General features: G+C 51.7%; 1 protein-coding gene and 2 pseudogenes across 1 annotated transcript; 2 read left to right on the top strand and 1 right to left on the bottom strand.

Annotated features, from left to right (window-relative positions):
* Positions 1-26,437: 26,437 nt before the first annotated feature.
* LOC135461120 (serine/threonine-protein kinase PAK 1-like) lies at positions 26,438-36,389 on the top strand (the record flags this gene model as incomplete). Its single annotated transcript, XM_064738116.1, has 8 exons — positions 26,438-26,572; positions 26,850-27,182; positions 31,173-31,285; positions 31,942-32,059; positions 32,758-32,857; positions 33,258-33,454; positions 34,791-34,928; positions 36,291-36,389. Coding segments are annotated over 8 exons (1,233 nt in total), but the record flags the coding sequence as incomplete, so codon positions are not given.
* A 12,119-nt stretch (positions 36,390-48,508) lies between these two features.
* On the bottom strand, positions 48,509-56,444 carry LOC135461119 (zinc finger protein 397-like; annotated as a pseudogene).
* Positions 56,445-60,154: 3,710 nt separating this feature from the next.
* Positions 60,155-61,071, top strand: LOC135461118 (zinc finger protein 239-like; annotated as a pseudogene).
* Positions 61,072-71,235: the final 10,164 nt, after the last annotated feature.

The following is a 71,235-nucleotide window of genomic DNA, read 5'->3' as shown; positions in this document are numbered from 1 at the left end:
GCCTTTCATCTGGAACCGATCCTGCGTATCTGGATTTTCAGGAGCCAGCCGGCCACTCCCAGCCACAGGTCCCGAACACACACCACGGCCCTTTTCCCTGGAAGAAAAACACGCATGCCCCCTTCTGGATGGTAGATGCAGGACCACTTTTACTATCATACCAGTCCGGCTTGGCATTTGCCACCTTGTCATGGAACCATCCTGCGTATGTGGATTTTCAGGAGCCAGCCGGCCACTCCCAGCCACGGCCCCGAACACAAACCAGGGCCCTTTTCCCTGGCAAATAAAATTTCACCCCCCCGCTTCTGGTGGCAGATTGCAGGAGCCACTGTTGTCTATCAAACCAGCCCGACTTGGCACTGTGCCACCTTCATCTGGGAACCATCCTGCGTATCGTGGATTTTCAGAGCCAACCGGCCACTCCCAGCACAGGCCCCAAACACAAACCACGGCCTTTTCCTCGCAAACAAAAGTCACCCGCCCTGCTTCTGGCTGGCAGATTGCAGACCCACTTGCCTCTATCAAACCAGCCCGAATTCGCACTGGTGCCTCCTTGTCTGGGAACCATCCTGCAGTATCGTGGATTTTCAGGAGCCAGCCGGCACTCCCAGCCACAGGCCCCAAACACAAACACGGCCCTTTTCCCTGGAAGTAAAATCCACCCACTTCTGGCTGGCAGATTGCAGGAGCCACTTGCCTCTATCAAACCAGCCCGACTCGACACTGGTGCCACCTTTCATCTGGGAACCATCCTGCGTATGTGGATTTTCAGGAGCCAGCCGGCCACTCCCAGCCACAGGCCCCCGAACACAAACTACGGCCCCTTTCCCAGGAAGTAAAACTGACCTGCCCATCTTCTGGCTGGCAGAGAGCAGGAGCCACTTCCCTCTATCAAACCAGCATGACTCAGCACTGGTGCCACCTTGGGTCTTGGAACCATCCTGCTTATCGTGGATTTTCAGGAGCCAGCCGGCCACTCCCAGCCACAGGCCCCCGAACAAAAACCACGGCCCTTTTCCCTGGAAGTAAAACTGACCTGCCCGTCATCTGGCTGGCAGATTGCAGGAATCACTTGCCTGTATCAAACCAGCCTGACTCGACACTGCTGCCACCTTTCATCTGGGAACCATCCTGCGTATCGTGGATTTTCAGGAGCCAGCCGGACACTCCCAACCACAGGCCCAGAAACACAAACTACCGCCCGTTTCCCTGGCAAAGAAAACTCACCCGCCCCGCTTCTGGCTGGCAGATTGCAGGAGCCACTTGGCTCTATCAAACCAGCCCGAATTGGCACTGGTGCCCCCTTGGGTCTGGGAACCATCCTGCGTATCGTGGATTTTCAGGAGCCAGCCAGCCACTCCCAGCGGCACGTCCCCAAACACAAACCACGGCCCTTTTCCCTGGCAAACAAAACTCCCCGCCCCGCTTCTGGCTGGCAGATTGCAGATGCCATTTGACTCTATAAACCAGCCCGACTTGGCACTGGTGCCCCCTTGGGTCTGGAAACCCTCCTTCGTATCGTGGATTTTCAGGAGCCAGCCGGCCACGCCCAGCCACAGAGACACGAACACAAACCAGGGCCGTTTTCCTCGGCAAGCAAAACACACCCGCACCGCTTCTGGCTGGTAGATTGCAGGAGCCAATTACCTCTATCAAACCAGCCCGAATTGGCACTGCTGCCACCTTTCAACTGGGAACCATCCTGCGTATCGTAGATTTTAAGGAGCCAGCCGGCCACTCCCAGCCACAGGCCCCCAAACACAAATTACGGCCATTTTCCCTGGAAAAGAAAACTCACCCGCCCCTCTTCTGTCTGGCTGATTGCAGGAGCCAATTGCCTCTATCAAACTAGCGCGACTCGACACTGCTGCCACCTTTCATCTGGGAATCATCCTGCGTATCGTGGATTTTCAGGCGCCAGCCGGGCACTCCCAGCCACAGGTACCCAAATACAATCTACGGCCATTTTCCCTGGAAGTAAAATTGACCTGCCCAACATCTGGCTGGCACATTGCAGGAGCCACTTGCCTCTATCAAACCAGCCCGACTTGGCACTGGGACCACCTTTCATCTGGGAACCATCCTGCGTCTCGTGGAATTTCAGGAGCCAGGTGGCCACACCCAGCCACAGGCCCCCAAACACAATCTACGGCTCTTTTCCCTGGCAAACAAAAGTCACCCGCCCCGCTTCTGGCTGGCAGATTGCAGGAGCCACTTGCCTCTATCAAAGCAGCCCGACTTGACACTGGTGCCACCTTTCATCTGGGAATCATCCTGCGTATTGTGGATTTTCAGGAGCCAGCCGGCCACTCCCAGCCACGGGGCCACGAACACAAACCACGGCCAGTTTCCCTGGCAAACAAAACTCATCCGCCCCGCTTCTGGCTGGCAGATTGCAGGAACCACTTCCCTCTATCAAACCAGCCCGTCTCGACAGGGCTGCCGCCTTTCATCTCGGAACCGTCCTGCGTATCATGGATTTTCAGGAGCCAGCCGGCCACTCCCAGCCACAGGGCCACGAACACACACCACGGCCCTTTTCTCCTGGAAGAAAAACTGCGATGCCCCTCTTCTGGATGGTAGATGGCAGGATCCACTTTGTACTATCAAACCAGTCCGGCTTGGCACTTTTGCCACCTTTCATCCCGGAACCATCCTGCGTATTGTGGATTTTCAGGAGCCAGCCGGCCACTCCCAGCCACAGGCCCCCGAACACAAACCACGGCCCTTTTCCCTGGCAAATAAAACTCACCCACCCCGCTACTGGCTGGCAGATTGCAGGAGCCACTTGCCTCTGTCAAACCAGCCCTACTCGGCACTGGTGCCCCATTGGGTCATCTGGGAACCATCCTGCGTATCGTGGATTTTCAGGAGCCAGCCGGCCACTCCCAGCCACAGGTCCCCAAACACATACCACGGCCCTTTTCCTGGAAAAAAAACACAGCTGCCCCACTTCTGGATGCTAGATTGCAGGAGCCACTTTTTACTATCATACCAGTCCGATATGGCATCCTTGCCACCTTGGGTCTGGGAACCATCCTGCGTATCGTGGATTTTCAGGAGCCAGCCGGCCACTCCCAGCCACCGGCCCCGGAACACAAACCAGGGCCCTTTTCCCTGACAAACAAAACTTTCCCACCCCACTTCTTGTTGGCAGATTGCAGGAGCCACTGGGTAATATCAAACCAGCCCGACTTGGCACTGCTGCCACCATTCATCTGGGAACCATCCTGCGTATCGTGGATTTTCATGAGCCAGCCGGCAACTCCAGACACAGGCCCCCGAACACAAACCACGGCCCTTTTCCCGGGCAAACAAAATTCACCCGCACCGCTTCTGGCTGGCAGATTGCAGGACCCACTTGCCTCTATCAAACCAGCCCGACTCGGCACTGGTGCCACCTTTCATCTGGGAACCATCCTGCGTATCGTGGATTTTCAGGAGCCAGCCGGCCACTCCCAGCCACAGGCCCACAGACAAAAGCTACGGCCCTTTTCCCTGGAAGTAAAATTGACCAGCCCATCTTCTGGCTGGAACATTGCAGGAGCCACTTGGGTCTCTCAAACCAGCCCGACTCGGCACTGGTGCCACCTTTCATCTGGGAACCATCCTGCGTATCGTGGATTTTCAGGAGGCAGCCGGCCACTCCCAGGCACAGACCCCCAAACACAAACTACGGCCCTTTTCCCTGGAAGTGAAATTGACCTGCCCATCTTCTGGCTGGCAGATTGCAGGAGCCAGTTGGCTCTATCAAACCAGCCCGACTAAGGACTGGTGCCCCCTTGGGTCTGGGAATAATCCTGCGCGGCGCGTATTTTCAGGAGCCAGCCGGCCACTCCCAGCCACAGGTCCCCAAACACATACCACGGCCCTTTTCCTGGAAAAAAAACACAGCTGCCCCACTTCTGGATGGTAGATCGCAGGAGCCACTTTTTACTATCATACCAGTCCGATATGGCATCCTTGCCACCATGGGTCTGGGAACCATCCTGCGTATCGTGGATTTTCATGAGCCAGCCGGCCACTCCCAGCCACCGGCCCCAGAACACAAACCAGGGCCCTTTTCCCGGGCAAACAAAACTCACCTGCCCCGCTTCTGGCTGGCAGATTGCAGGAGCCACTTGGGTCTCTCAAACCAGCCCAACTTGGAACTGGTGCCACCTTTCATCTGGGAACCATCCAGCGTATAGTGGATTTTCAGGAGCCAGCCGGCCACTCCCTGCCACAAGTCCCTAAACAAAAACTACGGACCCTTTCCCTGGAAGTGAAACTGACCTGCCCATCTTCTAGCTGGCAGATTGCAGGAGCCAGTTGGCTCTATCAAACCAGCGCGACTTGGCACTGGTGCCACCTTTCATCTGGGAACCATCCTGCGTATCGTGGATTTTCAGGAGCCAGCCGGCCACTCCCAGCCACAGGCCCCTGAACACAAACCACGGCCCTTTTCCCTGGCAAACAAAACTCACCCGCCCCGCTTCTGGCTGGCAGATATCAGGAGCCACTTGGTACTATCAAGCAGCCCGACTCAGCACTGGTGCCACCTTTCACCTGGGAACCATCCCGCGTATCGTGGATTAGCAGGAGCCAGACGGCCACTCCCAGTCACAGGCACCCAAACACAAACTGCGATTCTTTTCCCTGGAAGTAAAACTGACCTGCCCATCTTCTGGTTGGCAGATTGCAGGAGCCACTTGGCTCTATCAAACCAGCCCAACTTGGCACTGGTGCCACCATTCATCTGGGAACCATCCTGCGCGGCGTGTATTTTCAGGAGCCAGCCAGCCACTCCAAGCCAAAGGCCCCCAAATATAAACTACGGCCCTTTTCCCTGGAAGTATACCTGACCTGCCCATCTTCTGGCTGGCAGATTGCAGGAGCCACTTGCCTCTGTCAAACCATCCCTCCTCGGCACTGGTGCCCTGTTGGGTCATGGAACCATCCTGCGTATCATGGATTTTCAGGAGGCAGCCGGCCACTCCCACCAACAGGCCCCCGAACACAAACCACGGCCCTTTTCCCTGGCAAACAAAACTCACCCGCCCCGCTTCTGGTTGGCAGATTGCAGGAGCCACTTGCCTCTATCAAACCAGCCCGACTTGGCACTGGTGCCACCTTTCATCTGGGAACCATCCTGCGTATCGTGGATTTTCAGGAGCCAGCCGGCCACTCCCAGCCACAGGCCCCTGAACACAAACCACGGCCCTTTTCCATGGCAAACAAAACTCACCCGCACCGCTTCTGGCTGGCAGATTACAGGAGCCACTTGCCTCTATCAATCCAGCCGGACTCGGCACTGGTGCCACCTTTCATCTGGGAACCATCCTGCGTATCGTGGATTTTCAGGTGCCAGCCGGCCACTCCCAGACACGCGCCCCCAAACGCAAACTAGGGCACTTTTCCCTGGAAGTAAATCTGACCTGCCCATCATCTGGCTGGCAGATTGCAGGAGCCACTTGACTCTATCAAACCAGCCCGACTTGGAACTGGTGCCACCTTTCATCTGGGAACCATCCTGCGTATAGTGGATTTTCATTAGCCAGCCGGCCACTCCCAGCCACAGGCCCCAAAACACATACCACAACCCTTTTCCCTGGAAACTAAACTCAGCTGCCCCGCTGCAAGATGGCCGATTTTGGTACTATCAGAACAGCGAGACCTGGTACTTGTGCCACCGTTAATCTGGGAACCGTCCTGCGTATCGTGGATTTTCAGGAGCCAGACGGCCTCTCCCAGCCACTGGCACCCACATATATACCACGGCCCTTTCAGCCTGGCAAAAAAAATTCAGCTGCACTGCTTCTGGATAGAAGATTGCAGGAGCCACTTTGTACTATCAAACCAGCCGGACTTGGCACTGGTTCCACCTTGGGTCTGGGAAGCATCCTGAGTGTCGAGGATTTTCAGGAGCTAGCCGGCCACTCCAGCCACAGGCCCCCGAACACAAACCATGGCCCTTTTCCCTGGCAAACAAAATTCACCCGCCACGCTTCTGGCTGGCAGATTGCAGGAGCCACGTGGTTCTATCAAACAAGACCGACTCAGGACTGGTTCCCCCTTGGGTCTTGGAACCATGATGCGTGCCATGGATTTTCAGGAGCCAGCCGGACACTCTCAGCCACAGGCCCCCGAACAAAAACCACGGCCTTTTTCCCTGGCAAACAAAACTCACTCGCGCTGCTTCTGGCTGGTAGATTGCCGGAGCCACTTGGGTCTATCAAACCAGACCGACTTGGCACTGGTGCCACAATTCATCTGGGAACCATCCTGCGTATCGTGGATTTTCAGGAGCCAGCCGGCCACTCCCAGCCACCGGCCCCCGAACACAAACCAGGGCCCTTTTCCCATGCAAGCAAAACTCACCCGCCGCGCTTCTGGCTGGCAGATAGCAGGTGCCACCTAGCGCTATCAAACAAACCCGACTAGGCACTGGTGCCACCTTTCATCTGGGAACCATCCGGCGCATCGTGGATTTTCAGAAACCAGCCGGCCACTCCCAGCCACAGGTCCCTAAACACGAACTACAGCCCTATTCCCTGGAAGTGAAACTGACCTGCCCATCTTCTGGCTGGCATATTCCAGGAGCCACTTGGCTCTATCAAACCAGCCCGACTTGGAACTGGCGCCACCTTTCATCTGGGAGCCATCCTGCGTAACGTGGATTTTCAGGAGCCAGCCGGCCACATCCAACCACAGGCCCCCGAACAAAATCTACGACACTTTTCCCTGGAGGTAAAACTGACCTGCCCATCATCAGGTTTGCAGATTGCCGAAGCCACTTGGCTTTATCAAACCAGACCAACATGGCACTGCTGCCATCTTTCATCTGGGAACCATCCAGTGCGGCGTAGATTTTCAGGAGCCAGCCGGCCACTCCCAGCCACAGGTCCCCAAACAGATTCCACGGCCCTTTTCCCTGGAAAAAAAACACAGCTGCCCCACTTCTGGATGGTAGATTGCAGGAGCCACTTTTTACTATCCTACCAGTCCGATATGGCATCATTGCCACCTTGGGTAATCTGGGAACCATCCTGCTTATCGTGGATTTTCAGGAGCCAGCCGGCCACTCACAGCCACAGGCCCCGAACACAAACTAAGGCCCTTTTCCCTGGCAAACAAAACTCACCCGCCCCGCTTCTGGCTGGCAGATTGCAGGAGCCTCTTCCCTCTATCAAACCAGCCCGACTCGACACTTCTGCCGCCTTTCATCTGGGAACCATCCTGCGTATCGTGGATTTTCAGGAGCCAGCCGGCCACTCCCAGGCACAGGCCCCCAACACAAACCACAGCCCTTTTCCCTGGCAAACAAAACTCACCCGCTCCGCTTCTGGCTGGCAGATTGCAGGAGCCACTTCCCTCTATCAAACCAGCCCGACTTGGAACTGCTGCCACCATTCATCTGGGAACCATCCTGCGTATCGTGGATTTTCAGGAGCCAGCCGGCCACTCCCAGCCACAGGTCCCCAAACACATACCACGGCCCTTTTCCTGGAAAAAAAACACAGCTGCCCCACTTCAGGATGGTAGATTGCAGGAGCCACTTTTTACTATCATACCAGTCTGATATGGCATCATTGCCTCTTTGGGTCTGGGAACCATCCTGCGTATCGTGGATTTTCAGGAGCCAGCCGGCCACTCCCAGCCACAGGCCCCCGAACACAAACCACGGCCCTTTTTCCCTGGCAAAGAAAACTTACCCACCCCGCTTCTGGCTGGCAGATTGCAGGAGTCACTTGGTACTATCAAGCCAGCCCGACTTGGCACTGGTGCCACCTTTCATCTGGGAACCATCCTGCGTATCGTGGATTTTCAGGAGCCAGCCGGCACTCCCAGCCACAGGTCCCTAAACAAAAACTGCGGCCCTTTTCCCTGGAAGTGAAACTGACCTGCCCATCTTCTGGCTGGCAGATTGCAGGAGCCACTTGGTACAATGAAACCAGCCCGACTTGGCACTGGTGCCACCTTTCATCTGGGAACCATCCTGCGTATCGTGGATTTTCAGGAGCCAGCCCGCCACTACCAGCCACAGGTCCCCAAGCACAAACTACGGCCCTTTTCCCTGGAAAATAACACAGCTGCCCCACTTCTGGATGGTAGATTGCAGGAGCCACTTTTTACTATCATACCAGTCCGATATGGCATCATTGCCACCTTGGGTAATCTGGGAACCATCCTGCTTATCGTGGATTTTCAGGAGCCAGCCGGCCACTCACAGCCACAGGCCCCCGAACACAAACTAAGGCCCTTTTCCCTGGCAAACAAAACTCACCCGCCCCGCTTCTGGCTGGCAGATTGCAGGAGCCTCTTCCCTCTATCAAACCAGCCCGACTCGACACTTCTGCCGCCTTTCATCTGGGAACCATCCTGCGTATCGTGGATTTTCAGGAGCCAGCCGGCCACTCCCAGGCACAGGCCCCCAACACAAACCACAGCCCTTTTCCCTGGCAAACAAAACTCACCCGCTCCGCTTCTGGCTGGCAGATTGCAGGAGCCACTTCCCTCTATCAAACCAGCCCGACTTGGAACTGCTGCCACCATTCATCTGGGAACCATCCTGCGTATCGTGGATTTTCAGGAGCCAGCCGGCCACTCCCAGCCACAGGTCCCCAAACACATACCACGGCCCTTTTCCTGGAAAAAAACACAGCTGCCCCACTTCAGGATGGTAGATTGCAGGAGCCACTTTTTACTATCATACCAGTCTGATATGGCATCATTGCCTCTTTGGGTCTGGGAACCATCCTGCGTATCGTGGATTTTCAGGAGCCAGCCGGCACTCCCAGCCACAGGTCCCTAAACACAAACTGCGGCCCTTTTCCCTGGAAGTGAAACTGACCTGCCCATCTTCTGGCTGGCAGATTGCAGGAGCCACTTGGTACAATGAAACCAGCCCGACTTGGCACTGGTGCCACCTTTCATCTGGGAACCATCCTGCGTATCGTGGATTTTCAGGAGCCAGCCGGCCACTACCAGCCACAGGTCCCCAAGCACAAACTACGGCCCTTTTCCCTGGAAAATAACACAGCTGCCCCATTCTGGATGGTAGATTGCAGGAGCCACTTTTTACTATCATACCAGTCCGACTTGGCATCATTGCCCCCTTGGGTCTGGGAACCATCCTGCGTATCGTGGATTTTCAGGAGCCAGCCGGCCACTCCCAGCCACCAGCCCCCGAACACGAACCACGGCCCTTTTCCCTGGCAAACAAAACTCACCCGCCCCGCTTCTGGCTGGCAGATTGCAGGAGCCACTTGGTACTGTCAAACCAGCCTGACTTGGCACTGGTGCCACCTTTCATCTGGGAACCATCCTGCGCGGCATGGATTTTAAGGAGCCAGCTGGCCACTCCCAGCCACAGGTCCCCAAACACAAACTACAGCCCTATTCCCTGGAAGTAAAACTGACCTGCCCATCTTCTGGCTGGCAGATTGCAGGAGCCACTTGCCTCTATCAAACCAGCCCGACTCGGCACTGGTGCCACCTTGGGTCTGGGAACCATCCTGCGTATCGTGGATTTTAAGGAGCCAGCCGGCCACTCCCAGCCACAGGCCCCAAAACACAAACTACGGCCCTTTTCCCTGGAAGTAAAACTGACCTGCCCATCTTCTGGCTGGCAGATTGCAGGAGCCACTTGGTACAATCAAACCAGCCCGACTTTGCACTGGTGCCACCTTTCATCTTGGAACCATCCTGCGTAACGTGGATTTTCAGGAGCCAGCCGGCCACTCCCAGCCACAGGTCCCCAAACACAAACCACGGCCCTTTTCCCTGGAAAATAACACAGCTGCCCCACTTCTGGATGGTAGATTGCAGGAGCCACTTTTTACTATCATACCAGTCCGACTTGGCATCATTGCCCCCTTGGGTCTGGGAACCATCCTGCGTATCGTGGATTTTCAGGAGCCAGCCGGCCACTCCCAGCCACAGGTCCCCAAACACAAACTACGGCCCATTTCCCTGAAAAGAAAAATCAGCTGCCCCGTTTATGGATGGCAGATTGCAGGAGCCACTTGGTACTATCAAACCAGACCCACTTGCCACTGGTGCCACATTTGATGTGGGAGCCATCCTGCATATCGTGGATTTTTATGAGCCAGCCGGCTACTCCCTGCGACAGGCCCCCAAACAAAAACCACGGCCCTTTTCCCTGGCAAAAAATACTCACGTGCCCTGCTTCTGGATGGCAGATTGCAGGAGTCACTTGGTACGATCAAACCAGCCAGACATGGCGCTGGTGCCACCGTTAATCTGGGAGCCATCCTGCGTATCGAGGATTTTCAGGAGCCAGCCTGCCACTCCCAGCGGCACGTCCCCAAACACAAACCACGGCCCTTTTACCTGGCAAACAGAAATCATCACCCCGATTCTGGACAGTATATTGCAGGACCCACTTCTTACTATCACAGAAGCCCGACTTGGCACTGGTGCCACCTTTTATGTGGGAATCATCCTGAGTATCGTGGATTTTCAGGAGCCAGCCGACCACTCCCAGCCACAGGCCCCCAAACACAAACCACGGCCTTTTTCCCTGCAAGTAAAACTGACTTGCCCATCTTATGGCTGGAATATTGCAGGAGCCACTTGGCTCTGTCAAACCAGCCCGACTTGGCACTGGTGCCACCTTTCATCTGGGAACCATCCTGCGCGGCATGGATTTTAAGGAGCCAGCTGGCCACTCCCAGCCACAGGTCCCCAAACAAAAACTACAGCCCTATTCCCTGGAAGTAAAACTGACATGCCCATCTTCTGGCTGGCAGATTGCAGGAGCCACTTGCCTCTATAAACCAGCCCGATTCGGCACTGGTGCCCCCTGGGTCTGGGAACCATCCTGCGTATCGTGGATTTTAAGGAGCGAGCCGGCCACTCCCAGCTACAGGCCCACAGACACAAACTAAGGCCCTTTTCCTTGGAAGTAAAACTGACCAGCCCATAATCTGGCTGGCACATTGCAGGAGCCCCTTGGTACTATCAAACCAGCCCGACTTGGCACTGGTGCCACCTTTCATCTGGGAACCATCCTGCGTATCGTGGATTTTCAGGAGCCAGCCGGCCACTCCAGACACAGGACCGCGGACACAAACCACGGCCCTTTTCCCTGGCAAACAAAACTCACCCGCCCTACTTCTGGCTTGCAGATTGCAGGAGCCACTTGCCTCTATCAAACCAGCCCAACTCGGCACTGGTGCCACCTTTCATCTGGGAACCATCCTGTGTATCGTGGATTTTCAGGAGCCAGCCGGCCACTCCCAGCCACAGGTCCCTAAACACAAATTACGGCCCTTTTCCCTGGAAGTGAAAGTGACCTGCCCATCTTCTGGCTGGCAGATTACAGGAGCCAGTTGGCTCTCTCAAACCAGCCCCACTTGGCACTGCTGCCACATTTCTTCTGGAACCATCCTGCGTATCGTGGATTTTCAGGAGGCAGCCGGCCACTCCCAGCCACAGGTCCCCAAACACAAACTACGGCCCGTTTCCCTGAAAAGAAAAATCAGCTGCCCCGTTTCTGGATGGCAGATTGCAGGAGTCACTTGGTACGATCAAACCAGCCAGACATGGCGCTGGTGCCACCGTTAATCTGGGAGCCATCCTGCGTATCGAGGATTTTCAGGAGCCAGCCAGCCACTCCCAGCGGCACGTCCCCAAACACAAACCACGGCCCTTTTACCTGGCAAACAGAAATCATCACCCCGATTCTGGACAGTATATTGCAGGACCCACTTCTTACTATCACAGAAGCCCGACTTGGCACTGGTGCCACCTTTCATCCGGAACCATCCTGCGTATCGTGGATTTTCAGGATCCAGCCGACCACTCCCAGCCACAGGCCCCCAAACACAAACCACGGCCCTTTTCCCTGCAAGTAAAACTGACTAGCCCATCTTATGGCTGGCATATTGCAGGAGCCACTTGGCTCTGTCAAACCAGCCCGACCTAGCACTGGTGCCACCTTTCATCTGGGAACCATCCTGCGCGGCATGGATTTTCAGGAGCCAGCCGGCCATTCCCAGCCACAGGCCCACAGGCACAAACTACGGCCCTTTTCCCTGGAAGTGAAACTGACCTGCCCATCTTCTCGCTGGCAGATTGCAGGATCCAGTTGGCTCTATGAAACCAGCCCCACTTGGCACTGCTGCCACATTTCATCTGGAACCATCCTGCGTATCGTGAATTTTCAGGAGCCAGCCGGCCACTCCCAGCCACAGGTCCCCAAACACATACCACGGCCCTTTTCCCTGTAAAATAACACAGGTGCCCCACTTCTGGATGGTAGATTGCAGGAGCCACTTTTTACTATCATACCAGCCCAACTTGGCATCATTGCCCCCTTGGGTCTGGGAACCATGCTGCGTAACGTGGGTTTTCAGGAGCCAGCCGGCCACTCCCAGCCACAGGCCCCCGAACACAAACCACGGCCCTTTTCCCTGGCAAGCAAAACTCACCCGCCCCGCTTCTGGCTGGCAGATTGCAGGAGACACTTCCCTCTATCAAACCAGCCCGACTTGGCACTGGTGCCACCTTTCATCTGGGAACCATCCTGCGTATCGTGGATTTTCAGGAGCCAGCCTGCCACTCCCAGCCACAGGTCCCTAAACAAAAACTGCGGCCTTTTTCCCTGGAAGTGAAACTGACCTGCCCATCTTCTGGCTGGCAGATTGCAGGAGCCAATTGGCTCTATCAAACCAGCCCCACTTGGCACTGCTGCCACATTTCATCTGGAACCATCCTGCGTAATGTGGATTTTCAGGAGCCAGCCGGCCACTCCCAGCCACAGGTCCCTAAACAAAAACTGCGGCCCTTTTCCCTGGAAGTGAAACTGACCTGCCCATCTACTGGCTGGCAGATTGCAGGAGCCAGTTGGCTCTATCAAACCAGCCCCACTTGGCACTGCTGCCACATTTCATCTGGAACCATCCTGCGTATCGTGGATTTTCAGGAGCCAGCCGGCCACTCCCAGCCACAGGCCCACAGACACAAACTACGGCCCTTTTCCCTGGCAAACAAAACTCATCCGCCCCGCTTCTGGCTGGAAGATTGCAGGTGCCACTTTGCTCTCTCAAACAAGCCCGACTCGGCACTGGTGCCCCCTTGGGTCTGGGAACCATCCTGTGTATCGTGGATTTTCAGGAGCCAGCCGGCCACTCCCGGCCACAGGCCCACAGACACAAATAAGGCCCTTTCCCTGGAAGTAAAATTGACCTACCCCTCTTCAGGCTGGCAGATTGCAGGAGCCACTTGGCTCTATCAAACCAGCCCGACTCGGCATAGGTGCCCCCTTGGGTCTGGGAACCATCCTGCGTATCGTGGATTTTCAGGAGCCAGCCGGCCACTCCCATCCACAGGTCCCCAAACACAAACTACGGCCTTTTTACCTGCAAGTAAAACTCACCTGCCCGTCTTCTGGCTGGCAGATTGCAGGAGCCACTTGGTATTATCAAACCAGCCCTACTCAACACTGGTGCCACCTTTCATCTGGGAACCATCCTGCGTATCGTGGATTTTCAGGAGCCAGCCGGCCAATCCTAGCCACCGGCCCCCAAAGACAAACTACTGCCCTTTTCCCTGGAAGTAAACCTGACCCCCCCCATTTCTGGCTGGCAGATTGCAGGAGCCGCTTGGTACTCTTAAACAAGCCCGACTTGGCACTGATGCTGCCTTTCATCTGGAAACCATCCTGCGTATCACGGATTTCCCGGAGCCAACCGGCCACTCCCAGCTACAGTCCCCCAAACAAGACTTACAGCCTCTTTTTCTGGAAACAAATCTCAGCTGCCCCGCTTCTTCATGGCAGAAGGCAGGATTCACTTGATGCTATCAAACCAGACAGACTTGGCACTGGTGCCACCTTTGATCTGGGAATCATACTGCATATAGTGGATTTTGAGGTGCCAGCCGGCCATTCCCAGCCACAGGCCCCCAAACAAAAACCACGACCCATTACCCTGGCCAAGAGAACTCATCTACCCCGCTTCTGCATAGTATATTGCAGGAGCCACTTGTTACTATCACAGCTGCCCGACTTGGCACTGGCGCCACGTTTCATCTGGGACCCATGCTGCGTGTTGAGGTTTTTCAGGAGCCAGCCGACCACTCCCTTCCACAGGCCCCCAAACACAAACCACGGCCCATTTTCCCTGGCAATAAAACTCAGCTGCCCCGCTTCCGGATGGTAGATTGCAGGAGTCATTTGGAACTATCAAACCAGTCCGACATTGCACTGGTGCACCTTGTGTCTGGGAACCACCCGGCATATCGTGGATTTTCAGGAGCCAGCCGGCCGCTCCCTGCCACAGGCCCCCATCCAAAAACCAGGGCCCTTTTCCGTGGAAGCAAAACTCAACCGCACCGCGTCCTGATAGTAGATTGCAGGAGGCACATGGTACTATCACAGCAGCCCGACTTGGCACTGGCGCCACCTTTGATCTGGGAACCATCCTGCGTGTCGAGGATTTTCAGGAGCCAGCCGGCCACTCCCAGCCACAGGCCCCCAAACAAAAACCACTGCCCATATCCCTGGAAACAAAACTCACCTGCCCCGCTTCTGGATGGTATATTGCAGGAGTCACTTGGTACTATCAAACCAGCCCAACATGGAAGTGGTGCCACCTTTGATCTGGGAACCATCCTGCGCATTGTCGATTTTCAGGAACCAGCCATCTGCTCCGATCCACAGGCCCCAAACTCAAACCACGGCGCTTTTCCCTGGTAAAAAAACTCACCCGCCCCGATTCTGGATGGCAGAAGGCAGGAGTCCCTTAGTACTATCAAACCAGCCCGACTTGGGACTGGTGCTTCCTTGGGTCTGGGAACCATCCTGTATAACGTAGATTTTCAGGAGCTGGCCGGCACTCCCAGCCACAGGCCCCCAAACACATACCACGGCCCTTTACTCTGGCAAACAAAACTCATCTGCCCTACTTCTGGACGACTGATTAAAGGAGGCACTTGGTACTATCAAACCAGTCCGACGTGGCACTGGCGCCACCTTGGGTCTGGGAACCATCCTGCGTATCGCGGAATTTCAGGAGCCAGCCGGCCACTCCCAGCCACAGCCCCCAAAACATCTATCACGGCCCCTTTCCCTGGAATGAAATCTCAGATGCCCCGCTTCTGCATGGGAGATCGCAGGAGCCCCGAGGACTATCAAACCAGCCCGACTCGGCACTGCCATCGCCTTTGATCTGGGCATCATCCTGCATATAGTGAATTTTGAGGTGCCAGCCGGCCACTCCCAGCAACAGGCCCCCAAACAAAAACCACGGCCCTTTCCCCTGGAAACAAAACTCAGCTGCCCCGCTTCTGGATGGCAGATTTCAGGAGTCACTTGGTGCTATCAAACCAGCCCGACTTGGCGCTGGTGCCACCTTGGGTCTGGAACCATCCTGCGTATCGTGTATTTTCAGGAGCCAGCCGGCCACTCCCAGCCACAGGCCCCCAAACACGAACCACGGCCCTTTTCCCTGGCAAACAGAAATCATCTACCCCGCTTTTGGATAGTATATTGCAGGACCCACTTCTTACTATCACAGAACCCTGACTTGGCACTGGCACAACCTTAGATCTGGGAACCATGCTGCTGTCGAGGATTTTCAGGAGACAGCCGACCACTCCCACCCACAGGCCCCGAAATAAAAGCCACAGCCCTTTTCCCTGGAAGCAAAACTCAACCGCCCTGCTTCTGGATGGCAGATTGGAGGAGCCGCTTGGTACTCTCAAATGAGCCTGACTTGGCACTGGCGTCACCTTTCATCTGGGAACTATCCTGCGCAGCGTGCATTTTCAGGAGCCAGCCGGCCACTCCCACCCACAGGCCACCAAACACAAAGTACTGCCCTTTTCCCTGGAAGTAAAACTGACCTGCCCATCTTCTGGCTGGCAGATTGCAGGAGCCACTTGCCTCTATCAAACCGGCCCGACTCGGCACTGGTGCCAATTTTCATCTGGGAACCATCCTGAGTGTCGAGTATTTTCAGGAGCCAGCCGGACACTCCCAGCCACAGGCCTCCAAACAAAAACCACGGCCCACATCCCTGGAAACAAAAATCACCTCCCCCGCTTCTGCATGGGAGATCGCAGGTGTCACTTGGTACAATCAAAACAGCACGACTTGGCACTGGTGCCACCTTTGATCTGGGAACCATCCTGCGTATCGTGAATTTTCAGGAGCCAGCCAGCCTCTCCCAGCCAAGGCGCACCAAACACAAACCACGGCCCTATTCCCTGGAAACAAAACTCAGCTGCCCCGCTTCTGGATGCCAGATTGCAGGTGCCACTTGGTACAATCCTATCAGCAGGACGTGGCACTGGTGCCACATTTCATCTGGGAACCATCGTGCGTGTCGAGGATTTTGAGGAGCCAGCCGGCCACCCCCAGCAACAGGCCCCCGAAGAAAAACCACGGCCCGTTTCCCTGAAAAAAAATTCAGCTGCCCCTCTTCTGGACCGCTGATTGCATTAGCCACTTGGTACTCTCAAACCAGACCGACTTGGCGCTGGTGCCACCTTGGGTCTGGGAACCATCCTGCGTATCGTGGATTTTCAGGACCAGCTGGCCCCTCCCAGCCACAGACCCCCAAACACATACCACGGCCCTTTTCCCTGGAAGTAAAACTGACCTGCCCTGATTCCTGGTGGCAGATTGCAGGAGCCACTTGGTACTATCAAACCAGCACGACTTTGCACTGGTGCCACCTTTCATCGGGGAGCCATCCGGCGTATCGTGGATTTTCAAGAGCCAGCCGGCCACTCTCAGCCACAGGCCTCCAAACACATACCACGGCCCCTTTCCCTGGAAAAGAAATTCCCCTGCCCGGCTTCTGCATGGGAGATGGCAGGTGTCACTTGGTACAATCAAAACAGCACGACTATGCACTGGTGCCACCTTTGATCTGGGAACCCTGCTGCGTATCGAGGATTTTCAGGAGACAGCCAGCAACTCCCAGCCACAGGCCCCCAAATACAAACTACGGCCCTTTTCCCTGGAAAACAGAATTCATCTACCCCGCTTCGTGATTGTATATTGCAGGAGCCACTTCTTACTATCACAGAAGCCCGACTTGGCACTGGCGCCACCTTTCATCTGGCAACCATGCTGCGTGTCAAGGATTTTCAGGAGCCAGCCGATAACACCCAGCCACAGGCCCCCAAACAAAAGCCACGGCCCATTTCCCTGGAAACAAAACTCACCTGCCCCGCTTCTGCATGGCAAATGGCAGGAGACACTAGGACTGTCAAACCAGACAGACTTCGCACTGGTGCCACCTTTGATCTGGGAATCATCCTGCATGTAGTGGATTTTGAGGTGCCAGTCGGCCACTCCCAGCAACAGGGCCTAAAACTAAAACCCCAGCCCTTTTCCCTGGAAACAAAATTCAGCTGCCCCGCTTCTAGATGGCAGAGTGCAGGAGCCACTTGGTACTTGCAAACCAGCCCGACTTGGCCCTGGAGCTACCTTTCATCTGGGAACCATCCTGTGTATCGTGGATTTTTCTGAGCCAGCCGGCCACTCCCAGCCACAGACCCCCAAACACAAACCACGGCCCTTTACCCTGGCAAACAGAACTCATCTACCCCGCTTCTGCATAGTATATTGAAGGAGTCAAGTGGTACTATCACAGCAGCCCAACTTGGCACAGGCGCCACCTTTCATCTGAAAGCCATGCTGCGTGTCGAGGATTTTCAGGAGCCAGCCGACCACTCCCAGCCACAGGCCACCAAACACAAACCATGGCCCTTTTCCCTGGCAAACAAAACTCAGCTGCCCCGCTTCTGGATGGCAGATTGCAGGAGTCATATTGTACTATCAAGCCAGCCCGACATGGAAGTGGTGTCATTTTCGATCTGTGAACCATCCTGCATATCGTGGATTTTCAGGAGCCAGCCGGCCGCTCCCAGCCACAGGACCCCAAACACAAACCACAGGCCATTTTCCTGGGCAAACATAACTCATCTACACCGCTTCTGGATAGTAGATTTCCGGAGCTACTTGGTAGTATCACAGCTGCCCGACTTGGCACTGGCGCCACCTTTGATCTGGGAACCATGCTGCGTGTTGAGGATTTTCAGGAGCCAGCCGGCCACTCCCAGCAACAGGCCACCAAACACTTACCACGGCCCCTTTCCCTGGAAAAAAAACTCACCTGACCCGCTTCTGCCTCGGAGATGGCAGGTGTCACTTGGTACTATCAAAACAGCACGACTTGGCACTGGTGCCACCTTTGATCTGGGAATCATCCTGCGTATCGTGAATTTTCAGGAGCCAGCCAGCCTCTCCCAGCCAAGGCGCACCAAACACAAACCACGGCCCTATTCCCTGGAAACAAAACTCAGCTGCCCCGCTTCTGGATGCCAGATTGCAGGTGCCACTTGGTACAATCCTATCAGCAGGACGTGGCACTGGTGCCACATTTCATCTGGGAACCATCGTGCGTGTCGAGGATTTTAAGGTGCCAAACGGCCAACCCAGCAACAGGCCCCCGAAGAAAAACCACGGCCCGTTTCCCTGAAAAGAAAATTCAGCTGCCCCTCTTCTGGACCGCTGATTGCATTAGCCACTTGGTACTCCCAAACCAGACCGACTTGGCGCTGGTGCCACCTTGGGTCTGGGAACCATCCTGCGTATCGTTGATTTTCAGGACCAGCTGGCCCCTCCCAGCCACAGGCCCCCAAACACATACCACGGCCCTTTTCCCTGGAAGTAAAACTGACCTGCCCTGATTCCTGGTGGCAGATTGCAGGAGTCACTTGGTACTATCAAATCTGCCAGACATGGCGCTGGTTCCACCTTGGGTCTGGGAATAATCCTGCGTATCGTGGATTTTCAGGAGCCAGCTGGCCCCTCCCAGCCACAGGCCCCCGAACACAAACCACGGATATTTTCACTGGAAGCAAAACTGACCTGCCCCGATTCTAGATGGCAGATTGCAGGAGCCACTTTGTACAATCAAACCAGCCCACCTTGGCACTGGTGCCCCCTTGTGTCTGGGAACCATCCGGCATATGGTGGATTTTCAAGACCCCGCTGGCCACTCCCTGCCACATGCCACCAAACACAAACCACGGCCCTTTCCCCTGGCAAACATAACTCAGCTTCCCCGCTTCTGGCTGGCAGATTGCAGGAGTCATTTGGAACTATCAAACAGGCCCGCATATGCACTGGTTCCACCTTGGTTCTGGGAACGATCCGGTATATCATGGATTTTATGGAGCCAGTCGGCCCCTCCAGCCACAGGCCCCCAAACACATACCACGGCCCTTTTCCCTGGCAAACAAAACTCAGCCGCCCCGATTCTGGACGACTGATTGAAGGAGCCACTTGGTACTATCAAAGCAGCACGACTTGGCACTGGTGCCACCTTTGATGGGGGAACCATCCTGCATATCGTGGATTTAGATAAGCCAGCCGGCCACTCCCAGCCACAGACCCCCAAATACAAACTACGGCTCTTTTCCCTGGCAAACAACACTCACGTGCCTTGCTTGTGGATGGCAGATTGCAGGAGTCACTTGGTACTATCAAACCAGTCTTACTTGGCGCTGCTGCCACCTTGAGTCTGGGAACCATCCTGTGTATTGTGGATTTTGATGAGCCAGCCGGTCACTCCAAGCCACAGGCCCCAAACACAAAACACGGCCCCTTTTCCCTAGCAAACAAAACTCAGCTGCTCCGCTTCTGGTTGGCAGATTGCCCGAGGCACTTGGTACTATCAAAACAGCGGGACTTGGCACTGGCGCCACCTTTGATCTGGGAACCATCCTGCCTATCATGGATTTTCAGGAGCCAGCCGTCCACTCCCAGGCACAGCCCCCAAACAAAAACCACGGCCCTTTTCCCTGGCAAACAAAACTCAGCTGCCCCTCTTCTGGAAGGCAGATTGCAGGGTGACTTGGTACAATCCAACCAGCACGACTTGGCACTGGTGCCAGCTTTGATCTGGGAACCATCCTGCGTATCGTTCACTTTGAGGTGCCAGCCGGCCACTCCCAGCCACAGGCCCCCAAACACAAACCCCGGACCTTTTCCCTGGAAACAAAACTCAGCTGCTCCGCTTCTGGAAGGCAGATTGCAGGGTGACTTGGTACTATCCAACCAGCACGACTTGGCACTGGCGCCACCTTTGATCTGGGAACCATCCTGCGTGTCGGGGATTTTCGGGAGCTAGCCGACCACTCCCTGCCACAGGCCACCAAACACAAACCACGGCCCTTTCCCCTGGCAAACATAACTCAGCTTCCCCGCTTCTGGCTGGCAGATTGCAGGAGTCATTTGGAACTATCAAACAGGCCCGCATATGCACTGGTTCCACCTTGGTTCTGGGAACGATCCGGTATATCATGGATTTTATGGAGCCAGTCGGCCCCTCCCAGCCACAGGCCCCCAAACACATACCACGGCCCTTTTCCCTGGCAAACAAAACTCAGCCGCCCCGATTCTGGACGACTGATTGAAGGAGCCACTTGGTACTATCAAAGCAGCACGACTTGGCACTGGTGCCACCTTTGATGGGGGAACCATCCTGCATATCGTGGATTTAGATAAGCCAGCCGGCCACTCCCAGCCACAGACCCCCAAATACAAACTACGGCTCTTTTCCCTGGCAAACAACACTCACGTGCCTTGCTTGTGGATGGCAGATTGCAGGAGTCACTTGGTACTATCAAACCAGTCTTACTTGGCGCTGCTGCCACCTTGAGTCTGGGAACCATCCTGTGTATTGTGGATTTTGATGAGCCAGCCGGTCACTCCAAGCCACAGGCCCCCAAACACAAAACACGGCCCCTTTTCCCTAGCAAACAAAACTCAGCTGCTCCGCTTCTGGTTGGCAGATTGCCCGAGGCACTTGGTACTATCAAAACAGCGGGACTTGGCACTGGCGCCACCTTTGATCTGGGAACCATCCTGCCTATCATGGATTTTCAGGAGCCAGCCGTCCACTCCCAGGCACAGCCCCCAAACAAAAACCACGGCCCTTTTCCCTGGCAAACAAAACTCAGCTGCCCATCTTCTGGAAGGCAGATTACAGGGTGACTTGGTACAATCCAACCAGCACGACTTGGCACTGGTGCCAGCTTTGATCTGGGAACCATCCTGCGTATCGTTCACTTTGAGGTGCCAGCCGGCCGCTCCCAGCCACAGGCCCCCAAACACAAACCACGGCCCTTTTCCCTGGCAAACAAAACTCAGCTGCCCCGCTTCTGGATGGCAGATTGCAGGAGTCACTTGGTACTATCAAACCAGCACGACTTGGCACTGGTGCCAGCTTTGATCTGGGAACCATCCTGCGTATCGAGAATTTTCAGGAGCCAGCTGACCACTCCCAGCCACAGGCCACCAAAGACAAACCATGGCCCTTTTCCCTGGCAAACAACACTCACGTGCCTTGCTTGTGGATGGCAGATTGCAGGAGTCACTTGCTACTATCAAACCAGTCTTACTTGGCACTGGTGCCACCTTGGGTCTGGGAACCATCCTGCGTATCGTGGATTTTCAAGAGCCAGCCGGCCCCTCCCAGCCACAGGCCTCCAAACAAAAACCACGGCCCTTTTCCCTGGAAGCAAAACTGACCTGCTCCGCATCTTGACGTCTGATTGAAGGAGTCACTTGGTACTATCAAAACAGCCCGACTTGGCAGAGGTGCCACCTTGGGTCTGGGAACCATTCTGCGTATCGTTGATTTTGATGAGCCAGGCGGCCACTCCCAGCCGCAGGCCTCCAAACACAAACCACGGCCCTTTTCCCTGGAAACAAAACTCAGCTGCCCCGCTTCTGGATGGCAGATTGCAGGAGGCACTTGGTACTATCAAAACAGCGGGACTTGGCACTGTCGCTTCGTTTTATCTGGGAACCATCCTGCGTGTCGACGATTTTCAGGAGCCAGCCGGCCACTCCCAGCCACAGCCCGCAACCACAAACCACCGCCCTTTTCCCTGGCAAACAAAACTCACCTATCCTGCTTCTGAACGGCTGATTGAAGGAGCCACTTGGTACTTTCAAACGAGCCCGGCATGGCACTGCTGTCACCTTTCATCTGGAAACCATCCTGCGTATCGTTGATTTTCAGTAGCCAGCCGGCCACTCCCAGCCACAGGCCCCCAAACACAAACCCCGGACCTTTTCCCTGGAAACAAAACTCAGCTGCTCCGCTTCTGGAAGGCAGATTGCAGGGTGACTTGGTACTATCCAACCAGCACGACTTGGCACTGGCGCCACCTTTGATCTGGGAACCATCCTGCGTGTCGGGGATTTTCGGGAGCTAGCCGACCACTCCCTGCCACAGGCCACCAAACACAAACCACGGCCCTTTTCCCTGGAAACACAACTCAGCTGCCCCGATTTTGGATGGCAGATTGCAGGAGTCATTTGGCACTATCAAACCAGCCCGACTTTGCTAAACTCACAGACCAACATGGAGTGTCTGCTTTGTGATGTCAGGGCATGGTTGCCACATCGTCATAGTGACATCAGAAGGTTGCCTTGGTGCACGGAAGGCCTGAGTGTTAGAGTAGCCCTAGGCCTTGCTCAGATCAGGAGAACCTTCCTGGTCAAAGCATCTGTCAGTAGGCAGCTGCCTACTTGCTTTTTTAGCTTTTAGATAAGTTGCAGAAATGCCAATAATTAACCATCTGGCCACTGCAGCTTTTGCTGCATATGGCATTACTTATTCCATTTATTATTTTACGAATTTCACATGTAAGTAGAGGCTTCCCTTCTGCTTAGGTTAGGGTGTATCCTAACCTGGCTTTTGTATGTCTTCCTGCTCTTTCTTGGTGGCTGAGTTTCTGATTTTGAAACAGAAAGAGCGTTAGGATGCCACTGCTTTGGTGAAGCTCCTGTCATGATGTTCAGCTAAAAAGAGGGTGTCTGTAGCCACAGGAGCAGCATTTGCAGGGGAACCTGCAGGGCTCCGTTCCCTTCACAGGAGAGTCTGTGGCAGCAGAGTCTGTCATTTCCTCAGTTTTTGGGACAAGCAAGACACCTTTGAAAATGTAGACTGGCAGATCTTCTTGGAATGCCTTTTAAAATCTCTGCAGTTTTTCCCAGAATTCAGAGAAAGCTTATTTCTTTTTAAATTTTGTCATGAAAGGATTTGACTAACTTGGCCTTTTACTGAGTGCTAAAATAGTTGTTCCCTTTTAAAGGAAGTGCTGCTGTGCTCTTCCACAATAGGACTGCCACAGCTCAGGGGAATTTTGGGAAGCTTTTCTCGGCAACTGTTTCCTGCAAGTTAATCAGAATTAGTGCATGACACTGAGTGAAAAAAAAAAAAAAAGAGTACCCGAAGGAGAGGATTTCAGAAGCTCTTATGTGTTTGATAGAACAGGAGCATTAAGTGTTAAAGAAAAACACTTTGCATTTTCTTGATCATATTTGTATTCATTTACTGGCTAAACAGGCCGAAATGTAGGCACAAGCAAGAATATTGTCCTGATCTCTTGCTGGCTGTGTAAATGAATTGTGTCTCCTGGAGGGATGTTGTGAAACGGGAAATCATCTCTGTTTGCGTTGACTTGTTCTGTGGGATTCAGCAGCCCAGGCAGTTTTATGACAGCATCTGGTTCCTTTTCCCTTCCCACTACAGGACACCTGAAGCATGTATTCAGCAGTGCTGAAAATCCTGAGGTGAGTGAGAAAGGAACATTTCATGTTCCCGGTGTTTAAGAATTGTGGAGCAAGCTGAGAGCTTGGCCAGTAGCAATAGAGTGTAGAGAGCCAGCTAGGAAGGCTGAAAGAAAATCCATTTTCATGCCTGAAGAAAAATAACAAAGTCCAAAATGGATATTTTAAATTTCTATATCAGAGCTTTGAAGAACTACAAACCTAGTGTTGCAGAGAGAAACTTGCTTGCTGACGGCAGATAGGGTGGAATATTTACATAGGAGCAATTTCCTGTACAGTTGAATTAGACAATTTTAATTTAGTTACAGTCCCTTAGAATTCTATTCCTATCAAACTTTATGATATCTACTTAGAAGATGTGGTTATAGAACAGGAAGGCCATCTTGCAACGGTGCCTGCTGGATCTGAAGTGCAATGGGCACCTTTGTGGTTGGGGAGCTGCGTGGGCCAAAAGGACGCAAGGCTGGCAGCCATGAGGAGCTGCAGATGAGGCAGCGTGGGGCCAGGGGGCCAAGAAGGCCAAGGGCACGGTGGCTGTGCCAGCAGCAGTGGGGCAGCAGGAGCAGGGCAGTGAGCGTGGCCTGTGCTGGGCAGCGCTGCGGCCACAGCTGGAGTGCTGTGTGCAGCTGTGGGCCCTGGGAAGCAGAAAGTCATGGAGGGGCTGCAGCATGTGCACAGAAGGACAGGGGAGCTGGGCAAGGGGTGCAGCACAAGGCCAGGGAGGAGGTGCTAAGGGAGCTTTAGCCTGGACAATGGGGGCTCACGAGGGACCTTCAGGCAGACTTCCATAGATTCCTGCCTTAGATCCATAGAGCCAATGGTCAGCACAGGGGCTGTTTCCCTGCCAAACAACCCCTCACTGCATCCAAGTGCTTTAGACACTGGAGTAGGTAACACTTTCATATTTTGTTTATTTGTTTATTTGCTAGAAGGAGAAGCCTTGGGTAATTTCTCCTTCTCCAGGGAGCAAGGGAGCTTTTTCTCAATCTTTCCTGCCCTTTTCCAGCACTGGCAGAAACACATCACTTTCAGGTTAACGGCTCCCATGTCTTTTGGCAGCCCAGGGAATCAGTGTGTGTTGTGTTTAAGAACTGAGTAGGAAATCAATGCCCTTGCATCCCAGCTGGTTCTCAGAGATTAGAGGAGCTGGAGGGGCTGGACTGCATTTCTGATTCCAGCCACTTTAGCCCCATCAGTGTTGTTGAGTCCAAGAGAAGAACTTGCCTGAGCACAGATGCACAAAGAGTGCAGTTCCCAGTGCAATGCTCTGGGTCTGATTGCCTTCCATAAGGACCCACATGCTCCAGATTCCCCAAGAGTGTGCGTTACTGAAGCAACAGGAGAGCAAGGATGGCTGCTGATCGGGGCACTGCTACCGAGTGCTGATGTGTGTAGTGACAGAAAGGACAGTATTGATTCAGGGTGACCCCCATGTGGGGAATAATGTGCTTTGACTCTATGATTTAGAAGGTTAAACAAATGCTTTCTTAAGCTATGTTATAATTCACTAGTAGTATATTAAAACTATACTAAAGAGATAGTATACTAAAAAGCTACTAAAGAAAAACTCATGACTGTCTCCAGACAGTCACGACACAGCTTTTATCTAATTAGCTAATCAAGCTAAACAACTACCACTAAAATCCAATTAACAAATCACTTTCAGTAAACAATCACTAGAACACATTCTACATGTACTAAACAACAAGAACAGCCAGTAGAGATAATAATTGTTTTCTCCTCTTCTCTAAGTTTCTCACTACCTTCCCTTAAAAAAAACCTAGGAGAGAACACTATATTTCTCTGTGTTCAAAGAATGTAAATACCACAGCACAGTAAAGAGAGATTATAAAAGTGAGACCTGTCTATCTATTTGAATCTTCCTGGCTCTGCTCCAAAGCAGTGGAAGATGCAAAGCTCACCTAAAGGCATCCCTTCAGGAGAGGAGTAGAGACAAGTTCCATTGACTGATCCTGAGCAGGCAGAGATGTTTCCCCATCCAGAGATGGTTGTTTTTTCCCCTCATGTTTTCCTACTCCAGCCTTTTCTGACCTGAAGCCTTCTTTTTATCCTTTAAATTTTTGCATGTCCTGAGGGAGTGGAACTATCCCATGCTGTATCTGGGGTCTGGTGACTTTGCTCATACATGCATTACATGACACATGGTTTCCTTCACTGGCATCCCCAGGGCTGTATAAGTGCATTCGTTAATGGGGCCTTATGAGAAACTCTGTTACTGCTGGTCAGAATTCTCAGTTGACAAAAGAGGGACAAGAAACACCTTGGTCCTCCTCCATATACTGAGGTGGCCACAGAGGTTCTCTGACTTCCATCAGAGATCTTTGCATGCATCCTCATCTCCTGAATGACCCGGTTTTCTAACAAGAGTGTGGATGTCAGGAAGGAGGAATGCTGGTGCAGGCCTGAAGAGAAGGTGAACTCCAGAAGTGTCTCTCACAAGGAGTGAGCTCACCCAGGAAGCCCCTGCAGAGCCAGGATGGAGCTGTGGGACAGGGCGGGGTGTCAGTCACTACTGAAAGACAAACAGGACATGGCAGAAGCAGAGGGAGGCTCTCACCAGACCCTTGAGAAATGCCACCCCTTCCCTGTCAGCTGCCTGAGAGGCTGTTGGAGCTTCAGTCCCAGATGGCCCCTGATTGTAGGGCCAGGGGCACTTTGGAATCTGTGCCTCCCCTCGGGCAGAGAACGACCCAGGAGAGCAGCAGCACAGTGCTTTGGGAGCGTGTGAGCCCAGCAGCCTTTGAGTCTTGGCCCACAAAGGGCATGTGGGAAGTTGAAACCCATCTTCTCTTGCTTTCTGTGCAGGTGCTTCTAGAGAAAGAGCAGGAGCACACTGCCTCATCTGAGATGCCATGCCAGACTCAGGGAGAGCTGTTCCCTGCCCGAGGGCAGGAAGAGCAGCTCAGGCAGCAGGTGGAAGAGCCACAGGAGAATGGCCAGGTAAGCCTGACTGGCCAGGGCACAGAGGGAAGGGCAGGAAGAGGGGCATAAACCAGAGCTCTTGGGACTGAGGAGGCCAGGAGTCCCACAGGCACTGGAAGCACAGAGCCTTGCAATCTGCAGAGATCAGCCCTGGGACAGGAGGTTTGCAATGGAGGCTGATGTGGGGAGGGAAGCAGAAAGAAGTGGCTGAATAAATGTGATTTGGAGGCTGCAAGAGGAAAAAGCTGAGCCTGATGGCAGCTCCCAGTCACTTACTCTGCTTTTGTGTGTACAGAACATCAAGGCAGAGCCACAAGCAGAGCTGCCCAAAGCTCAGAGTGACATCATGGCAGTGAAGAGAAAGAACAAGGAAGACATGGGAAGAATTCAAGAGGAGAATCTCCATCAGCAGAGGGGTGATCAACAAAACCAGGTGAATGAAAGAGTGGCAGCCACTCCACTCATGAAATGTCCTCTCTTTTGTTTGTTAGAGAACATGAAGGAACAGCTGGATGCAGAGCTTCAGACAGCTCACAGTATGATCAAGGCAAGGCATAAGCGGCTGGAGGAAGAAATGAAAATCTTCAGAGAGAAACTTAATCGCTTCCGTCAGTCTCTGCAAAACCAAGTGAGTGAAAGAGGGATGCAGCCACTGCAGTCACCAATCTGGTGGTTTCTGCCCTTCTTGCCTTTCCAGAGCAGAGCAGCAGGGAGTGGGGTGATGCCTCTGAGTGCCATGCTGCTGTAGTGTGTGTATCACAGTCACTCTGAAGGACATTTCCTGGTCTGCTGAATCTCAACTGCTGCCCTGGACAGTGAAACTTGTCCTTTGGCCTTTTGGCCAGCAGTCATCCAAATTGATTCCTGCTGGCCTGTTCCTGCTCTCCTTTTTTCTTGAGGTGTTTTTACAGTGGAACTTGGTGACCCAGATGGAGGATTGAAACAAGCTGTTGTATCCCCTGTCAATCTGTTCTTTGCCTTTCCTCACAGTCGATGACTCCTGGCTGACAGGGACAAGCTGTAGTGTCTGACTGCTTTGTTCTGTTTGACTTGAGGTGCAAGTGTTGACATCTCACCGGGCAGCCTGCGAAGACTTCCAGCCAATGTCTGGCAATGAAGGACCCAAGTTAGGAGTGAGGCACAGGAGCAGTGCCCACCAGAAATGCTCCAGGTCCAGCACATCATGGGCTCTGAACCTGCTGCCGCAGCAGCATCACCTCGAGGAAGCCCTTCTGTGAAACCTGGGAACTCAGGCTCGGGCAGATCCTGGGAACAGGAGACTGAGGAGGAGTACCTGGAGCTGCTGGGTACGTCTGGGGTGTTTCTTATCTGAGGGACAGTGTGTTGTGTGCAGGTGTCAGCAGAGCTGTACCAAAGGCTCCTCCTGAGCTTGGTGTCACAGGGCCATTTAGGACTCCCCAGAGGCAGTGCTGTGCTCCGAGGCAGCGAGAGCTCTGGGTGTTCCTGCTGCCTCTGAGGGCACCTGGGACTGGCTTGGGTTTGCCTGAGCTTCCCTCTCTGCTAAAGGCTGAAGCAGGGATTGTTCTTGGATCTGCAGAAGGCTGTGACCTAGCAAATGATCTAGGCAAGTCCTGTGTGCTAGTGGCCAAACTGAACAGAATTTTTAGCTTCCTAAATTCTCCTTAGACTCCTGACTTCCAACCAGTCATTAGAGCAAAAAAACTTCACAGAAATGGACTGGCTTTGGAGTTTTGTCTTTTGGGTTGGGTTGGTTTTTTTTTTTTTTTGGGGGGGGGTGGCATTGCTTTTGTGTTGTTCATTTTTGGTGGGGGTTTTTTGTTGTGTTTTTCTCCATCCTGAAGGAGCCCTTCTACCCCACGTCTTACTGATGTCACTTTTTATGACTGTTACTGTTACCACTACTACATCTGCAGTTTATTTTCATGACAATGCTATATTTTTGTCAATAACAGAATGCTATCTTTTTGTCAATAAGAACTACTTTGAAAGAACATCAGGTTACAGGACAAATAGAGAGCACAAGGTGTTTTCCATGTGCCCCCAAAGAAAAACCAGAGACTTTGATAACAAACTTCGTTTAATCTTCTAGTTTTATGCTTATCAAGATGTGTCCAGGAGACACATCCAAGTGGCGTGATCAGAGAAAAGTGTACTGCAGGCATTTCTCAGGAGAGAGCCTCCAGCCCAGCCATGGTATATCCCTCGGATCCATGGCACTTTTCCATACCTGATTCCCACTCTTTCCCATGACTGTTAGAATCCTACCCATTGGCCCAAGCCCTGCTCAGATCAGTCTCTAGGAAAACACATCAAGCCCTTTGTGATTCTGCAGCACAACCCAATGAATCTGCTTCTTGCCCGTAACAGCTGCCAGTGCTGTGCTCTCAGATAAGACCTGGTGGGGCTGAGACCAGAGCCCAGTGGATTCTGTGTCTGCCATCACCTGTTGGGACAAAAAGGGCACTGATCCACCCCTCGGTGTGGCTGATCTCAAAGCCCATCCTGTTGTGTCCTGAATGGGGGCAACAGCTTGTCCGGGGCTCAGGCTCACTCTGGCTTCTTCCCATCAGTGCCTGTCAGTGCTCATGCTTGGGCTTTGCCAGCCTTGTTGTGCTAGCTGCCCTGTCTCTGAGGGCTGGAGGGACTGCAGAGGCTGGAGCCTTCCTTAGCTGGGAGAGGGGCATCTTTGAGCTCAGCCTGCTCATAAACAGGTCAGGGTCCTGATGCTGAAAGCCCCTTTGGGATCAGTTACAGCTTGAGCTGCTCTGGTGTACAAATGGGAAGGCATTCCTTTGGCAAACTGCTGAAAGGTGGGGAAGATGTCCTCCTCTCCTGGGATTGCACGTCCCTGTGCTTTGTTTCCTGTCAAGAGAACTCTTCAAAAGACTCTACAAATCAGTCTCTGTGCTGGCCACTTGTGCTGCAGAGCTGTCTGCCTGGTTGTGGTCGTTGTTACCCAGCTGACCACAAAGGGCTCAGAGCTCCAGGCGCTGGGGCTGCCTTTTGTATCTCCTGGAAGCTGGGATCTCTGCTTTAAAGTCAGCATCTTGCATTTTGTTTCCCTCAGGGAGAATGGTGAACTCCACTGAAAATCCCCTGATGAAGTACCTCCATCTGAAATATATTGGCAGCGGGTGAGTCCAACAGCAGTTACTCCTGCACAACCATGGGCCAGGTGTTTTTCTGGTGGAATGTCTATCCAGCGTGAAGTCAGGCCAGCTGCAAAGATGATCACACACTGGGGATAGATTGTCCCATCTCTCAATGCTGCTCAGAATTTGTGAGTGGGCTCAGAAGGCATTGTCAGAGATGCCTTGCTACCGAGGTCTTGCCTACATCAAGGAACAGGACCTGGAAGGATCTCCTTGTCTCTCAAGTGTGGGACAGCTCTGTGTTAATTTCTTTAGCATTTTTTGTATGTCTCAAAATCATACTGGCACACTAATGAAAAGAGAAGAAACTTGCTTGCCTGAAAGAGCAACCTACGCCCTATCAAAGTTGTGAGATAACAGTTCCCAGGAACACTTCTTTCCCCTGGTTTGAAGAAGAAAACACTCTGTGGTCAGGATAGGAACCACACCGTTCAGACAGTGAAACCCAAGAGGAAAGACTAACCTCCCTTTAGAAATTGAACCCCAGTGCTTCAGGAACAGGCCCAGTGCCCATGCACTTGAGAGGAAAATGCATCATCTGCCTTCTGGCAGAGCCCTCCTGCATCCCGCAGGTTTTGACACTTCCAGCAGAGATCTCCTGTGTGGGCTGGCTTTCACTGCAAGATCTAAACAGCTTCTCCTTTCTCTGCTTCTGCTTTGTTTCTAGGACGTTTGGAGATGTTTACAGAGCACTCGACACTGCCACAGGAGGAGAGGTAAATGTCAACAGCCCCTGCAGACTCTGCTGCACTCGAGGGCTTTCCCCTCTGGTGTGAGCTGTGGCTGGAGCTTTGGGCAGAGCTGTGCTGAAAAGGCACAAGAAGCACAGACTGGTGCCAGCCCACAAAACACATTTGGGACTTTGTCCTCCTCAGCTGCCGGAAGGAAGGCACGGAGGGCAGCGGTTCCTTTCAGAGAAGGACGCGCTCACTCGCTCTCCATTGCTAAAACAAAGGTGGTGCCTGTGAGCACCTCACTGCTCTTTGGGGCTACAGCTTCAGAATCCTGGATTCTCATTTCTGGCTGCCAGCAAATGCATCTGAAAGTTACTGGTAGTTCCTTAGCCACCTGCAGTGCTGCACTTGGGAACTGCACATAGGGAGAGATCTGCAAGGCGTCCCTGAAAGCCCTAAGCCCTGCCCATAGCCCAAGATGTATCCACAGAGTATTAAGGCATGGATTCCTTCTTCTGAGTCCCAAACAAAGCAGCAGAGAGTGTGGACAGAGGTTTCTGGGTGATAACTCAGACACTGCTGTTACCAAGTGGTCAAGGCAAAATGTCAGTGCCCCCACGTGTCCTGTAACTGGTACCCAAGGGAGCAGAGAAATGGGCTGTTGGAATGTCAGTTCCTGATTACTGCAGTGCCTAATCACAAGGCAGTTTGGCACAGCTCAGCTATGTCATTGTAAAATCACTCGCTCCATGTGTCTTGTGGTCTCGTGCCACCAACCTCCCAAGTTACTGATTTTCAATGTCATTTTAGGTGGCAATAAAAAAAATAAATCTTCAAGGACTGAGGAGGAAGGAGCTAACCTTTAATGAAATCATGATCATGAAGAGATATAGGAGTCCCAATGTTGTGAATTATTTGGACAGGTGAGAGGTCATGGTCTTATCCCATGGATGTGTGTTTACATAAAGCAAACATGAGAGGTTAAAAACCCACTTTGGTCAGTGGCAGCAAGTAGAGCTGTTAATTTTTATTTATTCATATTTCTCTACTCATCTCCAATGGATGAGAAGAGAGTGCATCTTGTCTGCATGAGTCTTCCCTGGCACACCTAGTTTGATAATTACTCCAAAATTATTCAATACCTGGATCAGCTGTATCTTCCTAACTCAATAGCCTCAAAGTTCACTGCCTCCACATTTATTTGAGATTGATTTTTTAAAGTTTCTTAAGTGCAGATGAACCATCCTAAAGTGGATTTCCCTTGGATTGTTGTCCCTCCCTGCCATTGCTATGCATGCCAGGAAGACTAGGTGCTTATTTCCAGAAACACCATGCCTGACATGTTTTTTATCTGGGCTGTTTCTAAACTGCACTTTTCATTTGCTGCCCATCTCCTTTTTCACAGCTGTTTCTTTCTCTTTGAGACTGCACAGATTGCAAACAATGCACAGCCAAGAGGGAATATCTATTCCTTTGATTCTGTCCTTGTCACAAAGGCATCTGGAAATAAGAAACCTGGAAGCAAAAAATCAACATAGCCATGCATGTTCATCTCTACCCCCTTGTTTCCTTCTTTCAGCTACCTTCTGGGCGAGGAACTCTTGCTGGTTATAGAGTACATGGATGGAGGTGTCCTGACCGATATCATCAGCCAGACCTGCCTGTCTGAAGATGAGACGGCAGCCATCAGTCGGGAGGTCAGCAATCCCAGCTGTGTTTCCAAGGGCTTGGGCAGGATTGTCTGGGAAACAGGGGCTCAGAACAGGAGAGGTTTCCTGTGCCAAGCTTTGTTTCTGTGTTGCTGCTATTCTATGGGCAAGTAAAAGCATCTCAAGTGAAAGGCCTGCCAGTGCCCCTGCACTCCCTGTACTCAGTGCCAGTACTCGTATCTCCTGCTGTTGTATTCTCGCTCTGTCTCTTGTATTTGTATTTGCTGTTCTCCACCTTGCCTCTCTAAATGTTTGCCTGGAGTCTGTCTTCACTGCATTCCTTGCCTGTAAAAGCAAAGGTGCTGGTGGCAGGATTTGAAACAAACATCAAAGAAAAAAGAGAGAGACTCGTTTCTCTCAGTCCTCAGCTAAAAAGGATAGGAGTGCAGCCAGAATGCTCTTTGCTTCTGAGCACATGCACTGCAGCAGGAGTCATCCTGGCTGGTTGGCAGGGGACAGCCTACAACAGCAGGTGCTGTTGCTCTTTCAAAAGCTGACGTGCCTTTCCTCAGAAAGGTCCTGCTCTGCAGGTGTTGGAGCAGCAAGCTCTTCCTCTCAGTGGCCATTACTGTTCTGCCATTACTCCCCATTCCCCTGGAGAGGGAATCTTTTGGAGCTGTTTCCTTTCTTGTGTGATGAAATCACATCACTCATTTTTGCCCTCCTCTTTCTGTTTTCTCCCTCAGTGCCTGCAGGGACTGGATTTTCTTCATTCAAACGATGTGATCCATCGAGACGTGAAGAGTGACAACATCCTTCTCAAAACTGACGGCTCTGTCAAGCTGGGTCAGTATATTCTTGGTCAGGTGCAGCATTCCAGGGATGTGGGTGTGGGGCTGCTTGGAGTGACTGCCAGCTCCCCAAAAATGGTGCTGGTGGCAGTGCAGGGACCCCTGCTGCGAGCTGAGGGCACAGTTGCAACGTGCACAGAGGTAGAAGGAGCCACAAGCAGTCAAGAGTGGCCTTGCTCTGTGTGTGTCCCTTCCAGAGGGAGGGAGTTACAAGTCTAAAGTTTCCAAAGAACAAAAGCCACTGCTGGAGGCAGTGTAAAAAATGGGGGATTTTTAAAGTCACCAATGCCAGGAGATTCAACAGCACATTTTCAAACTTCTACTGGGGAATTCTTTTGCTTGCTTTCCTAATTGCACAGAATTCAGATAAAACCAGTATTTTGTTTTCTCCTCAGCTGATTTTGGCCTCGCTACTCAGCTCACCCCTGAGCAGAGCAGACGGTGCTCGCTAACCGGGACTCCTTGGTGGATGGCGCCTGAAGTGGTGACAGGTCAACCATATGGCCCCAAAGTGGACATATGGTCTTTTGGAATTGTGGGAATTGAAATGATAGAACAAGAACCTCCTTACTTGAGCGAAAGTTCTGGCACGGTAAGGAGCAAATACTCACTGATCCCACTGTCTTTCTCACCTGTCCCATGTCCTGTGTGCCACTGGACAAAATCCCATTGCCATCTGCTGGAACTACTTCCACCAAGGTCCCCTCCTACAAATGTCCCTGCAACACATCAGCATCTGCTGTACTTTTGGTTGCATCAGTGGGGGAAATCAAGCCTTACCACATGCAAACAAACTCCAAACAAACAAAGTGTTCTCAGGCAACACTTTCCTTTGGGTTAGTGGTTCCAGTTCTTTTGTCTGTGTAGATGGCCTTAATATCAGGAAAAAAGCATCTTAAAACTGTTGTTATCTTTCCAGAAATGAAGGAAGGAAACCCAAACCCAACAAAGTTTCTAAAACCGTGGTCTTTAGAGAGGAACCTAACCCTGTGTGCAGTTTCTTCTCACTGGGAAACATGGGCATGAGGGTGTAATGCACAGAGTCTCTTCTGCTTCTTGTGCAGTGCTGCTGAAACACTCAGTGACCCTGTTTCTCTCCTAGCCCAAGCAACATTCTGCACGTCACCAAGCCAGAGCCTGGTGATGCGGAGAGCCTGCCAAAACCTCCTGTTTGTTTCCTGGCACTTTCTGGGATGGGCCTACCATTCATGCATTGACTTGAGTAGCCAAATGACTGGAGGGTGACCATAGGGATGGAACCTCTCCTTCTTCTGACCTAGACAATTTTTCTTTTGCTGCAAAAATGGGAAGCTGAAATTTTCAGACTGCTGAGAGACAGAGCTGCAGGTGGCTCCTGTGTGCCCAAGCAGGCATTTCCATCCCAATACATTTGTGCAGGCATCTTAATGTGTCTGTGTTGAAGAGGAGATGGTAAATGTTTGTTTCCCTACCTGGGTATTAACTGATGGATTTCCTTTCTTTTCTTCCAATTACCATTGTTTTCAAGAACAGCACAAAAAGCTTGATGAGTTTTGTTCTAGGGCACATGCGCTTAAAGGACCAACAAGCACTGCAGAGATGCCTTTCATGTACTAACCCTTGAAATTAGTTAGTATAGCAAAGTCCCTCTTCCAAAAAGCCTCTCAAGCTGGTATGAATCCTCAGAGAAGCAAATGTCCTTTTGCTGACATAGTTCCTACTAACTAGGTCAGTCAATGAAATCAGCTGCCAAGGCAAGATCTGCGGGATGGTGGAAAAGCTGTGGCTGCATTGGGGGTTTGGGTTTTTGGTTGGTAAAGGAAAGTCATCTCTGGGTCTGTGCCAGGGCAGAAACTGCCACTGAAGAACAGAGGTTAAACAAAGGGATCTGGGAGAGCCTTAGAGATGTGAAAGCAGGAGGTGGAGCCTGGTGTCTCCTTTTTCTCCAGGCTACACACCTGATAGCCACAGTAGGGACTCCACAGCTGCGGCAGCCCAAGCTCCTCTCGGCTTTGCTGCGTGACTTCCTGAGCTGCTGCCTGCAGACAGACGAGGAGCGGCGCTGGTCTGCCAAGGAGCTCCTGCAGGTAAAATGGGAAGGGGCTGCAGGTGAAACAGGCTCTGAGGGATGGGCTCCTCCTCCACTCAAGTCCAAGGCATCAGATGAGCCCCCTTCCTCCTCACCTCCACTCTTGCTGCTCTTCAAATGAAAACAGTGAGGAATCCTAGACTGGGCTGGGCTGGCAGGGCCCTGTAAATGTCCTCTGGTGCAAGTGTCCTGCAATGAGCAGGGACATCTTAAAAGAGACCAGGTTGCTCGGAGCCCTTTGTCACCGAAGCCGGAATGGTTGCAGGGATGGGGCACCTACAAGCTCTTGGGGCAAGCTGTGCCAGGGTTGCACCATGCTCCGAGTAAACAAGTTCTTCCTTAGACCTACTCTGATTAGATGCCCTTTGTGTTTAAAAATATTTGTCCATATCCTATTGTAACTGGCCCTGTTAAAAAAGATGTCCCCCACTTTCTTCAAAGCCACTCTGAAGTCTTGGAAAGTGGCAATAAAGTCTCCCTGGGGCCTGTTCTTCACAAAACTGAATAACTCCAGCTCCCTCTGCATTTCCTGACAGGAGAGGTGCTCTGTCCTCTGACTGTTTCTGTTGCCCTCTTTTGTGATTTGGTGGAGTGTTCAGTTTTATCTAAAGGCAAAAGAATTGAAGTAGAGCAATGCAGGGTACAGGGACAATAAATGGTGGTGGAGGAACCCAAGGAAGCCAGTCCCAGCCTAGGGGTCAGAGATTTGGCTGTGGGCAGGAGGGGCTGTGGGGGGCTCACTCTGAGGGGCCCTGGTTTGTGCCCCCCAGCCCACCCTTAGAGGTTTCTGCCACGCAAACAGGGACAGCTGGGAGGGACTTGTCCCAGCCCCATCTGCTGCCTGGCACGCTCAAGCAGACGGGAACTGTGCCAGGGTTACTGCCAGGTTGTGTGGCAGAGAGGGAACTGCAGGGCCCAGTGCCACTGGGCTGGCCCTGCTGGGAAGGAAGGTGCCATCCAGCACACGAGGGGCAGGGCATGGAAAGGCAGACACTGCTTTCTGTCCCTGTGGGAATTAGCACAGTGCCCATCTTTCAAAGGCAGGGGCCTGTGTGAGTCATTGGAGTTTCCTGAAAGGAAGAAAACCCAGGGACAGAAAGCACCATTTCTAGAGCATTGGCAGGGAAAAATCCTAGCATGATGAAGAAATCACAATAAAAGATGAGTGGGATTCTGGGCCAGGTTTGCCTGTGATGGCAAGGTCTTGCACACTGGGGATGACTGGGGAGCAGATGGTCCCATTGCTCCTCTTTCTGGGTCTTTCCAGGAACTTGATGTATCCTGATTGAGTCCCTGAAGCAATGAGCTTGGAAAGTAATGGTTCACTGTTCTTTGTTGTATTTTTTTTTCCGGTGGACAGCATCCATTTGTAACTTCAGCCAAGCCACCATTCATCCTGGCACAACTCATCAACTCTGTGAAGAAGACGAATAGCCCTAACCCTAAACCTAAACCCTAACCTTAAATGCTAACCCAAACCCTAACCCTGTCCCTCTCTCTAACCCTTACCCTATCCCTAACCCTTACCCTAAGCCTAACTAAGTCTAAGCCTAGGCCTAAACCTAAGCCTAAGCCTAAACCTAAACCTAAACCTAAGCCTAACCCTAAGCCTAACCCTAACCCTAGGAGACGAGAACATAGCAATCATGTCAAGATGTTATCTCTGTTACCAATTTAGAGTAGGATTGTAGAGTAGGGTTGCTGAAGAGATTTGTAGCACAGAATTATGGATTAGAGTTGTAATTAATAAAGTTTCTGAAACATCAACTCATTTGGAAGATTTTCCTCCTTCTGACCCCTTCAGAAAATTCAACATTTCCTTCTGAATTACCAATTGTTTTTTATTGGTGCTAAGTCACACATAGGGCTTCTTTTGTATGGTTTTGTAACTGAGGAGGGCTCCTCTTCATTCATCCTCTCCAGACCACACTGCCTTTGGAATATGACCCACTGGCTGGTTATGGCACAGCTGTGGTATTTCTAGTTGAGGCAGTAAGGGCAATGGCATTTGAAGGCAAAACCAAAGGAAGAATGAGGCAGCCCAAACATCTTGTGCAGATGCAGGCCCGGCAGTGATTGTGACTGGAGAGCATTGGGGTTCCTGCCACTTGGATTTGTATCCCTAAATGCAATAATCTCTTTGGCTGGAGGAGAGCCTTGCTCAAGTGAGAAAGCAGAAAGATCAGAGAGGGTGCTCGGGAAGGTCTCCTGTGGTGCAGAGCTGTCAGCGCCTGTGAGTTGAGAGCGGGCCCGGCCTTGCCCAGGCTGGAGCCCCAGCAGAGCCCCGACAGAAGCCGGAGCAGCCTGAGCCCCGGCAGAGGAGGGCTGGAAGGAGGCCCTTGGAGCTGCAAGAGGCAGCAGCCGGGCCCTGGGTGCCTCTTCCTGGCAGCAGGCGAATCCTCCACCCTCAGAGCCCGGGTGGCAGCTGGCTGCTGCCGAGGGGAAGCACAGCCGTGCTGGGCACAGCCCGGCCTGGAGGCATTGGCCGTCTGGAGTGTGCCCAGGAGCAGAGAAAGGCCAAGGGCAGCTGCGGGCCGCTGGGCTGGCTGAGGATTCCTCCTCTTCTGCCGGCTGCCCTGCAGCTCCTGGCAAAGGCCAGCAGTGTGTGCAGCACTCTGGGCACCGGGGCAGGGAGCCGGGCTGCTCGGCAGGCTGGAGCACAGGGCAGCTCCTTCAGGCCCGGCACTTGTGCCAGGGGAAGTGAGGCCAGTGTGAGGCAGGGACAGCTTGGCAGGGCCCATCTGCAGGAGCCAGCGCCTCACGCAGCTCTGGGAGGAAGCGCCTGCAATCCTGCAGTTCTGCTCTGAGCCAGAGCAAAGGTGTGAGATGCAGAATGTTATAGGTTAGTTGCGGTGGGGAATGAATCACCAACTAATAAGTCCAAATAAAATGAAATTTATTAATTGATAGAGCAAGTGATAATAGACAAAGTCAGCGCCCCGGGCGCGCTGGGCAACAGGAGAGTCCCTGCTCTACCACTGCCGCACTCTTCTGATATTTCGTGGAGTTCTTATACAGTCCTGTTTCCCGGCTGATGTGTAGTACTCTGCGTATTCTTCTTTTGTGTCTAGGTGGTCATAGTCCACCCCCCGGAGGTCTGAAGATGAAGACTGGTATTTTCCTTTGTCTGGTTCCTGGAATTTTAGGCTCAATCTGCTGAGTTCCTGGAATCTTAGGTTTACTGAGCGGATAAACTGATACTGTGCTATCAATCATAGCAAACCCCCCACCCATATTCACAGTTTACTAAACAGATAAGCAAATGTTTGTGAAAACTATTGTCTTTTGGTTTCACCTTCCTTATCCTTTTAAGTCTGGAAATTTACTTAAACAAACTAGAGGTGGTGCAACAGTCTTACTGGAATAACTTTGTCAGCTTTTGATGAACAAACTTAAAGTTTTAACCCATTACACAGAATGTTTGGCAGAAATATTCAGGCCCACCAGGCCAGCCTGCTTTGTGCTCTCTGGTGCACAGCAAGCGCTGTGCAATGCAGCTCTGAGCTGCTGGGAGAGAGGCAGTCGGGGATGTGCCTGAGGTGAGCCAAGGGGTTAGCTGAAAATGTAATTAGGATAATTGAATAGGGAGGATGAGTCGAGGGGCCAGCTGGGAATAGAATTGGGATAGTAGAAGATTGCATATTTTAGTTAAGATTTTAAAATGAAGTAAGAAGCTAAGATAGTAATACAGCTAGCAGAAATCATGTACCTTAGTTAAAGAGTACCAAATATATTAGGAACATAAAGCTAGGAGTGACAGGGATAGAGGAAGCAATTGTGAACAAACAGAGACCATAGAAATACCTTGCCTTAAGAATAATTGAACAGTCAGGAGAGGCTTGGACCATGAGCAGCAGGTCCAAAGGTCTTGCCAGCTGGCCATGAGAGAAGAGTTCACCATGAGGAAGACAGCTTTCTTCCTCCCATAAAACCACCACCCTCAATTCAAAATCCCACCGACCCAGTTAAGGGAGTACAATTGCACAGCTGTAATAGATATTCAGCTGATAAAAATGCGAAGAAGGCTGGTAATAATTATGTATTATGGGTCCTTAGAAACCTACTGTAAAACCTTTTCTGTAGAAATAGAGAGCAGGAGTCTGCAACTCCTTGCACATATCTTTGGAAACTAGTTCACATGTGACCAGGGCTGCAATAAATACCCCTCTTTTTTACTATAATTAGTTGAAGAGTCGTCTGTCCGTGCTTCAAGGGTTATGCTGGAGTAGTGAACTGATTTGGAAGGGAGCAGAAGAGTTTCAGCAGGCAATTTTTGGAAGAGATGGAAGGCTCTTGTGACTGAAGGGAAAGCCATTTGGAATGGAGTAATGATCCCAAAGTCCATACAATTGTATCTTTGTGTCTGAATTCAAATCAGAATGATTATAAATAGCTTCATGCAATTTGTGTACAAATTTATCAAAGTCTTCATTCTTCGTTGGTGAATTTGTGTAAAAGACATAGTGTGTAACTTATCTGGAAGTGCAAGGATAGCATTATATGCTAGTTGTTGGCTCATCTGTAAGACTTGATCAATGCTCCTAGCCTGGGCAGTGGCAGTAGCCCAGGGCCCCTTGCCAAGTAACTGTTGTGCTGTTGAACCATACAGAGGATCACCCTGCACTCTAGGTCTTGCAGCTTCTTGAGCACACTTTTCCTCCCAGCTTTTATGAAACATCACCTGCTGATAGGGTGGCCTTATAAGTCTTTTTAGGGTATGCATATCAGCTGGAATTAATGTGTTAGATGGAAAAATATACTGCAGAAGTGACTGTGAAATTTGGGATTTTCAACTAAATTGTGAAATTGCAGCTCTCAATTTTTCTAAAATCTTCCAATGGAAAGGCTCTCAAACTCTACTTGCAGCATTAGTTACTACAAGAAAAGCTTCTACAGCATTGGAGAGAAAAGTCCTTTCTACAATAGCTTCTGGAATAACTTTTTTCTACTGTAGTTTCTGAGCTGCTTCTATTTCAGGGTCACATTCCAACTCTAATTCCACATTCTTTACAGCGTGAGAGGGAGGATTTTGTTTAACCGGCTCAAATGCTGGCTCAGAGACAGAATGGAGGAGTTTTTGCTAGACAATGGCCATATTCAGCCAATGCACAATCCAGCCTGCTTGTAATAATGGACAATGGACACCTTCACAAAGAACTAATTATGGACATATTAAGAAATGAGCTTGGTATATCCTTGAAAAAGATACAAGAAGAAGAGTCATCAGGACTCAGCAAGTTTGTCTGCAAGCTTGGGAAAGTGAGTCATGGGTAGGCCAGACAACCCCAGCAAGATGCGTGAAAAATTAGGTGATCCAATCAGCATTCTATTTTAGATGTGTGAACAGCTAGGATTAACCAATCATGTATTAGCTAGAGACACATGGGCAGTAAAGATTTATTATAAATAGAGTCTTTTTAGGAATAATAAATTTAGCTTCACTGGATCATATTGGTTATGTTGTGATGTCCCTGAACCTCCGCACCATGCACTTAAGGGTGTGTTGGTTTTCCCCAGGAAATGTACACATCTGGGGAAGTGCCCTTGGAAGAGAGGGGCTTGATTCCCAAGGAAACTGCTTCCCCAGGAGCCCCCAGTGAGACAGGTGCAAGTGTCTCCATTTGACTCCCTGCGTTTCCTCCAGTCCTTGAGGCCCCTTGCACTTTGCAGAGGGGCATGCAAAGGGATAAGGCTGTGAAGAAATATGATTTATGTTCTCTTGATGCAGAGTGTGATTTTATACACTCTCTCCTATGGTGCAGATGCTCTGCATTTCTACTGTGTTGATTATTCTTATCAATACATATTTTAATTTGCTCTGGCATTCTTCCCATAGAAAAGTTTTCCTTGTGTATTTGATTTACGTCTGCAAATGTTGATACGTAACTTTAGGTACCTGAATTTAGCCCATTTCTCCTCTCACTTTAATTTCAGAAAATGTCAGAATTACAGATGTATGCACTAAAGTATCCAAGATTTCTGTGCAACAGAAAGATGAGTAAACAGTAGTACAGCCCAATCTACATTACCTTTAGCAGTTACCAAAGCCAGTAGATATTTAGAAAAGTGTGCCTTCTTTCAGCAATATTACAAATAGATGGTTATATACAAATTATAATATTATAATATTGGCTTTACACAAATATTAAAATGGATTCTATATGTGTGATGTTAACTTAGAGAGCTCCCAAGGCCTTGAACATACTTGAGACTGATTTTGCAATAAACTATCTTTTAAAACTCTGTTTGGAAAGCAGAAGGTAGGAACATCAGTCATCTGTTGTGTTTGACTTTATTGTTATTTGAGATTGTAGTAAATACTGAGCATGAGCTGGGATGCAGAGTGTAATTGCTCATCTTTCCAAAGATAGATATGGATACTATTAACATGTGCCCTGTTTGTTGTTCCTAACTGACTAATTTACTGCAGTAGTTTTATAGTGCATTTTTATTATTGTAATGTCTAAATGCAGTGGGAGAATATATATTTGACTTGGGGTATTTTGGCTTTTGTTTTTCGAATAATAAAACCACTCTCTTCAGCCTGGTGAAGAAGAAATCTGCTTCTGTCCTTGTGTACAGCTATGGGTTTGTTCACATAGCTTCTCCTTCCCTTTTCTGCCTAGGCTTTCTCACCTGCAGTTTTCAGTAGAAAAGCAACAAACCTTTGAAAGGCTAAACCTCAACATAACTGTGACCCTCAATCAATACTTCCTTCTTCCAATTTCTAAAGATCTCTTTGTCCTGGGCACTCAGTATGGCCTTTTTCCTCAAAGTTCTTTGGCTGTCTTGAATGCTTACAGCGTATCCCTGATCTATTTTCAACTCCCTGCTCAGACGCAGACTGCTGGAAGGGAGCTAGGACTGGTACTGGAGACCTGGCAGCTTGTCCAGGAATCAAAATTTTTGAAATAATGGTAATGTGAAGAAGCATGCAAGCCCAGGTGGTGAACTCATATATGCAAGTACTTGCAGTTTCCTGACAGGACTTTACAGTTCAAGGGTATGGTCCCTTCTTATTTCTGTCCCTTAATGCTCAATCCTTGCCACATTTCTTCAACTTCTTTTGCATTGTCATCTTCCGTGTTTTCTTCCTCTCTTCTTCTCTCTGTGACTTTCTATGCAGGATGGATAACCTGTCATACACTGTCAGCTTGCTCAGTGACCGAGTAGTGATATGATGGTGTAGAAATTGTAGGTGCAGAGTAGGCAAACGTGTCATGCTTCTGTGTGCCCTCTGCAGGCAGACCTGCTTCCCAAACCTTCAGTCAGACTTGGAAAAAAGGCTTGTCACCACTACTTTGTTGTGGTTTATGCATTGATGAAGAAACTCTTCCATCTCAGCCCGCTTAAGCGACTGCAGAGCAGGAATTGTTGCTTTGGTAGCAGATGTGCTGTCAGGGTCCTTACAGCTCCACAAGATGTGCCTCTCCTAGAACAGATTTTTGCATTTTTGTACAATAAAAACTATGTTTTAAATTGCAACAGTGTAAGTCATGCACTCCTGTAGATGTGTTTTCAGACAGAGACATTCATATATATGCCTAGTGAATGGCCTCCTGGGCAGCAGGAACAAATGAGGAAGGAAACTGGGCTGATAAAACATGCTTCTGCTTCAAGAAAAACCCCCCAGTCTTCCCTTTTCCAGAGAAGGCTATAAACCTTTTCATGATTGGCCTAAAGGGGATAAACAAGTCTTTCCATGTCCTGATCTTTTACTAGTCTCAAATTATTTAGAAAAGTTTTAATTCTTTTTTTTTTTTTTTGGTGGGGGGTGGTGGTGTTCGGGTCTGTACTTCAGACCTGTTCTCCCAGCAGCCAGGGACCTGTGGGTGGGACAGGTGCTCAGGTAATTACCAACAGGTGCTTGGTAATTGCTAACAGCAGTTGAGGTAAGAAGTTGGCTTGTGCCTGGCTGAGGGCTTGAGGACTGTGGTGAGGGAAGGGATAGGGAGAGGAGTGGAAAATATTAGTTACACAAGCAAATCTGAGGTGTAGGTGGGATTTAACTGGATTAGGTACTGCATTTCATGGTCTTAATCACAATTTATGAAGAACTGAACATTTAACTATGAGATAGGACTATTTAGTTGTTATTCTAGATGCTGCATTTACTAATATGTAATGTAGTTTCTTTGTATTTTGCTCAGAAGCTGTCTCAAAAACATTGAAATCCGACTAAAGTCTTCATAAACACAAGTTAATAGCTTACTTTGTGTTAAAAACAGAAGCTGAAAGGGCCAATGGCTCTTGCATTCAGTAATTCACACATTTTAAAAGAAGTGGCTCTCTCCTCTTCCTGTGGCTAGCTTGTCTCTTCAGGCTAGAAAACATTTCTGGGAGCATTTCCTTGCTGCTCCTATATCTCTATGCCCTTGGAATCTGATGCTAATACTATATTTTTCTAAAATTAGAACATTTTAAATTTCTGTAGGCCCTTTCATTTTGTAATTTGCACCTGTCACTCGGCGGGGGGGAGGGGAAAGTCTGATAAGTTTTTTTTTTGTAGGCCTCTCAAATTGCAGCCCACTGCATTTAGCTGCAAAATCCTAGGTCATGCTAACAGGATGCCTGAAATGGACACTGGTAGAGGGTAAAAAAATTTGCCTGATACAGATGCTACCAACTATTTTTAGTTCCTGACAGTCCAGTATTTCCCTTACCGAAGGGATACCTCTTCATATTTCTTTCTCTTTTTCTTGCAGCTCTCAGTTCTGTGATGACTGAGAAACAAAAATACAAAGTAAGGGTGTGCAGAGTAGATGAACTTTATGAGAATTAGGGGGCAATTTGACTATACACTGATCTGTATGATTGCCTTCTTCTATGAGATTGTAGTGATGTTGTAATATATATTGGGAAATAATTCATGCTATAAAAGCATGTATTTCATTAAGATTGCAAAATCCAAACAAGTCTCTGACAACAAGCAGCCTTAGAGGCAGGCGTCTATTCAAATTCTGAAATTCCTGAAGGTGGCCAGATAACAATCATACCCAGAGCAATGATCACCATTATCCTGAGACATCATCATGTCATCGGAAGACACCCAAGGGTCGCCAGAAAGATACGTGTGAATACGTGACTTCCCTGAATCCGATCAGTGCTGGCTATCAACAAGGAAATGGCGATTGTCCAGCTCTGCACAGTGAAAGAACCAACTATGAATATGCAGAGTTACAAAAGAAACTGGGACTTCTTTGCTCAGGCATAATAAACTGTATAAAGCATGCCTGCAAGAAGCGGCTCTCGTGAATGGTGGAGGGTCCGATGCAATAGAGGTGGGATCCAGGTTCACCCAGCACCGACCCCGGGCTCGATGCTGTCTTTTTGGCTGTGGTGGTTTTGAAGACTACACTTTAGTAGCGGAAAAAGATAAAGAAATCTTTTCAGATTTTTTATAATTTGGCTTTCGATTGATCATTCATAACAGTTCCATATAGATGATTCCACATTTGGTGTCTTGGTGCGTAAATCAAGAGCACAATTAGTTCATGACAAGTCCAGTTCAAGCTGGACTTCCCATAGCAGCCAACTGAAAGAATCTGAAAAGCAGAAATGCAGGAAATGCCTTGGTAAACCTTGACTGGAAGATGGGTGACTTTTTTTCAGTAATCTATAATCCATTCCCTTGGCCTTTGGCTTTCTTTCTGGCCATTTGCATCCCAGATTCCCCATGAAGTGCGAAGCCTGAGCTTGTGGAAGTGGCTGAAAGATGCCCTGTTTCTCTGCAGGGACATTCAACTGGAACAGGAGCCGGAGCGCTGTCTGGGGCAGCCTCCTCTGAGCTGGAATTTGTGCCGTGCTGGGAGAGGAGGAGGAGGGGGAGAAGGCTGGCGCTGTGTGGCAGGAGCAGGAGGTTTGGGCCGCAGGACATTCCATCTGCGCCACTGCCCCGCAATGGGCGGCCGTGCCCAGGGCTCTGGGCCTGGCCCCGTGTGCGCTGAGCGCCCTGGGCTGGGCTCAGGTTAACGCTGGGACTGGGCAGAGCCTGGGCTCAAACTGAGAGCAGCAGCAGTGCAAAACACCTCTGGGCATCTGTGTTTCCTGCTGCTGGGAAGGGGCAATGAAGTGAGTCGAGAAGTTCTGGTTTCAGCTTCTCCTGGTTGATTTTTTAATTTAACTCAACACTGCGGAGGCGAATTCTGTGACAGCCTCTCTCAGTTTATTCGATTTCAACAGTGCCAGCAACAGGGCTCTGTTTGAGAGCTGCAAAAGTGGCCTGTGAAGCTTTAATTCCCCTCATCTTAGTGTTCAGGGGCCTGTGAGCATTCCAGTATCTGCTGATCTTTATGCCTGTGACAAAAGTACTGACTTCACTGTCATGAAAGCACCGCGGGTAGCACCAACTGAAAGAGGCATTTGCATTTTTATGGTTAAAATTCAGGTTGCAAGCAGAAGAGGGCCAAGAGCAGCCATGATCTGCAATTCCCAAGGCAGAGGCACCAGCAGCCTCCTCCTGTCACCTCAGGGTGAGTCAAACAGAGCTGGAAACAGCTCTGGAACTCAATCCTTTCTTCCTCTGAGGGCTGGCTCAGGGCAGCACAGGCGGGCCCTGAGCAGTCAGGGCTGTGTGTAGGTGCTGGTTGCTCTGCTCCAGAATTGAGCTGGAAAAAGCCCTTGGGAGCCGAGGCAGGAGCAGACGGGAAGGGGCCGGCGCTGCTGCTGCTCCTGGCCGGGAACCCCGGCTGGGCCGGGCCGGCGCCCCCTGCGCTGCGGCTGCTGCTGCTGCCAGAGCCGGCCGGGCCTCGGGGACAGGGAACGGACACGGGGGAACAAAGGCCTGGCGGCTGCAGGGATGATGGCGCTGGGGCTGGGGCCAGCACAGAGCTTCAGCCCGCAGTTAACCCCGAGGGAAACGCTGGGGAAAGGCTCCATTTCAGCCTTCCTGCACTCGTGGCTGTGAAGGGACTGAAATGAAAGGAGAACAAGCAGGACCCAACCTGTTCTCCTGCCTTGGGTGGAGCCCCGGCCCTGAGGCTGTAAGGGGCTGTGAGGGGCCATGAGGGGATGTGAGGGGCCATCAGTCATGAGGTGTCATGAAGGGCCTTGAGGGGCCATGATGGGCCATGGGGAACTCTGAGAGGCCATAGGGGTTTGTGAGGTGCTGTGGGAAGCCAGGCACCTCATGGAACAAAGGGTCCATCATGTCCCAGCAGGTCTTTGTGGAACCAAAGGGACCATGGTGACACTATGGAGCCTCAAGGTACCACAGGTCCATTGTTACGCAGCAGCCACAGCAGGGCTGCAGAACCAAGGAGATCATTGTGACACTGCAAAACTGTGCAAACCTGTGAGCCTACCAGGGAAAAGGCAGTAGCAATGCCCTGGAAAGACACACCACAGGCTCTGGGCACTCCTCACAGCTCAGGGTGAGAAAAAAGGCTTCCCCATGGTGTTCTGCAGCACTATGTTATTTGTCCAAGTTCTGTCCTCTCCATTGGCCTTCTCTACCCCTTTTACCCTTATATGTTCATGTTCTGGTGAGTTCTCCCTTCCCACTGGTGTGTAACCCTGTCCATCTACCCTGGCATTCCCTACTGGTCCCTTCCCTGTGTACCACCCCTGAGCCCTCCGACCATTGGATCCCTGGTGCTCTCCATTGCACCCTCTTTCCCTCTGTTTATACCCTGGACAATCCTTTCTCTTTGGCCTCTGGACACTTTCAGCGTTTCTCTCTCTCTCTCTCTCTCTGTGTGTGTGTGTGTGTGTGTGTGTGTGTGTATGTGTGTCTGTGTGTCTGTGTTTGTGTCTGTGTCTGTGTCTGTGTCTGTGTCTGTGTGCTGGTGCTCTCATGGTTCCTACACATTGGCACAAAACACTCTCGGGGAAGACTGTATCCAGACCACCTAAGACTGCAGCAATAACTCATTTTTTACATTTATTCTGTGTTGTAAATGAACCATTCTGTCTAATCATGATCAGAAAAAATCAGAGCTGTATTTATAGAAATTTATCAGGTATTCTATGATTAATCCTGTGGGACAAGTACCGTTTAAGTTCAATTCCAATGTCCAATCTTTTACACCTTTGACAAAGACTGGGGCTTGGATTGGATCCAGCCGTTCCCAGTCTCCTCTCTTAGAATGAATTTTAGAAGTCTAGGGGCCCTGCAGGAGTTTGAGGATCCATGGTGGCTGTTTCATGTAATATCTGCACCTCATGTATCAGGAGGAGTTTCTCCAATAAAGAAATAAAGCTTTTGCCTGAAGCTCCCTTTGTGCCCATGACAGGATCCCCTTTGAGTGTCTGGGACATCCCAGCTCTTTGGCAGCCTGGGGACTCCTGGGATGTCACCGTGGAGCCCCCATAAGTGCCTGTGACAGATCGGTGCCTTTGCAGCACAAGGTCCCCCTGGGATGTAACCATGGAATGGCTGCGACTGCCTCTGTCCACATGGCTCTTTACCATCCCCAGAAAGCCCTGGGAGGTCTCCATGGAGCCCCTGTCTGTGGCTGTGACATTCCAGCTCTGGAACAGCCTGGAGACTCTTGGAAAGTCCCCATGGAACCCCTCTGAAGGCCTGTGACAAATCTGATCCTTAGCAGGAAACCATCACCAGCCCCCTGTTGCTATGGTCAGTTTCCATGGCAACCCTAACTGGTCCCCTGTTGCTATGGTCCGTTTCCATGGCAACCATCACAAACCTGCTGTTGCTATGGTCAGTCCCTTGGCAGCTCCATGGAGACCCCATGCCAGGCGTGGTTGCCATGGACACCAGCTCAGGCCTGCAGCCAGACCCAGTTGCCATGGCAATCATTGGCAGCCCCATCCCAGGCTCATGGGATCCCAGAACCACAGAACTGGCTGAGCTGGGAGGGACCCATCAGGATCCTCCAGTCCAACTGCTGGCCCTGCACAGGACACCCCAACAATGCCAGCCTGGGCCTGGCAGCGCTGTCCAAACGCTGCTGCAGCTCAGAGAGCCCTGGAGCTGGGACCCTTCTCTGGGGAGCCTGGGCAGAGCCTCTGGGCAAAAACCTTTTCCTGACATCCAACCTGAGCCTACCCTGACTCAGCTGCAGCCATTCCCTCTGCTCTTGTCCCTGGGCACCACAGGGAAGAGGTTCCCACAGCCCCAGCCAGGGACCCGCTCCCAAGGCTGTTGCCATGGCCACCAGGGCTGGGACCAACTGGGATGCTCGGTTTCCACGGGCTGGGGTTCAGGAATGGGATTCCCCAATTTCCTGCTCCCGCTAAAATCACGCTGCCCTCACTGCCCTCCCGCCTCCCATGGAAAGCACAAAAGGCAAAGATCCTGGGCTGGGATAAGAACAATTTAATGGGAACAGCAATGAGCTAAGGAACAAATGGAACAGAAAAACTATTGATCACAGAAGGGATAAATAAAACTGTTTACAGGGAAAACTAAAACACAACTGCCTGGCTCTTCCCAGCAACATATTTCCCCCACCTGGAAGGGACACCCTTCTTCTCAGGGAGAGAGAGAGTCCCTTTCCTGCCCCTGGCAATAACCTGAGGTGAGAGTGAATGTAATGACAGACCCTCATGTTCTTCAGTTCTACACCATGTCATTGACAGGGGAAGGTATTGGGGCAGTTGTCTCCCCAGCATGGATCATAGGGAACATGGATCACCCGCACTCTTCCCAACGTTAGACCTCCATTGGGGATGAAGCTGGAGCAGTGCATCGGGCCTCTCCCCAGTGTGGATGTGTTGGTGGATGATGAGGTGGGAGTTGCGCTTGAAGCCCTTCCCACACTCAGGGCAGCGGAAGGGCCTCTCATCTGTGTGAATCCGCTCATGCAGGAGGAGATTGGAGCTGCTCTGAAACCTCTTCCCAGGCGTGGGGCACTGGTAGGGCGTGGATGTGTTGGTGGGTGATGAGGTGGGAGTTGCGCTTGAAGCCCTTCCCACACTCAGGGCAGCGGAAGAGCCTCTGCTCTGTGTGAATCTGCTGGTGCTGAAGGAGACCGGAGCTCGTCTGAAACCTCTTCTGACACTGGGGACACTCGTAGGGCCTCTCCCCAGTGTGAATGCGTTGGTGCCTGATGAGTTCTGACCTGTAGCTGAAGCCCTTCCCACACTCCCCACACTCGTAGGCCCATTCCCCGGTGGGGATGCTTTGGTGGCGGATCAAGGTGCTGCTCTGCCTGAAGTTCTTCCCACACTGCAAGCACTTGTGGGGCTTCTCCCCATCATGAAGCTGCTCATGGACCACCAGCTCTGAGCTCTGGCTGAAGCTCTGTCCACCTTCCTGGCTCAGGGAGGGTCTTTCCTCCTCAGAGCACCCCATACTGGGTTTGCAGCCCCTCTTCCTATGGAATCTCTGGGGAGTTTCCTCTCCGTTGGATTCCTGTGCCCTGGAGTCACTCACAGCCTCTTCCACAAGGTTCTGCTGTGGGGATTTGTCATCCCTGGTCCCAGTCCTCAGCTTCTTGTCTGGGGGAGGAAAGAAAAGGAGAGGATGGGATTTGCCTCCGTGCCACAGGGAAGGGGAAGGAGATCCCCCCAGTGCATCCCCGGTAGGATGGTGTTGGCAGCAGGGTTGTCCTGCAGCCGGGGACCATGCTGGGCTGGGAGATAGGGAAGGAGAGAGGGGGAAAGGGGCACTGACTTCCTTCTCACATGCCTGGGGGTCCTGGGGATCCTTCCTGTTCCTCACAGCCTCCTTTTCCATCTGGCTAAGGTTTGGGGATGGGAAATTCTGTTTTGGGAGGAAAACAAGGAATGAGTACATTGAGATTTGCACTGGGTTTAAGGCAAACCTGGGAAAGGGTCTAAACCAGAATTACAATTTAAAAGAAAATGAAGATCAAGGCAATAATATAGAAACACTGCCTTAAACTGACAGAGTCAGGATATAACCTGACACCCTGTTGGTCAGAGTGGTGGCAGCAGTCCCATTAAATGGTGGCTGCAGTCCTGTTGGAGTGATGAACGTGATTCTGTCAGAGCAGTGATCCTGCAGAAGGGTCTGGTCTTCCTCTGAATGTCCAGTGCTGGTTATAGAGCTCTTGTCCTCTGGAAATCCAGTAGGCAAGCTGCTCCTGGTTGTAGCAAGGCTCAGTTTATATCCAGGCAGGAATGCTTGGATCCTCCCCCTGGGCGGAGCATCCCACAATGGGATGATGGAATTTTATCAGTCCTGCAGAATGGCCCATTAGCAGAAGGTATCTCCCCTGGAGGGCGTTATCAGGGCTGAATCATGGAAGAGATAAAGAACACTGCCCCACCTGTTTATAGCAGTTGATGAAGATGGGGATTAAAAACATGCATTTGGTTACATCTTGCATGGCAACCTGAAAGAGTGGGGTAATCCCTGCTCAGGGGGTGAACACCACCCCCCTTACCCAAACTGGCTCAGGTGTAAAACCCCCTCCCTGGTGTCATGGTTTGAGCCTGGCACAGAGCCAGTGCCCCCATGAAAATGCCTCACCCTGGTGTCTGCTGTGAGATGTGACCAGGAATAAGCAAAACAGGCTCCAACTTAAACATAAATAACACTTTATTACCTAAAACTACAGGAAAAAATAGGAAAGACTATAAGGAAAAGAAAAGAAAATTGAAAACCTTACAAAAAAAACCATTTTCCTCCTCCCCACCACCTGACTTTCCCAATCCAATACATTCTCTCAAAAAACACCAACTGCCCAGCCCATCACGACACTACACTTTAGTATACTCAAACATCAGTTCATGAAGAGGAAAGGGAGTCCTTCTTGTTCCATAGGCTTCTGGAAGCACACTGGAATCCCGGATGCTTCCTTGTCACTTCGGCACCGCACGGAAAGTCCATTTTGCCGCTTGTGACATGTTCCTTCCATGCTCAGTGCTCTCACCACCGAGACATGGCCAGAGCTGCTTTTAGGGTGGTCTTTCAAGGATGCCTTGTCTCACTCCAAAAAGGCACAGTCTCTGCTTTTGGGACAACTGTCCCCCCCATATATTTCCAACCCCCTGGGGCCGGGGGGTCCTCACAAATGAACCCTCCTGGTTTTGAGGCACTGCCTCCCCCTAAATGCAGTCTGTGTCACAGGAACAACTGAGTCCATGGCTACAAGAAAAAGTCCAGCCAAACGGCCACTCCAAATCATCTCTCCCCATCCAATCATCTCCACATCTCATCTCTTATCTCCCTTCTTATTCAGCTTCGAGGAGGATTAGCATTTTCTGCAAGGCCCCAATCATGCAAGAAAGGGTTAAAAGTTTTCAGTCTCTGTCTGTCGGTCCCGGAGCGGCTCCCACGGGAACGGCTCCCACGCACGCTGCCCACACGCTGCCGCTGCGGCCGGGCAGTCTTCCTCCCCCTTCTCGCTGGCTGCTCTCCTGGGGGGGGGGGGGAAGGGGAGCTGGCTGCCCGATGTCTCTTGGGGCTCCCCCACCCTTCCATCCTTGGAGCCCCCCCCGAAGCCCCCTCTGTCCAGGCCCCAGGCCTCACCGCATGGCTGTCCCCTCCCCCGCCCAGCAGCAGCGGGCCGGGCGGGGGAGAGAGATCTGACCTCCTCGCCCGCCGAAGTCCAAAGAGGAAATGCCAGGGCAGTGCCCTGCTTTTAACCCCTGTATATTCTCGGAGGTGTGTCCAAACCCCACTGGCTACACCAGGTGTCAGTATGAAACCCAAAACCTTCATTGGTTTGACCACAGCTTCCCAGAATTCCCACTCCTTCCGGGTCAAACCATGACACTCCACCCTTCACCTTCCGAGAATACACTTTCTAAAATTATCAACAAAATTACAAAGCACTTCTATACAACAATACCTTAGATTCACTATGACTATCTATCTACCTTAACTTAGTACATGCTTTCCTTATTCTTCTTGGTCTCATCTCACAGCTTTACCTCATCATTCTCCCGTGATTCGATTTCCCGGTCCAGGGAACCAAAAAATGTCATGGTTTGAGCCTGGCACAGAGCCAGTGCCCCATGAAAATGCCTCACCCTGGTGTCTGCTGTGAGATGTGACCAGGAATAAGCAAAACAGGCTCCAACTTAAACATAAATAACACTTTATTACCTAAAACTACAGGAAAAAATAGGAAAGACTATAAGGAAAAGAAAAGAAAATTGAAAACCTTACAAAAAAAACCATTTTCCTCCTCCCCACCACCTGACTTTCCCAATCCAATACATTCTCTCAAAAAACACCAACTGCCCAGCCCATCACGACACTACACTTTAGTATACTCAAACATCAGTTCATGAAGAGGAAAGGGAGTCCTTCTTGTTCCATAGGCTTCTGGAAGCACACTGGAATCCCGGATGCTTCCTTGTCACTTCGGCACCGCACGGAAAGTCCATTTTGCCGCTTGTGACATGTTCCTTCCATGCTCAGTGCTCTCACCACCGAGACATGGCCAGAGCTGCTTTTAGGGTGGTCTTTCAAGGATGCCTTGTCTCACTCCAAAAAGGCACAGTCTCTGCTTTTGGGACAACTGTCCCCCCCATATATTTCCAACCCCCTGGGGCCGGGGGGTCCTCACAAATGAACCCTCCTGGTTTTGAGGCACTGCCTCCCCCTAAATGCAGTCTGTGTCACAGGAACAACTGAGTCCATGGCTACAAGAAAAAGTCCAGCCAAACGGCCACTCCAAATCATCTCTCCCCATCCAATCATCTCCACATCTCATCTCTTATCTCCCTTCTTATTCAGCTTCGAGGAGGATTAGCATTTTCTGCAAGGCCCCAATCATGCAAGAAAGGGTTAAAAGTTTTCAGTCTCTGTCTGTCGGTCCCGGAGCGGCTCCCACGGGAACGGCTCCCACGCACGCTGCCCACACGCTGCCGCTGCGGCCGGGCAGTCTTCCTCCCCCTTCTCGCTGGCTGCTCTCCTGGGGGGGGGGGGGGAAGGGGAGCTGGCTGCCCGATGTCTCTTGGGGCTCCCCCACCCTTCCATCCTTGGAGCCCCCCCGAAGCCCCCTCTGTCCCGGCCCCAGGCCTCACCGCATGGCTGTCCCCTCCCCCGCCCAGCAGCAGCGGGCCGGGCGGGGGAGAGAGATCTGACCTCCTCGCCCGCCGAAGTCCAAAGAGGAAATGCCAGGGCAGTGCCCTGCTTTTAACCCCTGTGTATTCTCGGAGGTGTGTCCAAACCCCACTGGCTACACCAGGTGTCAGTATGAAACCCAAAACCTTCATTGGTTTGACCACAGCTTCCCAGAATTCCCACTCCTTCCGGGTCAAACCATGACACCTGGGAAGGCCACACACACAAGGGACAATGTCACACTTGCCCTGCTCCAGGGGAGGTCTCTGTCCCTTGTCACTCATCTTTTCTCTTTCTTTCCATCTCTCTACCTCACATTTATTGTTCAATAAAATCCATTTTGCATTTGGTATCATTAGCACCTTAATTGGAGCAGAGGAATCTCTCTAACAATTCGCATAACCAGACTGTGACATTATTTTTGCACAGTGTGTTTAGGCACTGTTCTCTGACCCCAAGTGCCTTTGACAACGGCACGATTCCCTCCACTGACGAGGTTGTGGTTCTCTCTGGAAGAACTCTTGGAAACTTGGACACAGTCCCTCCTTCCTCGTGGGGAGCTTATGGAGCTTATAAAAGTTTTATTTCTTTATGGGAGAAATGATGAGGAAAATGGCTTTTATGGGTGGCCAGTGAAAAGAAAATAATTTGCTGTCTTTCCTTATAAAGTTGTTAAAATCACAGGAGGAAATGGAGCAAATGTTACCAGTGAGACTGACAAGGTTCATTCACCCCACGGTGAGGAACACAAGGCGGCTAAAAGTCCCACAAGAAGCCCAGCTCAAGTAGCTAAATTTCCAAATAAGTCCTGAATTCCCAGGCTTGGGGGCTTTACCAAATATGACAATCATTTTTCGCTTTAGCTCTGTCACCTTTGTGAGTGCTATACAGAGCTTTCCATTCCTTTTAATAATCTGTACTGGGCCAAATTTCCACTTTCCTGTTATCAGAACCTGCCAGAAGGTTAGCTGGAGCTGTGCAGGAAGCAATGAATATTGGAATTGCCACATCACTGCTTGGAATATCGGTTTATTCATATTTGGGATTTGTTTGCGCTTTCATCACAAGTTACTTGTGGGAAGACCATATATTCTTCAAAGTGATTTTGCAGAGTCAAGTTTGACTTCTGCCAAGTTTATTTTGTCCAGTGCCCAGAGGATGCTCAAGGGGTCTCTGTGCCTCTCGCACTGGGGGATGCTTGGGAGGGGTTTGGGGGGGGGTTTCCTGTCCCTGTCACCCCAGGGCATTTCCCAGGGGTGTCCCTGTCCCTGTCACTCCAGGGCATTTCCCAGGGGTGTCCCTGTCCCTGTCACTCCAGGGCATTCCCCAGGGGTTGTCCATAATTCTCACCCCAGGGAATGCCTGTGCAGGGCTGGGGACCAGGGGCTCTGTGTCCCTCTCACCGCTGAGGGTGCTCGGGGCTGGGGGGGTGCTCCGACCTTCTCACACCTGGGGAGGCCAGGGGGGTCTCTGTCCCTCTCAGCCGTGGTGCGACCCCACCCAAACATCATCGGGGTCAGAGGGAGAGAGACACCCCCAAACCCCCACAAGGACTGAACCTGGGATTTGGTTTGGGGCTGAGGATTTAGGAAGGGGCTGGAATTGGGGCTGGGATTGGAGTTGGAGCTGAGGTTCGGATTAGAGCTGGGATTGGGGTTAGGGCTAGACATGGGATTAACTTTCGGGCTGGGGTTGGGATAGATGAGTCTGGGACTGGGATGAGAATAAATACACAACTGAGTGTGTCTAAACATGGAGTGAGACTGAGACTAGGACTGGGGTCAGGTTTGGGATTGAGCTCACCCAGAGCGGGACAGGGGGGGTGTCACGGTGGGAAGGTTTGGGGAAAATTATGGTTTGAGGAAAAACAAGGTGTGAATGCCTTGGGCTGGGGATTCCTCCCACCCAAGTCTATCTCTAGAAGTCACCTGCTGTGCATAAAAACCTCCAAAAATCAAGAGTGAATGAAAAAAAAACCCACAAGGAGTTTCCCATTTCCAGTCTCATCCCTCTGGGGTTCTGGTGGCCCCCCTCTCTCAGGGCTGCCGGGGATCCCATGTGTCCTGGGGATCCCTCCTCTCCAGGGTTCTGCTTAGGGATTCTGGGAGGTTCTGGGGTCCCAAGGTCCCCCTCCCCAGCCTCCCCTCAATCCAGCCACTTGGGGTTCCCCCTTCTTTCCACCACCCTGTCCTGGTTTAGGGCAAATTTGGTTGAAACTCTCTAAAAGGAGTTTCCTCTAGAATGCCGATTCAGCAGCACCACCCTCAGCCAGTCCGGGAAAATATTTTCGGGGAGAAAAGTCTAAAAAAACTTTATTTTACAGGCAAAGCATTCACCAGCACAAAAATTGAACAATATTAAGCAATAAAACCTCCTGCTGCTCCAAAATAGATGACAAACTCAGAAAGTCCCTCCTTGGGTTGTAGCTCGGCCCACTCAGTGTCTTATCAGTGTCTTATCAGTCACTTATCAGTCTATTATCAGTCTCTTATCAGTCCGTCCAGCGCTGGAAATGCCTCGGCCCAGGTCCATCGCAGTGGGCCTCAGGCGGGACCTGCCGGTGGTGTTCTGGTTGTTCAGTCCAGAGCAGGTTTAAACAGCTCCAAAGAAAAAGAAAAATCAAAGTCCAGGGAACTTCTCTGCCTCAGAGACATAAAAACTGACTAAAACCAAAGGAGAGCTCTGTCCTGCTGTCTGTCCATCCAGGAGCCGGAATGTGGAGAAGTGAGTGCAGTTTCTGAAAACAAACTGCAGATTCTTCCTCCTCCCCTTCTCTCTCAGAACCAGCCTTAAAGGTGCAGAACTCATTTCTGGGCTAAACAGACCGATGGGGTACGAGCATCATGAAGTCACCCCAGGACACCCCTGTCAGGGTCAGGGGGTCCCGTCCCCGCCTCATCTTCAGGCTGCCGGGGGTCCCCCAGCTCCGGTATCGCCCCTTCCCCTCTCCCCGCCCCGGGAGTCCCCCGTTCCACAGCCCCGGCTCTCACGGGGATCCCCAAAACCAATGTCCCGCCCCGTCGGTACCGGGCCATCCCCACGTGGACCCCCCGGGACCCTCCCGAGGGGCGATCGTGGCTCCTCTTCCCCAGAAAAAGGTCCTCTTGGGGAGCCCGGAGATATCCGGGGCTCGAGTCCGGGATCTGCCGGCTCCGAACACTCTCCAAAAAATCCTCCCAGAGACCCCTGCCTGGAGCCGCGGCGAGCTCGGCCTCCGCCCTCCCCTGCGGCTCGGGGCTGGGGGCGATGCTCCCGGGGCAGCAGGTGCTGCAGGCTCGGCGTGCGGGCGCTGCGAGCGCCGGGATTCTCCCGCTCCCGCTGCAGCTCCTCCTCTCCCTCCTCTTCTTCCTGCATTTCCTCCGCTCCCAGGCCGGACCCCCCTTTCACACCGCTCTGCCCCGCGCCCCCGCAGCACCGGCTGCTGGGTGGAGGAGCCCCCGATCGGCCCCAGGGCTGGGCAGGGGGCTCGCGGACCCCCACGGGGCGGATCCGTCCCCCCGCCCGAGTCCCAAATTCCGCTCCGGGACCGCTGGGCTCTGCGGGTCCACCTGGCAACCGATGAGTCATCGGCGAGAAAAGCTCTGGTTGGCTGGAAATTGTTTACTGCGTCTTCTGATTGGCTGGAATTCTGAAGGGCGCTGCGCCCTGCCGGTGTCCCTGGGAGCTGCGGAGTCCAGGCGGGAGCCTTTCCCTGTTTCTTTCTGTTCTCTGAGACCTGTTCGCGATTTCTTTCTCTCCCTTTCTCCTCCTCATTTCTTGTTCTGTTCAGTCCACGTTCAATAATCGTCGGTTGCATTCCCACGCTCTCATTCGCTCCTTCACTGGGGCAGAGGCGTCTCTCCCTCGCGGGGTCGTAATCCATGGGCAGGGTCCCTTCCCATTCCAGTCCTTCCAGGACTCGCTTCTATTTCCTCCCTCCCTCTGCTTCCAGAGGGGAAGGTGCTGGAAAATGTCCATCAAAGCCACTTTTGCTGTGTGCTCTGGGAGCCCACAGAGCTGCTGGATCTTCTCCCCTTGGGAGAGAAGCTCCTTGGGAGGCACGGCAGGAGCAGCACCCTGGGAGCCTCGGGAATGCCCCTCTGGGATCCACGGCAGACAGTGCCAGGGTCTGGAATTCCAGTTCTCAGCTATGAAAAGATGTTCCTGCCCTTGAGGGCAAAGCTGTCAAGAAGGAGCTAAAAGCCAAGTGGAGCAAGATCTTACAGTGGCATTTCACTGCCAGCCTTCCTAACTTCACCCATGGCTGCTGTAGCTCCTGAATTGGGAATTAAATCCGGGCACGGTCTTTGGTGTGAGCTGCCCTGGGTCAAGGGAGACCCTGAGAGAGAAACAGAGCAGGGGAGGAGAGGCAGGAGAGAAAGGAGGGCACAAACATAATCAGCTGAGAAGGTGGCACTCTGAAAACAGACCAGAACTGACTGAAAAGGAATATAACAGAAAGGAATAATTTTGCATCTTTTAGTTACTATCAAAATACAATTTCTTCCCTTTCTCACAAACCTCTTGCCAGTGTCATTCAGCAGGGCTGTCAAAAAGTCCTTAACTCTGGGTGGGCATTCCAAGCTGCAGCCACAAGGAAAGAGGGAATGGGGATTTTCCTGCTCCTGGGGAGTTTGACATCCTCAGCTGAGGAGAGGAGGAGGCACCAGAAGAATAGGGCAGCCGGGCTTCACCCTTCCTCCGGAAAGAGGGGGGAAAATCTCTCGTCCTGTCTGCAGCTGCTCCCACAGGGATATGAGGGCTGATCCCAGAGCCTTAAGGGTCACAGTCAGGGCTGCCCTCAGGGAATGCTCGCCTGGTATGGAGGGGCAGTGTGGGAGCACCTGGATCTTGGAGCACCCAGCTGCCCCCCATGTTTGGAGGTGCCTGAGGAGGGCTGGGATGATGCCAGGGACATCCTGCAGTGACATCCCCTCTGTCCCGCTCTGGGTGAGCTCAGTCCCAAACCTGACCCTGACCCTGCTCTCAGTCTCACTCCATGTTTAGACACACCCACAGTTCTGTATTTAATCTCATCCCAGTGCCTGACTCGTCTAGCCCCGGACCCAATCCCAACCCCAGCCCTAAAGCCAATCCCATGTCTCGCCTTAACCTCAATCCTAGCTCTAATCCGAATCTCAGCTCCAACTCCAATCCCAGCCCCAATTCCAGCCCCTTCCTAAATCCTCAGCCCCAAACCAAATCCCAGGTTCAGCCCTTCTGGGGGTTTGGGGGTGTCTCTCTCCCTCTGACCCCGATGATGTTTGGGTGGGGTCACACCAGGGCTGAGAGGGACAGAGACCCCCCCGGCCTCCCCAGGTGTGAGAAGGTCGGAGAGCCCCCCCAGCCCCTCCCAAGCATCCCCCAGGGTGAGAGGCACAGAGACCCCTTGAGCATCCCCTGGGCACTGGACAAAATAAACTTGGCAGAAATAAAACTTTATCCTACATAAAATACCTTGATGAATATTTGATTTCCCATAAGTCACATATGATGAAAACACAAATCCCAAACACGAATAAACTGACAATAGAAGCAATTCTGTTGCAATTCCAAGTTACATTGGTTCCTGCATAGCTACAGCTCAGCTGCTGGCAGGTTCCAATAAAAGCAAAGAGCAAATTTGGCCCAATACAAATATTATTAAAAAGAAGGGGAAACTCAGTGTAGCTGTCAAAAAGCTGACAGGGATGAAGAGAATAATGTTTCTAAGATTTGATAAAGCCCCCAAGGCTGTGAATTCCAGAGTTATTTGGGAATTTAGCTACTTGAGCTGGACTTTTTGTGGGACTTTCAGCAGCCCCTTATGTTCTTCACCTTGGAGTGAATGAACCTTGTCAGTCTCGCTGGTAACATTTTCTCCCTTTCCTCCAGTGATTTTAACAAACTTTTCAAGGAAGGACAAGAAAATATTTTCTTTTTCACTGGCCACTTACAAAAGCAGTTTTCCTCATCATTTCTCCCATAAGTTCCCCAGGAGGAAGGAGGGACTGTGCCCAAGTTTCCAAGAGTTCTTCCAGAAAGAACAACAACATCCTCAGAGAAGGGAACCATGCTCTTGTCAAAGGCACTTGGGGTCAGAGAACAGTGCCCTGAATTCACTGTGCCAAAATAATGTCACAGTCTGGTTACTCAAATTGTTATAGAGATTCCTCTGTCCAATTAAGGTGCTAATGAGGCCACATCCAAAGTGTACTTTATTGAACAGTAAATGTGAGGTAGAGAGAGAGATGGAAAGAAAGAGAAAAGAGGAGAGAGCAAGGGAGTGACAGGGACAGAGACCTCCCCTAGAGCAGGGCTAGTATGACATTGTCCCTGCGTGCGGCCTTCCCAGGGTGGGGATTTTACACCTGAGCCAGTTTGGGTAAGGGGGGTGGTGTTCACCCCCTGAGCAGGGATTACCCCACTCTTTCAGGTTGCCATGCAAGATGTAACCAAATGCATGTATTCAATCTTCATCTTCATCAACTGATATAAACTGGTGGGGCAGGGATCTTTATCTCTTCCATGACTCACCCCTGATAACGCCCTCCAGGGGAGATACCTTCTGCTAATGGGCCATTGAGTGTCACTGCAGGACTGATAAAATTCCATCATCCCATTGTGGGATGCTCCGCCCAGGGGGAGGATCTAAGCATTCCTACCGGGATATAAGCTGAACCTTGCTACAACCAGGAGCAGCTTGCCTACTGGAGTACCAGAGGACAAGAGCTCCATAACCAGCACTGGACCTTCAGAGGAAGACCAGACCCTACTGCAGGATCACTGCTCTGACAGAATCACGTTCATCACTCCAACAGGACTGCAGCCACCATTTAATGGGACTGCTGCCACCACTCTGACCAACAGGGTGTCAGGTTATATCCTGACTCTGTCAGTTTAGGGCAGTGTTTCTGCATCATTGCCTTGGTCTTCATTTTGTTATTAAATTGTAATTCTTACATAGACTCTTCCCCAGGTTTGCCTTCAAACCAATACAAAAGACAATGTGCGCACCCTTTGATTTCTTCCCAGAACAGGATTTCCCATTCCCAGATATTGACTGGATGGAGGAGGAGGCTGCCAGGAACAGGAAGGATCCCTGGGATACCTGGGCAGGTGAGGAGGAAGTCAGTGCCCGTTTCCCCCTCTCTCCTGCTCCATCTCCCAGCCCAGCACAGACTCCAGCTGCAGGACAACCCTGCTGCCAACCCCGTCCTACCGGCGATGCACTGGGGGGATCTCCTTCCCCTTCCCTGTGGCACGGAGGCAAATCCCATCCTTTCCTTGTCCTTCCTTCCCCAGGGAAGGAACTGAGGATGGAGACCAGAGAGGAAAAATCTGCATGGCAGAACCTTGTGAAAGAGGCCGTTTTGAGTGATTCTAGTGCACAGGAATCCAACAGGGAAGAAAAACCTCAGACATCTCACATGAGGAGGGGCTCCAAACCCAGTCCAGGGTGCTCTGGAGAAGAAAGACCCACCCTGAGCCAGGAAGGTGGACAGAGCTTCAGCCAGAGTTCCGAGCTGGTGGCCCATGAGCAGCTTCATGATGGGGAGAAGCCCCGCAAGTGCTTGGAGTGTGGGAAGAGCTTCAGGAAGATCAGCACCCTTCTCTGCCACCAGATGATCATGATCTACACTGGGGAATGGCCCTACAAGTGTGGGGAGTGTGGGAAGGGCTTCAGCTACAGATCCAACCTTGTGACCCACCAGCGCATCCTCACTGGGGAGAGGCCCTACGAGTGTGGGGAATGTGGGAAGGGCTTCAGCTGCAGCTCCGCCCTCGTCAACCACCAACTCATCCATACTGGGGAGAGGCCCTACAAGCGTCCAGAGTGCCAAAAGAGCTTTTGGACAAGCTGAGATCTCCTCAGGCACCAGCAGATTCACACAGATGAGAGGCCCTTCTGCTGCCCTGAGTGTGGGAAGGGCTTCACGTGCAACTCCCACCTCATCACCCACCAACACATCCACACTGGGGAGAGGCCCTACCAGTGCCCCACATGTGGTAAGAGGTTTCAGACCAGCTCAAATCTCCATCTGCATGAGCGGATTCACACAGAGGAGAAGCCATTCCGCTGCCCTGTGACTATGGGAAGGGCTTAGAGCCCAGCTTCACCCTCATCAGACACCGGCGCATCCACACTGGGGACAGGCCCTTCGAGTGTCACCAGTGTGGGAAGAGCTTCACCCAGAGCTCTGCCTTGACCCAACACCAACGGAGCCACCAGTAAGGGAAGCCCTGCAAATGCCACAAATGCCTGAACAGCTTCATGCACCACTCCAGCTTCATCCCCCATTGGAGGGCCTACATTGGGAAGAGCCCTGGGGATCCATTTTCCCTGTGATCCATCTGGGAAGACACCTGTCCCTTTTCCTGCCCTTGCCAAAGACATAATGTGAGATGGAAGAACATGAGAGTCTGGCCATGGCTGTGTCATTACATTTACTCCCACCTCAGGTCATTGCCAGGGGCAGGACAGGGACTCTGTCTCTCCCTATGAGGAGAAAGGTGTCCTTTCTAGGCAGGGGAAATGCATGGCCAGAAAGAGCCTGTTGTTGATGTATAAGTTTTCCCTGTAAACAGTTTTTCTTATCCCTTCTGTTATCAATATTATTTCTGTTTCTGTTTGTTCCTTATCTCGTTGCTGTTCCAAATAAATTGTTCTTATCCCACCCCGGTATATTTGCCTTTTGTGCTTTCCATGGGAGGCAGGAGGGCCGCGAGGGCAGTGCGGTTTTAGAAGGGGCAGGAAATTGGGGAATCCCACTCCTGAAGCCCAGCCCGTGGAAACCGAGCATCCCAGCTGGTCCCAGCCCTGGTGGCCATGGCAACAGCCTTGGGAGTGGGTCCCTGGCTGGGGCTGTGGGAACCTCTTCCCTGTGGTGCCCAGGGACAAGAGCAGAGGGAATGGCTGCAGCTGAGTCAGGGTAGGCTCAGGTTGGATGTCAGGAAAAGGTTTTTGCCCAGAGGCTGCTGGGGCCCTGCCCAGGCTCCCCAGGGAAGGGTCCCAGCTCCAGGGCTCTCTGAGCTGCAGCAGCGTTTGGACAGCGCTGCCAGACCCAGGCTGGCATTGTTGGGGTGTCCTGTGCAGGGCCAGCAGTTGGACTGGAGGATCCTGATGGGTCCCTCCCAGCTCAGCCAATTCTTTGGTTCTGGGATCCCATGAGCCTGGAAATGGGGCTGCCAATGATTGCCATGACAACGGTCTCTAGGTTAAGGCCTGAGTTGGTGTCCATGGCAACCACCCCGGCATGGGGTCTCCATGGAGCTGCCAAGGGACTGACCATAGCAACAGCAGGTTTGTGATGGTTGCCATGGAAACGGACCATAGCAACAGGGGACCAGTTAGGGTTGCCATGGAAACTGACCACAGCAACAGGGGGCTGGTGACAGTTTCCTGCTAAGGATCAGATTTGTCACAGGCCTTCAGAGGGGTTCCATGGGAACTTTCCAGGAGTCTCCAGGCTCGTCCAGAGCTGGAATGTCACAGGCACAGACAGGGGCTCCATGGACACCTTCCAGGGCTTTCTGGGATGGTAAAGAGCCCTGTGGTCAGAGGCAGTCACAGCCATTCCATGGTGACATCCCAGGGGACCTTGTGCTGCAAAGGCACCAATCTGTCACAGGCACTCACAGGGGCTCCACGGTGACATCCCAGGAGTCCCCAGGCTGCCAAAGAGCCAGGATGTCCCAGACACTCACAGGGGTTCCTGACGTGGGCACAGTGGGAGCTTCAGGCAAAAGCTTCATTTCTTTATTGGAAAAACTCCTGCTAAATCATGAGGTGGAGAAATGACACCCAACAGCCACCATGGTTCCTCAAACCCCTGCAGAGCCCCTAGACTTCTAAAATTCCTTCAAATAGAGGAGACTTGGAGTGGCTGGATCCAATCCCAGCCACAGAATTTGTCAAAGGTGTAAAAGATTGAACAGGTGGAATTCAACTTCAACACAATTTGTCCCGCAGGATTAATGATAGAATACCAGATTAATTTATATAAATATGTCTCTGGCTTATTCTGATCATGATCAGATGGAAAGATCACCAGCACAGTTATTTACTCCACAGTTCAGGAGCTATAACAATTATTAGCATTTAGTGCTCTAGGAAGCAGTTTTGAAGTCAACAGGGCCTGTCTGGAGTTGTTGGAGCCCATTGTAGGCAGAGCCTCCTGCTCCAGCAGGAACTGCCTTTCCTGTGCCATCAGCAGGGCAGGTCCCGCTGCAGGAAAAGCCCCAGGCCAGCCCCAGCACAGGCAAGGGCTCAGGTACAAGGGCAGAGTGCCGTGCTGGGAGCTGTGCCAGGGAGAGCCTGAGGCACCAAAGGCACCTTGGCAGCAGCAGCTGCTTGCAGACCATGGCCAGAAGCCTCCCTTGGCAGCCCGGCCTGGTGGCCACCACTGCAGAGCTGCTGCCTCAGGGCTCATTCCTGGCTGGGCTCTGAAAAGCCACTTCTGCTCCAGGAGCCTGACTGGGAAGCCATTGGCCCCAGCACCTTGGGGACAAGATATTAATGACAAAACTCTTCATTGCAGCAGAGCCAAGGCAGGGGCAGAGGAAAGGGCTGAGCCAGGCCCTGGGGACAGGGCTGCCATGGTGATGGCTGTGAGGTCACTGCCCCTGCAGCAGCCTGGCTGCCCTCAGCAGACATTCTGGCCAGAAGCGTTGTGGGGGCTCCCAGCACATCAGAGAACCCACACTACAGGAATTCTGTCCCTGAGGATGAGAGGGTTTCACTGGGTCAGGCTGCACAAACATCCTGATCTTAGACAGTTTCTGTGATGGGGCATCCCTTTCTCTGGAAATACACTTGCAGCTTTGTGACTTTCTCATAACTATAAAAGATTTCCTCCTTCTACCAAATGTAAATCCACCCTCATTCACTTTAAAGATATTGACCCTTGTTCTGTCACTGCAAGATTTAGGAGAAAAATCCTTTAATCACTGTTTTTCCATTTTCACAGGTCTTGGAGAGGACCCAAAAATCTCCCAAGATGGGGTTTGGAGGCCTCATCTGATAAGCACCAGGGAGAGGCTGATAGCTCTGGGGTCAGTGGGGTAGAGACTGAGGACTAAATGGGAATAGCCTCGGAGGGATGGAAGGGTGGTTTCAGAGAGTCTGGAGCTTTTTCTTCATAGTGGGAATGAGCCTGAAGAAGACATAATAGCACCAAGGGCAGCTGGGGAGGCCCAGACTCGCACCAGGAGAAAGGAATTTCCCTGGCAGGGCAGGGCTGTGGTGCAGCATGTCCCCAAGCACGAGACTGGAGCAGTCACAGGCTCTGTATGGGCAGGTAGGGGCAGGCAGGAGGCAGAGCTGTCAGCAAAGGAAGGGTCCAGCCAGGTGGGGCAGCCTGGGGATGCCGACAGCCTGCAGGGACAGAGGCGCAGGGCAGGGACACCGTGGGACAGCCTGGGCTGCACAGGGATTGGCAGCAGCTGCAAGACAGCCCTGCCAGAGCCAACTTGGGCAGCACTTTGGCCATGGCTGCTGGGCCTGGGCCTGAGGCCACGAGGGGACAAGTGACCCTTGCAGGGCTGGGGCCTCATTGCCTCCTTGTCCCTGCTCAGCAGCCTGGCAGCGGCTGCCCCATGCTCCTGCCCTTGGCATTGCCCATCCCCACATGCCAGTGCCCATCCCAGGAAGAGCCCTGAGCAAGGAGGGAGGGACAGCATCTGCCTGCCAGGGGCTGGGGCTCAGGCCTTGGCCCTTTGCATTCCTGAAACACATCTAGGTTTGCTCAGCACCAGACACACCTTTGCCTTGCTTGTCCCCAGCTGCCATCACTGCCTGCAGGGTTCTGCTCTCCCTGGAACCTGGGGACACTTTGATGTGAATTGTGTCCCTTTGTGGGACCCATTAAAAGTCAAAGAGAGTTTGCACTTTTAATCTGATTTTGAGTTTTTGAGAAGTTCTTTGTGCATGCTCTGAGGGACTGGGTCTGATGCAAAGAGCAGCAAAGCCCCAGAGGCTCATTAAAGTCCCTGTGCTGTGTCTGTGCTGCTGAGCTGGGCCGAGCTCCTGGCCCAGAGGCAGCTCGTGGCAAGGGCAGCGCTGCAGAGAGACAGCTCTGGCCAGGAGCAGCTCCTGTGCACAGCTCAGCAGGGCTGGGGCACTGCCAGGGCCCCTCAGGGACACCAGCAGGGCACAGACAGAGCTGACAGGGGCTCAGCGCTGGCAGGGGCTGTGGGATGTCCCAGAGGGGACTGTGTCACAGCAGCACCTCTGGGGCTGTGTCATAGAGGCACAGAGCAGTTGTGATGTCAGCAAGGGGCTGTGTGACAGAAGAGAGTGGGCTGTGTGAGGTCACAGGTTGGGCCTGTGTGACCCAGGTCACAGACATCACAGAGTTTGTTGTATGAGGTCATTTAGCAGCTACAATATCATAAAGGGGATTCTGTGACATCACAGAGCAGGCTGTGATATCATGGCATGGCAGTGAAATCCTAGAATGGGCTTTGAGTTCAAAAGGCGTGCTGTGACAATTCAGACCAGCAGTATGACATCGAAGAGAAGGTTTTGTGACATCGCTGAGGGGGTTGTAACATCACAGAGTGGGTTGTGACACCACAGAGTAGGGTGTGAGGCCATAGAGGGGATTCTGCCATCACAGAAGGTGGCTCTGTGACACCAGAGTGAGTTGTGACATCACTGTGTGGCTGTGTAACATCATAGAGCCGGCTGTGACATCACAGAACAGACAGTGGCATCACAGGACAGTGACTTCACATGGTGATTCTGTGACATCACAGAATCTTCTGTGACATCACAGAGCAGCTGTTTGACATCACATAGTGACATCACATGGAGGATTTGTGACATCATAGGTGGCGTGGTGACATCACAAGTGGGCTGTGTGACATCACAGGGGCTGTGTGAGGTCACTGGGGCGGTCACTCTGCCCCGGCCCCCCCTCACAGGTCTCCCCAGAGCAGTCCAACCCTGCTTGTGCACAGCAGGGTCCCCCCGCCCCCAGCCCCACAGCCTTCCACCAGAGGATGTTCCACAAGATCGACCCCAGAGCCTGACACGGGGACAGGGTTCCGGGGCCCTGGGGGTGGCACAGGGGGACAGAGACCCCCGGCAGTGTCCCCGTGTGTTGGGAATTTAGCTGACTAGACTGGGAAAGTACAAGGCCGTGGCTAATTCCAAGTCCTCCACCTGCAAGATAGCGTGTCCTTGGGCCTAGCTGGGTATGATAACAAGTGGACAGAGAGATGTGGGAAATAGAGAATGTAGGGCCAAAGGAATGAGGAAGAGTTGATGGTATAGTTTAACCAACAGATCGCCTGTCTTACAGAATATTCATAAGCTTATTACTTGCTGTATAAGTGTCTGACGCTCTCTTCAATAAACGGAACTTGCTGATGACTCATATTGAGTGTCCGAGTGTCCCCTCACTGACAAATGGCTCATCCCCGACAAAGGCCTCATTCTGCAACAAACGGCTGCCCGAACAGGGACCTAAAGGAAGTTTGAACTTGAGAGCCATTCTGCAACAAATGGATGCCCGAACAGCGACCCTATGGACTCTACAGACCCTACGGACTCTACAGACCCTACGGACTTTACAGAAGATTTGGCGGCATTGCGGGACGTGTTGCGGTGTGTTGCAATGTCCTGTTTTACCTTCTCCCTTCCCCCTCGCCCCTCGCTGAGTGTGCCCTGTCAATCAGGCTAACATACCAGCAAGGCGTCGTGTGATAGGTGTCCCTAGTCCCTTGAGACCCTGCCCCTTCACCTGGTTGGTGGCTCACCTGTCCCCTCCCCTTCCCCTGCCCTGAGTTTAAAATGTTAATGAGACTATGTGGCCTCTATTCTGTTGGAAGAATTGTCCCAGTGCAGACCTCTGCACCCATGGAATAAACATCTGGATATAACCTTCCAGCAGAATCCACTCCTTCTTTCTCTCCACCATCGCCAGAAGCTCTCTCTCCTGAGGTAAACGGAGTCCTGACAAGCCTGGACTTGCCCCGCTGCACTCTCCAGCAGCCAAGGTATCTCTGGGGTAAAGCACCACAGTGCTGCCTTTGGCCCAGCAGCGAGGGTCAGAACTGGCCCAGGCACCATCTAACTGGTTATATTGGGATTCATATTCCAATATATTGGCGTCCCTGTGGGTGGGCAAAGTGACTTTGCAGCCCTAGAATGGACTCGCAGTACCTCAGAGAATTTTCTGCCAGCCGTGCATCCAGCTGAAAGGAGCCTGGCTTCAAGACTCCCAGCTAGAGACTTTGGGAATATTCCCAGAAAAAGTTTCGTGGACTGTTCGGCCCCTTCTGGAAAGCCCAGCTTCATTGTGGTGAGCAGATTTTCCAGAGGAAGAAAAGGGGAGCCTTTCTTGCACCCAGAGAGAGGTCCTTTTCTGGTGGAGACCTGCCTGCCTAGACCCAGCCTACAGCTTCCATTTCACGTGAGTATCTCTGCTTTCGGTAGAGCAGAAGCTCAAAAACAGACTCTGCCATGAGTTCTGTTCCTTTTTTGCCTTTGCATTTTTGGCTGCGCAGCCCCACAGACAGAAATCCATAGCGTTCTAGCTTTTCTGCCGTGTGTTTTACTGTCTTTTAAAATTCGCGACGGAGCGGGATCGCTCGCTACCCTTCCCCCCCCGGCTCAGCAGCGTGCTCAGACACGTGTTAGGAGACTCTCTTTCTCTTTCTCTTTCTCTTTCTCTTTCTCTTTCTCTTTCTCTTTCTCTTTCTCTTTCTCTTTCTCTTTCTCTTTCTCTTTCTTTCTCTTTCTCTTTCTCTTTCTCTTTGCGGGGGAGAGGGGGGCTCTCTTTCCACGTGGCCGGGGGACCTGCGGGGTCAGGAGTGCTCTGCACACGCGGCTGGGGGGGGAGAGGGGGCATCCCGGTTTCTGCTGCCACATGGAGTGGCTGCTCCCTCTGCTCCGCGGGGGGCCTGCATTCCACCGCGGGAGAGGCTTTGTGTCTGCCTCGGCTCGGCAGGGCGTGCCCTGCTGCTGCTGCCCGGGAATTTTAAAAGCAGTATATACAGCTGCATTGTGAAGCTTTTGCCTGCTCGTTATCGCTTTCTATCTGTGGGTTTTTTTAGAAATTGGTAGCTGATTTTAGCTTTGTTTTTGGTCAGGCGGGATTAAGTACTTTGCTTTTTACATCTAACATGGGTTCCAAACTTAGCATTGTACAAAGGGGAGTGTATTACAATATTGTTACCATTTTAATCAAGAGTAATGTGAAATTCTCTAAAGGAAAATTGAAACAGTTTATAAGATGGCTTTTTCTGCAGTTCCCAAACATTTCCCCTGAAGAAATCCACAATATTCAATTCTGGGATGAAGTTGGGAATGAATTGATAACCTTAGGACAATCTGGCAAATCACCCTCAGCTAAATTTGTGTTCTGGAGTTTACAAATTCGAACAGCATTACTCAAATAAAAGGAAATGGAGAAAAAGCCAAATGTAAAGCCATGTACCTCTGCTCTCCCTGTTCCTCCCTCTCCTTCTAAAAACCCTAAACCTCTTTCCCCAAAACTGGGTATTTTAAAGAGAGCACACTCATTGGGAAGTCGGCTCCCAGAGTGTGCAAGAATACCTGAGTTGTTTTGTTCACGAAGCCCTGGCCAGGCTGCGTGGCTTTCCCAACCCCCTGTATCCCCTCCTCTAAAACCCAGAGCACGTGTTAGCTTTCCGGAGAGCAGTGATGTCCAAAATGGCCCCCAGTCCCTAGGGGGTGCACAAGATGGTGGGTGCCACGTGGCATCTTCCCAAACCTGGTCTTCTTCTTCCCAAAATCCTCTTAAGCATCCCAAAATTCCTGCCCCATCCCCCTCTCCTCCTGTTCCTCGTGACACCTTCCCCCCTCCCCCCGCCTTTCCTGCAGTACCCTCAGCTCCGCCTCTCTACTCCTCCCAGGGGGCGTCTGCTGACGTGATGTCACCAGGTGACCCCGCCCCCTGTTCCTACGGTATCCGCCCCTGCCAGCCCCTTGACCCGCCCTTGTTTCCACGTTTCCCGCCCTTCGCCCCCTGTCCCCCCTCCTGGGTTCCCACGGTGGGGACACACCCACTGCCTGTCCCCAAACCTGTAGCTGTGATCCCAATGCTTCTGATTCAAGGGATACAGAGCAGGGGACAGCAGACCCAATGCACAGTCCCATGTTGTCACTAGCTCCTGTTACGTTTCAGCCTGCAGCTCAAGCAGGAGCAGCCCCAACTGCTAATTGGAGTTCTTTTGGACGACAATTGATTAAAGAGATCTGTAAATCTCATAAAGAATATGGTCCACACAGTCCATATTTCCGTGGCCTTTTAAATTCTGAATTAAGTAGGACTGTTGTGGTTCCACATGATTTAAAACAACTTTTTTGATGTCTCATGACATCCACGGAATTCAAATTATGGGAATCAGCATTGAAACAACTGCTAAAAGACGCTCTCCCAGGCTTACAGGCTGATCCAAACACAGAAAAGACAACAGTGGTAACCCTATTACCCTTGAGCACCTCTGTGGTGAAGGCCAATGGTCTTCTCCCTCAGTCCAAGCTGCTGCAATACCTGCAGAAACACTTGAGAAAGTAAAAGAAGCAGCTGAAAAAGCATTCTTTTCCCTCCAACCTGAGGGGCCTTTTGAGCCCTATAGTAAAATCAAACAACTACCATCAGAACCTTTTTTAAAATTTGTAGAAAGGCTAACTAGAGCCATTGAAATACAGGTTAAAAAGGAAAATGCTAGGGAAGCAATTTTAGAAGAAATAGTGTTTACAAATGCAAATGAACAGTGTCGAGCGGCAATCCTGAGCCTTCCTATGGAACCTTCCCCTACATTAAAAAATATGCCTCTAGTCTGTAACAGGAAAGTGCCTCTGATGAGTGTGGCTGAAGACACCAGACCAAGGCTGCTGCCAAGACCACTCCGGCGTGTCTCTGTTGCCAGCCCTGCACCTTCTCCCTCAGCACAGCAGTACCCTGGGCAGCAGCGGAGACCGGCAATGGTTGAGCACACTCTAAACCATGCCTGCTTTGTAATAAGCTAGGGCACTGGAGTAACCAGTGCCCCCTGAAAAAGGAATTTGATGAATTTAAAAATAGCAGGGGAGGAGAACTACAAGCCCTCCCTGGGGGTCAACAACAAAAAAACGAAGAATAAAGCGCCAGCCTGCCCGGCGTGCAGACATAAAAAGAGCAGGCCAAGGGAATAAGGGTAGCAAAACAAATCAAGCGCGCGATAATATTAACATTTGTGTAAGTGAAGCAGGTGCTTCAAAGACCAAGTCTGCTAGTCCACTGTTGAAAGTGAAACAAAATACCCTTTGTTATGATTTAAGTGATTCTGTATTAACCGCATCTTCTGTCAATGAGCCTTACAGGTTGCAGCTGACAGAGTCACTCCACCTGAAGGACACTGACTGGCATATTGTCTCTGTAAATCTTGAACAGAAGGGTACTTGGAACCAAATTCGTTGTAAATACATCATCACTGGGGACAAAAACACACCACAAGAGATCGAAATTGCTCCGGGAATGACAACATCAGATCCCAAGCAATTTGTTCTCAGCCTGCACTGTTTCCACCCACCCCTGTTTCTTCCCAAGGGACAAATTGTTGCTCAAGCTATCCCTGTGCCATCTTTACCTGAAAATGTCGATAAACAAGGGCCCACAGTCGCCTGGGTCCAAGTTATTGGGACAGATAAACCCAAATTGTGGTGCAATGTCAGTGGGGGTGGGGAGTCAAAACGCATTGAGATGCTTGTAGACACAGGTGCAGACTGCACAGTGATTCCAGTACAAGACTGGCCAGCACACTGGCCTTTACAAAATGTTGCTGGTCACCTTCGAGGTGTAGGAAGTCTGCAATTGGCAAAACAATCCAAAAGCATTATTCAATTCGAGGGTCCAAACGGACAGTTGGCAAATATCCGTCCATTTGTGTTAGATTATTCAGAACCTTTGTTAGGGAGAGATTTAATGGCCCAGTGGGGTGTCACAATTGATATTCCAGACTCTCCACAGCATTTTTGTGCAGCAGTCATTGAACAACAGCGCCCCACCCAAAAACTTAAGTGGAAAACAGACGAACCAGTTGATGTGAAACAGTGGCCACTCAGTAAACAAAAAATAAAGGTGCTTGAGGAACTAGTACAAGAGCAACTAAGAAAGGGCCACATTGTGGAGACCATGTCCCCATGGAACTCTCCAGTGTTTGTCATCCAAAAGGCTGACAAAAAGAGGTAGCGACTCCTCTGTGACCTCCGACAAATTAATAATGTAATTGAAGATATGGGTTCTCCCCAACCTGGTATGCCATCCCCAACAATGCTTCCCCAAGATTGGAAATTAGCTGTTATTGATATTAAAGATTGTTTTTTCCAAATCCCATTACACCCTGATGATGCACCGCGTTTGGCATTCTCTGTCCCTTCTATCAT

This window comes from Zonotrichia leucophrys, unplaced genomic scaffold (genome assembly GCF_028769735.1).
Source record: "Zonotrichia leucophrys gambelii isolate GWCS_2022_RI unplaced genomic scaffold, RI_Zleu_2.0 Scaffold_176_98079, whole genome shotgun sequence".
NCBI lineage: Eukaryota > Metazoa > Chordata > Aves > Passeriformes > Passerellidae > Zonotrichia > Zonotrichia leucophrys.
This window is presented reverse-complemented; position numbering and strand designations above follow the sequence as displayed.